The sequence below is a fragment of the Melozone crissalis genome, unplaced genomic scaffold (genome assembly GCF_028551555.1).
Source record: "Melozone crissalis strain CALT ecotype California unplaced genomic scaffold, PUWL_Pcris_2 ptg000008l_1, whole genome shotgun sequence".
Taxonomy (NCBI): Eukaryota; Metazoa; Chordata; class Aves; order Passeriformes; family Passerellidae; genus Melozone; species Melozone crissalis.
The window spans coordinates 11,134,740-11,205,295 of NW_026535786.1; the positions used below are offsets into that span (position 1 = coordinate 11,134,740).

The 70,556-nt window shown below is 45.6% G+C and overlaps 4 protein-coding genes across 4 annotated transcripts; 2 read left to right on the forward strand and 2 right to left on the reverse strand.

The window, feature by feature from the left end:
• Window positions 1-9,484: 9,484 nt before the first annotated feature.
• MFAP5 (microfibril associated protein 5) lies at window positions 9,485-19,761 on the forward strand. The gene is given in 10 exon segments (XM_054269973.1): window positions 9,485-9,534; window positions 9,536-9,696; window positions 10,089-10,151; window positions 12,827-12,874; window positions 14,039-14,062; window positions 16,293-16,328; window positions 17,107-17,142; window positions 17,909-17,996; window positions 18,869-18,942; window positions 19,529-19,761. Coding segments are annotated over 10 exon segments (699 nt in total). The 3' UTR covers window positions 19,648-19,761.
• Window positions 19,762-34,124: 14,363 nt separating this feature from the next.
• AICDA (activation induced cytidine deaminase) lies at window positions 34,125-36,342 on the forward strand. The gene is made up of 4 exons (XM_054270136.1): window positions 34,125-34,310; window positions 35,451-35,721; window positions 35,874-35,989; window positions 36,289-36,342. Exons 1-4 carry the CDS (start codon window positions 34,125-34,127, stop codon window positions 36,340-36,342), a joined length of 627 nt encoding a protein of 208 aa, XP_054126111.1.
• A 5,290-nt stretch (window positions 36,343-41,632) lies between these two features.
• On the reverse strand, window positions 41,633-46,132 carry LOC128933208 (C->U-editing enzyme APOBEC-1-like). Its single transcript, XM_054270138.1, has 3 exons — window positions 45,754-46,132; window positions 43,933-44,051; window positions 41,633-41,659 (listed from the first exon to the last, which is right to left on the reverse strand). Exons 1-3 carry the CDS (start codon window positions 46,130-46,132, stop codon window positions 41,633-41,635), a joined length of 525 nt encoding a protein of 174 aa, XP_054126113.1.
• Window positions 46,133-54,461: 8,329 nt separating this feature from the next.
• LOC128933096 (C->U-editing enzyme APOBEC-1-like) lies at window positions 54,462-63,524 on the reverse strand. Its single transcript, XM_054269974.1, has 4 exons — window positions 63,450-63,524; window positions 57,921-58,321; window positions 57,263-57,378; window positions 54,462-55,732 (listed from the first exon to the last, which is right to left on the reverse strand). Exons 1-4 carry the CDS (start codon window positions 63,470-63,472, stop codon window positions 55,718-55,720), a joined length of 555 nt encoding a protein of 184 aa, XP_054125949.1. The 5' UTR covers window positions 63,473-63,524; the 3' UTR covers window positions 54,462-55,717.
• Window positions 63,525-70,556: the final 7,032 nt, after the last annotated feature.

Here is a 70,556-nt window from a genome sequence, read left to right on the forward strand (position 1 = left end):
GGAAAGTCCAGCCTGCAAATGTTGCTAAGCCTAATTATTTATACTCATTTTCCCATGTGCTGTGTGCTCCCCTGCGTCTTCAGTAGCTACTCATTTGGTCAGCTGAGTCTCATAGCAATGTTTCTGCTTCCCGCTTGGATGACTGAATAGTAAAAAAAAAAAAAATTTAGAAGGCAAGGTATAGGCCTGTGTTCACACATGAATGCTTGGGCTCACATGTGAACACAGATGGTCCATTGAAGGGAAACAACTTCTGGCCTGTGTTTCAACAGGAAAATGGCCGTATCATTCTTGTTTCATACCATGTAAAATGAGGACTATGCCAAGTGGTGCAAATTCATCTTTAATTTCATACAACCCCAGCTTCTCATTGGTTCTGCTGTTACACTAATTCCTGTTCTGAATTAACTATGTAAGATAGAAATGGAGAAACTACTGCTAACACAAAGGACTCCCAGCAAAGGGGGTCTGCAGAAAGTTCCAGGTTTCACTGACTCAGTGCCACACCATGCCCTGCAGACCCCCCAGCTTGCAGGTGGGTCTGTCACCCGTGTGCCTGACTCCATGTGGTTCATCAAACCGAACCCACCCATGTCTCAGCACAAACACAGCCCATTGCCCTACACACACGGGCTTCCCACGCCAGAGGCGGCCCTGCTCCCCATGTACCGCTCCATGCCCTGCTGCCCGTGGCACCGAGTGCCGAGCTGCTCCTCTGCCCCCGCCTTGGGGTGGGGACCAGCCCAGTGGGCACTGCCCACCGCTGCTGCCGGCACGGACACACGGAGGGGCAGCAGAGGGGTCGGCGTGGGGAGGCTGCGGCTCCAGCGCGGGCGAGTCCGGCCCCAGGCTCGCCTCCGCTGCCCGCCGCACCCGAGCGCGCATCCGCATCCTCCTCGGCCGGGTGCGGGCGGGGCGCTGCGGGCAGCGGCGGCGGCGCTGGTGGCGGCGGTGCCGAGGAGCCCGGCCCTGCCCGTGGCAGCCGGCGGCGGCGGCGCGGTCTCTGCCGCCGGGCTGGCTGCCAGCGCCGCCGTGCCGCCAGCGGCAGCGCGGGCCGGCCTCGGAGCGCCCCGGGACGGCGGAGCGGCGTGGGGGCAGAGGGGCCGGGGCAGCGCGGGTGATGCTGCCCGGGTAGCGCCCTTCGGGGACCTCTGAACCCCTGCCGGGATGGACTGCGGCCGTGGGCTGGGGGGCCGGCCGGTGCCGAACGCACCGGCAAGGGGAGGGCGCGACTGCTCGTTTCCTATGCCAGGCAGTGGGAAGGGAGCCAGCAGGCTACTGCGGGGGGAAATAATTATTTTGCTGTAAATACTGGGATAAAATAACAGTGGTGTTTGCATGTGGTGGAATAGAAGGAATGGGAACCCCTTCTTCCCAGCATCTGAGACGAGTCTCAGGCTCAGGGTACAATCCTAACAGAAGAAAAGGGCTTGCAGGGGCATTGAAAGACCTTTTCTGACAGACAGCAACCGTTTGGGGACATAAGGGAGGAGTGCATGCATCTCATTGAATAGGTAACTTTGGAGAAGGTCAGAGGCTCCTGTTATCCTTATTCTGGGCACAGTTTGAGGACTGAGAGACACAAAGAAGCCCAGGCGGGCATAGTTGCACACAGAAACAAAGGGAAGGATGAATAGCAGCTGGTAAGCTTCAAAGACTGGTATATAACCAGCAGCTCCCAGTTCCACAAGACAGGAGCACATTTCTCCCAACTGATTTGCAGTTCTGCTTCAGGGAAACAGAACGGTACTGAGAAACTGGACAAAAGGGTGAATGCGCTTTCGATGGACACACTCATTTGAAAGGAAAACATTTTGTCTGTATCTCTCTTCTTCCAGTCCCTGTCGTCTGCCTGGCCCCTTCTCCAGCTGTTTTACCCAGTCTGCATTTTTCCTTTACCATCTTGAGAAAGTTCCTGCCTGCCTGCCTTTGTTTCCTGCTCCTTTACCTCTTTTTGACTCCTGTTTTGCCCTTTTCTGTCTCCTTCCCCATTGTCTTTTGATGAATGCTGTTGCAGTGATGACTTTGGATTTCGGTGCCTGTTGGGAAGGATCTGATGCAACCACAGGATGGCTATATCTCGCAGGCACTTTGCTGCATTAAGTCTGATAAATATCTGCCCTCCGAGCTAAAGAGCTTCAGGCAGCAGGTTAAATGTCCTCGAGTTTATCCCAGTCATGTTAGTGTTTTCCTCTTGTGTCCGGCAGTTCTGTCACCGGAGCTGACGAGAGCTGGCAATCTGAGGGTTGTCTTCTCTCATTCGTGGGGAGCAGTTTCTTCATTTTTCTTCACCTAGCTGATGCCCCTCTCGCCGCTAGCAAAGGTGCTTACACACCCCGCTCCGCTCGCCTGCCTGGAGCCGATGGAGCCGATTAGGGGGCGGGCGCCTGCATCTCCCGCTCTGGTCTCCCCTCGCAGGGTCCGGCGCCATGATGGGAGCAGTGCTCAGGAGGCTCCCTGCAGTGCCAGGGGACCCTTCCCCTACCCTTCTCCTGCGCCAGGTGCTGAGGGAGGAGGGGCACAGAGGTGCCTCGCAGGGAGGCCAAAACTAGGTCAGTGTAGCTAGAAACCGCAGCTGGTGCGCTGCGATGGGGGGCGGAGAGCCAGCTGTAGCCAGAGGGGGATGAGGGGATGGCGAGAGCAGCATGAGTGGATTGCGGGAGGGGGAAGGGTCTCTCCGCGAAGTTGTAGGGCGGGACAGCGTTCTCCGGGCTGCTCGCATGGCTGCCAGCACCCCCGCCCCGCTCCCCATCCCCGCCAGCCCCGCGGCCCCGGGTCCCGCCGAGCCCCTTCCCTTCCCAGCGCTGCGCCTGCGAGTGGGCAGGGGAGAGGGAGAGGAAGGGAGGCATGAAGGTAGTGCTGGAAACGGAGAGATGGAGGAAAAATCTGGGCAATGAATGAGGAACAGATGGAGAAATGTATAGTAAAAGAGAGAGAGAGAGAAGAGAAGCGTGAAAGGCAACAAACAATGACAACTCATGTTTCAGCAGCACTTGCAATTGGTTCAGTGGGGAGGAGGTCATCTGCATTCCTCGCAGTGCCCAGGCAAAAGGACGCATCCCCCTTGCCAGAATCCACAGGGCAATGAAGCCGCTGCAGCCACACGCTGCAAGCTCCATCACCAGTAGCTTCGGCCGCACAGATGTACCTCGCTACTGCCCAGAGGTCATCCAGTTACCACCCTTCGGAGTGCAATGAAAGCCCATTTCAGTACAGTTTGCAGCACGCTTTGTTTGACCTTTTGAGTGTTTCTACATCAACACTGCCTCCTCTGTTACAGCTCCAAAAAAATCCAGATTTCCAGAGTTGTGTCCTTTTGTCGTTGCTGTACAACCAAAGCCTTATTTTCTCTAGCTCCGACTTTCTCTCCTCCTCCCTTTCTCTATGTCGTTTCCATTTTCCCCGCCCGTCTCCCCTGCTGCCCAGTGCCAGCCTTGCCCCCACTGCCTGGTGCCTCCATCATTCCTGGGTTCACCAATCTCATCGCAGCCGTGCTGCCTGCAGAAACGCACGCTCTCCCAGCCATGCCCTCCCCATCCTCGTTTTCCAATCCCCCCTTCGTCTCTCCTCATCAGCCCCGTTACACCCTTCCTAGCCTGACGCTGGCAGCGAGTCTCCTCCCTTCTTCCCTCCCTCTCCCCTTCCTTCCTCATCCCTCCCCCTCCTCTCCCTGCAGTGTTTCCCAGCCCTCGCTGCAGTGCAATCCATCACTCCCAGCAAGGTCCTCACACCAGGGGAGGGGGAAGGCTGGCTCCCTGTGAGGCAAGGGTGGGTGGGCAGGGAGTGCAACTATCTCCTCCTTTGCTAGGAAGCGAGAAAAGCTCGCAGAATACAGACCCTCCTGGAATGGAGACCTCCCATCTGCTTCCAGCTATTTTATTTATTCCTTTACTTATTTAGTCTCTTTGTTTTCAAAGAAAAATATGTTTCTGCCAACATTCCAGTGAGGGCGACTGAAAGGAAACCAAGGAGACAGAGGGAACACCAGAGTCAGAAAAGCTTGTTCAGATAGAAAAACCAGGAGACAGTGCTTGTGGGGAGGGAAAAAGAAGAGAGAAAGAGAGAGAAAGAGGGAGAGAGAAAAGAAAAGAAAAGAAAAGAAAAGAAAAGAAAAGAAAAGAAAAGAAAAGAAAAGAAAAGAAAAGAAAAAAGAAAAGAGAAAAGAAAAGAAAAGAAAAGAAAAGAAAAAAGAAAAGAGAAAAGAAAAGAAAAGAAAGAAAGAAAGAAAGAAAGAAAGAAAGAAAGAAAGAAAGAAAGAAAGAAAGAAAGAAAGAAAGAAAGAAAGAAAGAAAGCAGGCATATACAGAATAAGAGGAATAAATGCAGAAATACGGGGGGGAAGATTAGATGCAGGAGAGAGAAAACATAGCAAAAAAAACCCCCAAGAATGAAATTGGAGAGAAACCTGAGATGGCAGACATGGCAAGAAAACTCAAGAGTAAATAGTTGAAGGTTTTCTCATAAGAAGATACATATCAGGGCAGCTGCATTGATGGACAGAGGCAAGAAATCATTAGAATAGTACCAAAGTAGATTTTTCAGCTACCAGTGTTGCCCTTTTACAGGCATGTTGTGAAGGTGCTGTTGATGTTGATATATAGAATAGTCTATATTTGTTGCTGTTTTCATCTCTTTAAAGCTGAGGTGAGCTAAAGCAGTGCAAGCCTTTTACATGTACACATTTCACATCAGGACAGATTTTCATTAACATTGTTTGCCTTGACATCAGTCTGCTATTGAATAGAATAGTCACTACTCCCAGGGAAGGTCACAGGAAAATTCAGGTGACCTGTTTGAAGTCAGCAGTACCTACAGGAAACACAGTGATTTATATCAATGTGGTTTCAGTAATTCCCGAAATCTTTGTTCAGATTCCTGTAATGTCAACTGTAGAATAAAGCACAAATGAATATTTAAGTCAGACTTTACAGTCCCTGTGAAGGTATAGGAAATGGAGGGATGTAAACCTGAAAGTGGTGCTTCCTAATTTCCCCACAATGTAAACCCTCGTCAATCTGTCTGCTAACATATAACATCATTTGCATTTCTTCGACTTAGTACAATTTGTTCTTCTTTCTTAAATCCTTTCAGAAGCAGGGTGAGTGCTGTCAATGCTGACGCAGAGAACTTCAACATATTCAGTTTGAATATTTTGGATGTGGCCAGTTTTAAAAAAGGCTTTGACAACAGATCTTTCATAAACATTACAGAATTTAAAGCAAATGGCTTTTAAAGTTCACAACTTTGCCCCCTTCACCAATGGTGTTTAAAAGCTTAGAGGGTATGCTATTTTGAAATATAATTAATATAGTTTTGCTGGCTTTGGACTGTTAGGGTAGACAAAACCACTAAAATCTCTTCCACCGTGCAGGACTACTAAACGACAATAAAATGGTACAAGACAGATGCTGTATTGTTTGGAAAGCTCAGCTGTGAGTTGATCTGTGCCAGAGCAGCTCTGTGAACCTGTCTGTGTCGGTGTAAGACACAGCTCTACTTCCCAGCAGTGACTTCTTCAGCCAGCTCGGGTTACTGCTCCAGGGCACGATTGCTGTGCTGCAACAGGAGGATTAATCCTGCTGGCTTTGCTCCAGGGTTTGTGATGTCCAGAAGAGATGGGAGAAGGGAAGGGAGAATCCATCATGTCCTTGCTGGTGTTCTGCTTGTGTCTGCAGCCTCATCTGTGTATAAAATCGCACCAGTTGAATTAAATATGGTGTTTCTGTGTGCTCCAGAGTCTGTATGGACACACATAACTGAGCCTGCAGGAGGGATTTATATGTTTTTTAAGCTTAAAATGTTATGCATCCCCTGAGAGAACAGTTTTGGAAAAAGTTCCCTGAGAAAAGCTGTATTTGAGCTCAGCTCCTTGGAGAAAGGAGAGGGTGGAGGAACAGGTGAAACAGCCAGGAAGAATCAACCCTGAGACAGTACAAAAGGATCAGAAAGGAAGGATGTTTGTGATAGTAAGAACTACAGAAAGAGCAGAGAAGGAAACCCCAAAGCACCACCAGTGAAGAAAGAAGGCCCTGACAACTCGCTATAAACACCTTGGCCATGAGAAGCCTGAAACACAGGGCCAAATCACCAACCAAAGAGCAAAGAGCTCACTGATTTCCTCTTCTTGTGCTCAGTTCTTCACAATGCCAAACAGATTTGGAGTAGCTGAGAAGTATTAATTAGAATTTCATGGACTACCTTAGTGTATTTTGTGACTGCAAGACTACCTGCCCTCTAAGCATGGCCTTGTTGATTTGGAAATAAAGGGGTGAAGAATTCCTTATTTTTCTAGATGGGAAAACATGACTATGAGTAAAATAGAGACAAATTGTGTGTCTAGGTTCCTGTACTTGGCAGTGTTCACTCTTCCACAATGTGATGAGGATGTGAAACTCGCAAAATTGAGGATAGATGGATCTGGCCTTTAACTCATGTCCCTTCCCACTGATGACCTCAGCAACACCAGTGGAACAACTGCAGGATGGTGTCAGACACCAGGTATTAAAGGAGCCCATCAGCAGTGAGGTCCCAAGAAAATTCCTTTCAGCCCCAATTCACATGACTACTGGAGCTGCATTATTGACATGATGCATTCACAGATCTCACAGCAGTTCATTAACTTCTTATCACTCAGATGTAACTTAATGCCCTGTTACCATGAGGATACAGGAAGGCCAGGGAAACCAAGAGGAGAGGTAAAAGTCTCCAAGACCTTTGCAAATAGCATGCCCCAGGATCACTTAAACTGTCTGTTCAGATGCAGTAGTCTACAGGGTGAAATGCACCAGGAGATTTTAATTTCCAGGAAGGCTGATTTTGTATCTCATCCAAAATATGCTACCATTACTACAGCATCCCAGATAAACATAATGGGATCAGTACCAACTGGAAAGAAAGATAAGTTTTTGCTGAATCACTGTTGCTGCATCTGATCTTGGGTAAACACCTGCAGGCACTGGGGTCAGCACTTGAGGGAATATATGTATGGAAGTGTTTCCTCTATGAATCACCCATGCCATTTACTGTGGCAAACAGTTCTTTTTTGAACAGTTCTCCCCACCATACTGCGGCACTGATACCTTTTAAACTTTTAGAAAAAAGAGTGTTTACCTTGACTCATCAGCTGTAGATGTCCCCCAAGATACCCTGTGATGGAGGACAGCAGCATGCAAAGCAGAGAACAAGCAACATTAGTGAGAAGGGAACATGTAGAAGTATGTGAAGTATTCGTCTCTCCCAGCCATGAAGGTCATCCAGCAATCTTTGTCAATGTCAAGGAATGGAGGGGAGGAAATCAAGATTATTTTCTATCACAAAAAACAAGTTGAACAGTTACTAATCCAGTAGGCTGAAAAAGAGGAGAGCTAAGAGGAGATGCTTCATGCTGGATGAAGGCCTGCAGATGCAGCGCCACATCTCTTGGAGAATGGGCTTGGACTGCAAGAGAAAAAGGGGTGTTCAAATGCCGGTGTGCTGCGGCTCCCTCCGGTGTCCACCGCGAGCAAGAGCAGCAGGACACCTCCAGCTATTTCTCTGCGGCTCGTCTGGAATGTAAAATACGGAACAGCTTCCAGCCAGCAATTCCAGCAGCAGCAGCAGCGTCGCCCCCATCCGCACCAAGCTCTCCAAATGGAGGGGTTCTGCCAGCACAAGGGATCTACCCCCACCAAGCAGCTGCGGGAAAATGTCTTCCACTCTCAGAGAAAAATTTAAAGCTCAAAAGCAATCAGCAGAAACCTGATCCAGTACTGGCCATGGATCCCGTGGTCTGTGGGAGATGGTGGCACATCAACATATTGGTAGATGAAAACATTTGGCATCAATGAAAATTTCCAAATAAATGTGCTGAAAACTCACCAGGCCTTCAGGATGTTTTAGTTAGCCTCTTAAGCAGTAACAGCTCAAATGACAACACAGAGGCACAGAGAAAAACAAAAGCCAAACCAAGGTGTATGGAAAATTGTCCAAACATACTGCTATGTGGACTTCCAGAACTGGTGTGTGGTTATAACTTCTGTCACATCCTTCTGTTTGTTTAACAACCTCTTGAGCATTTCCAATGGACTCAGTTTTAGTTGGTCCCTGAAAGTGGGAATGGTGGTGTCTTGCTCCAGTGAAAGAGAGGAATGGTGTTTGGGTTCAGAGGGCTGCACTGGTGAGCAGGGAAATGCTTAGCTTTCCCCAGCCCCTCTGCACCTCTTCTGGTATGGTCCACCATCCGTGCATCCTCCAGGAGTCTTGGGAGGACCACAAATAAGAAGGAACAGTCGTTTTCCTCTTGAGCAAAACAACAGTGTTCAGCCACCCTCAGATAAGAAGTGGTGGCTTCAGTTGTGTCAGGTGTGAGCAACATGGGTCTGGCATGGCACAGAGGACATAGTGAGCATTTCCTTAGTAACTGTGTATAAGGCATTGTAGGGTTTTATTTTCAGTTTGCAATTAGTTGCGAAAAATGGGGATACCAAGCTACCAGGATAAGCCTTAGGGGACACAGCTCTCCCTTAAAGGTTTCTGTCTTTCATTGCTGTATGAGGTAGGGAATTGGGGGTATTTCCTAGCCTTCTCCTTGACTCCAGGACTGAGATTGTGTCTTGAAGTTCACCCAGTGCCTCCTCAAACCCAGAAGAGTTGTTACAGAAACAGTAAAGGGAAAAGAAGGCAGTGAAAACAACAGAAGGAGGTCAGATCCAGGGGCTGTTGGAGGAAGGGTTAGGGGAGACTGGCTATTCCAGTGGGACTTGTACCTCTGTCCGTCATAAAATGCACCGTGCTTGGAGGCACAGCGGAGCCAGGAGGATGGCAGTGAAGCTCAGGTCTCATTCATCGTCTTCCTTCTCCGTTCGTGTCTTTTTTTTTTTTTTTTTTTTGCCTGCCCTTCTCGGGCCAGAACGGCAGCGGCGCTGCAGGACGGGCCCCGTGGCCGGTACCTGCTCTCGTTCCTTGTGCTCCCTGCCCGCCCCGAGCCTGGCGCAGTGGGAAGCCCAGTCCCTCCATCCCGCCGGGAAGCGCCAGCGAGGCAGCGGGGCGATGTCCCCGCCGTCGCTGCCCGCCGATGCCCCCTGCCAGCCCGCCTGCCGCCCCCACCGGCCCCGGCCCCGGCCCCGGCCCCGCCACCGGCCCCGCTCGGTGCCGCGGCGCGGGGAGGCGCGGGCAGCACCCGGGCGCGTCCTGCGGGAGAACGGGATGCGGGCTCCGCATGTCCCTGTGCCACAGGCAGCCAGGGAAACGGGGAAGGGGACCGGAGCGCTGGGGTGGGGACTGGCGGCAGCTGAGTCGGGAAACGTGGCTGGAGGTAGCGGCCCGAGAAGCCGGGCTGCGCAGAAGGGCAGGGCGAAACGGGACACCAGTGCGCAACGCAGACCCAGGAATCCATCCCTGGTGCTGGGCCATCCTGGGGGAATGGGAGGAGCCCCTTCCGAGGACAATAAACTCTGGAATGAGGGTGTGGGCTGCTGCTCCTCGCTCCCCCCCTCATTCCACATGCATGATGATACCCTATCCCTCCATCTCGCTGGCTTCTTGGGGTTTTTTTTTCTTTTTTTCTCTTTTCCCAGAAATTGTATTTTGAAGACAACCAAAAGGAGAACGTGTTCTGGGTGTGGCTGCATGTGATTTACCCAATAGCCAAAGTGGGGGGGCGCCGAAGGGGAAAAGCAGAGCGTCTGCTGCTGAAGGGAGTGGAAGCTGAGGGCTGCAGTAAGTGATGGGGACCCTGTCTTTTCTTTCAGTGCTCCTCGAAATAACTGAAGGGTAGAAGAGAATGGAGGGAGAGAACGTGGGGGAAACTTTCCGTTGCATGCTGAGGGTGTGTGCGGAGCACGGCTTAGCCATCCAAATGGGAAAAGAGATGGGGACTGGAAAAAGGAGGTGGAAAAGAGAAGCAAAGCAGGTGGTGTTATAAATTCAGTCCAGAATGTTTCAGAAATAACTGGGGTACTGGCCACATGAGGAGGGAGACGGGAGGGAGGCTGGGAAGACCAAATGGTCTTGAGAAGAAAATGGGTACAAGCAGCAAAGTTTCTGAGGTGTAGGGAAGAGTATACCAGTTCCTCTCTTAGCTTTGCTCTGTTCTCTCCTGCACTCCACAGGGATGAAGACCTCTGGAACCCGTATACTGTTTTGTGTCTTAACACTCTTCTTGTCCCCAGCTGGTGAGTCCTTATGCCCTGGGGAAAGATTTCTTCCCCATCTGGGCCCCGTTGAGTTTCCTACACAGAATAATGAGCAATGATCTAAGGACAAAGGCAAAGATATATAGAGGGGTAGAGAAGGGGGAAGGACTGAACAGGAAAGGCAAGGTGAATATGGGATTTTAAGGAGAAAAAATAGGAACTGGGAACAGTTTCCCATCTGTGACACTCTCCAGAAAGTACTGGGAGTCACAAGAGACAAAGGTCCACAGCTTCTACTCTAGGTATGTTACAGTAAGCAAAACATCCAGATCAAACTGAGAAAGAGAGTTAGGTGTGCTTTGTGCTTACTGCTTTACCACCTGTGTATGCCTGATCTGCAGGGCATTTCCCAGTGCTCCGCAAAATTTGTTCTGTCACAGTTGTGACATGTTTGCTGTCACTAGCAGTTCCTGCTGGAATGACCTCATTCCAAGCCACTCAGCTGCTGGGAGGTTTTGTAGTATTTGTACAGCTGTTTTGAGAAACCTCACCTCTGTAGTTCAGACCGTTTTCTGCTTTTGGTAGTGGTGGTGGTTGTTATTCTGTTTTGTGTCTCCATTACTTTGTTTGCTTGGAGATTCTTTGGCAAAAATTCAGATCAGTTTTTTTTTTTTTTTAAAAGCACAACAACAACAACAACAAAAAAGAATAAAACAAGAGGGTAGCATCAGACATTATAGTCAGAAGACTCACGACAGATAGTGAAAGATTAATTTCAGTGAATGGGCAAAGCCTTGTCCAGGAAGGACTGTATGTATCACTTTCAAAGTAGGTTATTCTAATACCCTCCTTGATCCTGATTCTGCTCCAAATAGCACTTTTTCCTTTAAAGGTGCTCCATAAACAATGTCATGTTTATGACTGTGAAGCAGGGAGGTGAGGCATCCAAGAGATGAGCTGATAGGTGGGCTACGATTTGAAACAGGAAAAAAAAGGCTGTGATTTTTATGGTACATGAAGGAAGCCTGAAAGGAACATTTCTTACTTTTGAGTATTTTGTTTTAGCACTTCTCTTTGAGTTTGTTTCTTTTAACTTGGAAAATAACAGGAATCACCAGCTGGTCTCTCATTGTTTCTTTTGATTTTGGGTAAGCTACAGATTAGGTGGGTTAAGGTTCTAGTTCTAGATCTCAAGGATGAATTTACTGCAGCTTGGATAAGAAAGTCCAGTTGTTTATAAGGCTTGTTTATTGGGTACCATAGTAATTATAAATTGAAGTGATTGAAGGTGGGATAAGAAAATCAACCTTTTTGTGTTCTTGCCTGGTATGCAGAGATTTCACTTCACTTATGTCCTTTTGTTTTAGAGTTGGATCGGTTTTCTATTCAAGCCCTAGGGGGAAACAAGATTTCTAATAGCTGACTTTTCAAAGTTAGGAAAAGGGGAAGAGCCACCCAGTCTTTTCTACACATTTCTTCAAATCCAGCACTGCTGGCTTCCGCAATGGTTTCAGGATTTTCATCCTTCCTTTTGCATCAGTAACAAATGAGAAGGTGCTCAACACCATTTTCTTTCCCACTTGTTACAATTGAGAGATTATCCAGAACAGGGGAATTTTTGGGCTGTATTAGATTGTGTTCTGAAGTTATTATGCATGTCTGGCCCTCCCTGGGTTAATCGCCAGCAGCTGGCAGCTGGGTGGGGAACAGAATATCAGGGTCCAGCAACTCCTGTAATGCTGTAGAGCAGGATTATGTAGGGGTCCCAAGAGACCCTCTGTGGCCTGCAAGTAACTGCCCTTGGAATGTGGAAGAACTATGACAAAAACTCCAGACCTGATAGTTTCACCCACACAGTGCTCCCTCCCATTAAGAGCAGAAAGCTGCAGGCTGAGGCTGCAGGACGTAGTGGGATGTACTGATTTTTGGGCTGGTCATGCACACATTCCTGCAGTACCCCAGATCACTGGCTTTTTCCTGCCAACTTCATCCCACCCCAGTTATGCAGACATTTCCCTCGTCTGTGGCTAGCAGGAAATATTTTCCTATTCCTGGCTGCTCTAAGGAAGCTGCTCTGTCACCCTTTATATTTAAACAAACAAACAGTCTAGCCCAGCTTCAGTTCCTTCCATGTAGTATGCACAGCCAAGCCTTCCTCATTCCTCTTCTCCGGTTCACCCAGAGGCTGAGAGGGGAAAGATTATCTGCTCTGTGCTCCATACCCAGGCTGGATGATTTGCCTAAGGAGCTACAAAACCTGCAGTCTGCTTTTTACTGTACCAATGACTCAACCCGTGCCCCCAAGTGAATAATTTCCATGACTCAGTTTCCTCTTTTATAAAATAGAGATAGGGATTTTGCTCAGCCTCCAGAGCAGGGAGGCCACATTGATTTTTTTTTTTTTTTTTCAAAATGCATCAAATGAGGTTTCAGAAGGGCAAAGTCTGGTAGCAGATCTGGAGGTATTTGCTAACTTGTCCCTGTGCCTAGCCGTTGTCCCTGGTGGAAGCAGCAGGGAGAGGATCAGGACCTGCTGTATCCACGAGCCTTTAAACAGCAACTACAGCTAGCAGTGGAGGCTGAGGCTGAGTAGAGAGCATTGCTCCCTTCAGCAGAGGGCAGTGGTGTCTCCTGGATAGATAAACATTAAAATTTCACAAAACCTGCAGACTATAAAAATCTGTCTTTTGTTACACCCCTCTCTTCTCTTGCAGACTGGTTTCCATGGATGGTCAATGGGCAAGAACCAGAAGCTGCTACTGGTAAGTATTACAGGCATGTTAATGTGCTGAAGATTGCTGATGTGACCCAGTTGTCCTGTGGAGTTACAGTCTGTTTACTAGAAAATACTGTTCTCTGTTTCTTTGCCTCTGACATTGCGAGCTTACCTTTCAGTGAAGATTAAACAAGTTCCCCAAGGCAACCTGCTAGGTGTTACATGCTCTATACAAATAATTCTTTAGTGCAGGGGTTCTGAACACTTAGCTGAAGGGTACAAAGTTATGTTCACAGTCAAGGATTGTAGGAGGTCCACAAAAGCTGGGACATCTTCAACCACAAGATGCTTGGGGAACTCTACTGCTGCTCAGAAAAATCCTAAGGAGAATGGTGCACAAATGGCATGGTGCTCTAGTAGTGAGGCCATTGGGAAAGGATATTGGCTGATCTTCTTACTGGCTGTGTTGTTGGGGGTGAATTGATTTATCCCTCTGGACCTTAATCCATTTTTGCCATATGGTAAGATAAGATGAATGTACATTTGCATCATGCTTCAGCACCCAAAAGGACCACAAGGACTTGCCTTTTCTTCAAACCTGAAGCCTCTGGCTAAGCCTGCAGCCATCTCCCAGCTATGATCCTATGATATGTAATATCTGCAGTTTCCCAGAAAACTATTCAGAACCCAGGTCAAAACATGTCCTCCAAGCATCCTTTCCTTCATGCCTTACCTCTGTACCACTACCTCAGCTTTGCCATCAATTGCTTTTCAAAGAAACTCATCCACTGATGAATTTCTGCAGTCAAGGCTAGGTTTTGGGGTTGCCTCCCTCCTTCTGTGCCATGGGTGCCCTCAGCTGTCTGTCCCTAGTGCTGCAAGACCCCTCAGCACCTTTATTTCAGAAGTCTTTCTTTCCCATCAAGTTGCCAACAGCAGCCATATCTGAGAAGTCAAGATATGCCTCCAAAATACACTGAGGGTTGATACAACATGTGCACTAAGAAATCCAGTCCCAGGTCAGCCACCAGAAAGGGAAGTAGATTCAGGCAGGTTGGGGGTACCGTGTTTGATTATGTGTTTGCTGGGTTGGATCCCACTGTCTCATGAGCCTGTGATGGCAGGAGAGGTAATTCAAGCTGGCTCTGGCTGGCTGTGTAAGGGACCATAAAGTAAAGAAAAGCTTTTTCAAGGACATTCTCTTTTCCAGGTGGAGTTCCCCCTGACAGCTCTGGTAAGCTCCAATCTCTTGGCATCTTCATGCTTCTTTTTTCCCTTTTCACCACTGCTGCCTGGGCAGCCACAGAAATTACCCGTTATGCCCAGAAACTCCTCATCCCACTTCTGAGTTGTGGCAGCATTCTTCCAGCACTTATGGCTGTCTGGGAGCCCTTTTTGTGCTCCACACAGGGAGATGAATTTAGGGTAACTTAATGGTCTGTTCTCCAAGGAAATGCCAATCTCACTTTATGTACCTGGGCTCCCTGAAGAGGTTTCCACTGCAGGAAGCCATGAAATTTAAAGCTCACACATCCTTGGCTTCCACAGAAGGTGGCAGGAACAAACAGACTAAATGATGAGGGTGAGAAATTGGACAGGTTCAAACTGGGACACAGGCTGTGTGTGTGTGTCTGCTGACTGGTAGCAGATGTGCTTCAGTTCTCAGGAGACAGAGGTGCCAAAAATCCCCTGAAAGTAGTAAAGCAAACCCTGAGCATTGTTGGAGTGGGGAAGTGGAAATTCTGTTCTTTCAGTACTGTCTGCCCCACCGTGCCTGCAGCTGTGTCACAGGGGGGCAGCAAAATGTCTGTGAAGGGAAGGGTAGATGGAGGACTTGGAAGATAAGCACTTAGAGCATGCAGAGCATGTCCTTAGAGAGTGGAGATGGCCCCGGGAGAAGGACACAGAGCTGATGGGAGTGTAGGCAATTCCAACAATGGGCAATGGAGGAAAAGAGAGGCTCAAGAAGGAGCCTCCCCACTTTTTCCAACCCCATTCTGAGTTCAAATCTGTCACCACTGGCCTTGGGGATGGTTTCTCTGTCTGCTGGAGCAGTTGCTCAAATAAATCCCTCTGAGTTGGTTGAAGATCAGGCGGGGCAGGGAGAGGGAGAACACATGAGGTCGATGCTATGGCTCAGAGAGAGGCAGCTATGCATGGCTGTTTCTGGGGACTGTGCTCTGAGTGTACGGGAACTCATCTGAGAGTGGTGTCTTGTTCTCTAGAGCATCAGCTCCACAGTTTGTCCTCTGCCCTGACTCTGCCCATCAGCTGGCTGCAGTATTTGTTGTGTGTCAGACTGCCATGAGACTGAGTCAAGAGGCCAGCTGGAAATGTAATTAGGATAATTGAAAACTGCAGATGAGTCAAGGGGCCGTTAGGAATATAATTAAGACAGTAAAAGACTGCATGTTTTGGTTAAGATCTTAAATAAGTTAAAGAGTTAAGTTAGAAATGTGGCTAGCAAGAATCATGTACCCTAGTTAAAGTGTGACAGAGATATCCAGAAGTAAAGCTAGGAGTGAGAGGGGATAGACAGAGTACTGTAGAAGAGCAGAAACCATAAAAATAACTGGCCTCTAAGAATAATCAAACAAGAGGGGCTTGGACCGTGACCAGCAGGTGAAAACGTCCTGCCAATGGGACATAGGTGAGGAGTTCACCATGAGGAAGGTGGCTTTCTTCCTCCTATACACCCACTCTCTTATTTCAAAATCCAACCAACCAAATTAAGAGGTTACAATTGCCCAGCCATGATAGATATTCAGCTAATTATAATATGAAATGGACAGGTAATGATTATGTATTAGGCATTCACAGAAACCATGTGAATATGTAAAACCTTTCTTAGATAAATAGAGAACAGGAGTCTGTGACTCCTCTTTGCACATGCCTTTAGAAATTATTCCACATGTAATAAATACCTCTCTTTTCAACTTTAATTATTTGAAGAATTATTTGTCCATGCTTCAAGACAACATTGAAGAGGGAAGTGGAAGCACAATTTTGTATCTACAAGATGTATGATCTTTGTGGTTGGGATGGGAGGTGAAGCAGCTGTGTTCAGCATATGAGGCCTGACAGTCTGTAGGAAGGTAGATAGGACTTAGTGTTCAGACCAAACTGGTGGTGACTGACCTACATCTAAAGGTTAAAAAAGTGAAGCCTTTACAACAAACTTGGGCTTCAAAATGCTTACCCAAAACTCTTCACAAAGCATGTGCCATTGGGACTCATCTTTGCTCTGCAGCATCCTATCAGCTCCAGCACACCTAGCATATTTGCAGGGAAAGCCTGCAGGTACTCTGACAAATCAGATAATAACAACACCACAGTCAGCATTGTCCATGAACCAGATGTGAGATGGCTGCTAGTCAGGACTGGTAAGACATCAGCAGAACACTGGCAGGAGGCAAGAGACTGTAAGCTCAAATTAAGATCTTCCACTACATCTCTTTTTCCAGGTGCAGCTGCCACACCACCTGTGCCTCTTCCTCCTGGTGAGTTTATTCTCAGTTTGCAGCCCCATGTTGTGGACCCTCCTCCCTCTCCTCACACAGTCCCTTACACACCTGGAATCCTGCCTTCTCTGACTGCCCCTAAGCCCCACACTGAAAAGATTCCTTCTCTTTAACACACATGTTTTGGCTATGCTTCTGGCTAACACTATGGCACCTGAGCAGAAGCAGAAGTCCTCTCTAATTGCTCATAAGAACTTGCCCCTGGCAGTCAGTTCTCTGAATTCCTTTCCAGTTTGTTACTGGGTAAATTATGAAATGTACTGGTTTGCTGTGGTACAGAGGGATTACTTTATCAGAGGGAGTAACAAACCTGCCTCTTTTTGACCCCTTGTCATGGACATTAAAGAGCCAGTGGTGTTGGGATGCTGTTTCTTAAAGGTGTGTGTCACTGTTCCTTATGAGGGGCAGTCACAAAGTCCTTCACCTCTTGACTCCATAAACGGTAATTACAGCAGCTAAAGAAATTTACCTGGCCTTTTAAGTCAGAATGTCCATACACTGTAATTTTCAACAGTAGTGGTAATGCTTTATGGGAAAGATTAAGCAAATTTTTAGCATTGTTGACTGCATAGCTGGCGCTAGACTCAGATTGGATTTGTACTTTATGGTTTCATGTTAGTAACAATGAAATCTCTTTCCACATTATAAGTTAAAATAGAAGGCTCTTAAAAGAGTTTTCCAGATATATGTTTTGATTAAACTGCTTCCTAGGAAGGAATCATGGTAATAACTAACTTTGCTACTCTCTGTCTTCCAGTTCAGTCTGACAGCGAAACAGCAACGGCTTCATCAGGTGTGTTTTAAGTTTTCTGCCTGCACTTCTCCCAGACCCACTTTCACCCACCCTGTTAGCTCTCCAGAGAGGTTCTGGCTGGGCACACAGCTCTGTCTCCTGGAAAATTGCTTTTAATTGTTCCTTGAGTTAGAGGTACTGGAGAATGATGGTAGTGGAAGCTGAAGCCTTCTCCTGGATTGTGTGCCTGGAAAGGGAGGAGCTGGGAGATCAGCAGACCAGATTAAATGGATCAATATTGTGTCAGTGCCAGTGGCCAAGACCTGGCATTTCAGAATAACGTGCAAGAAAATCCATTGTAGTGGATAGTAGTAGAAGAACAGTAGTAGAAAATCCATTGTTGTTAGTTACAGGGTTGATTGTCTGGAAAACTAGGAACTAGATTTATGTCCAGAAATGTGATAATTGCACGTCTTTTAGAAACCCATGTCTTAAATATGCAACTAAAATTTACATTTTGTTTATATGTGTCTGTCCCCTTTACAACATGTGCCTTCTGTATTCTGGGTGTCCAGTGGGCTTGGTTTGCATTTCACTCAACTTTCCCTTCCTTTTGTCTTGTGGAGCAAGGGGATCAGAAATGGCTGCACTATTTTCCTCTTCTTTAAACCAGCCCCATCTCTCACAGGAGAGTGACAATAGAGACTGGGGTCCTTCCCTACAAGCCTGGAGGACTGTACCTAGCGATGAGTTATATCTGTGCCTGAATGAGTGCACCTGGCCATGATGCTGGGTTGCAGCTCCGTGTTTGTTTGTGTGTTCTCAGACTGCCGTGAGGAAAAGTTCCCCTGCACGCGCCTGTACTCTGTTCACAAGCCAGTAAAGCAGTGTATCAGCTACCTCTGTGTCACAAGGTAAGAAACCAGCAGTCCCTAAGAAAAGCACTCAAAACTGCTCAGAAATGGTAGGTCTGGTTCAGCAACTGTTCCTTTTGAAGAGGTTTTCTCTGGGAACCTATTGGTGAGACAAAGCCTATCCCCAGAGCTTTCTTTTAGGGTAATTATTTAAAACAGCACAATGGCTACAGTCTGTGCAGCACTAAGGAGCTGTAATGTGCCCCATATTGTAATCCACATTTAAGGTGTTTGGTCATTTACAGGTCCATGAAAATGATCAGAGGTATGGAACACCTCTCCTACAGACAGGCTGAGAGACCTGGGATTATTCAGCTTGGAGAAGAGAAGGCTCCAGGGAGAACCCATTGCAGCCTGCAGTACCTAAAGGGAGCTTATTAAACAGAGGGAGAGCAACGTTTTACATGGGCAAATAGTGATAAGACAAGGGGGAATGCTTTTAAACTGAAAGAAGAGATATTTAGATTTGTTGTCAGGAAGAAATTCTTTACTAAGAGGATGGTGAGGCACCACTGGCACAGATTACCCAGGGAAGTTGTCAATGCCCCATCTTTGGGAGTGTTCAAGGCAGGGACTGATGTGGGGCCTTCAGCAACCTGATCCAGTGGGTGGCATTCCTGCCCAAGGAAGTGAGTTTGGAACTAGGTGATTTTCAACCTTCCCTTCCAACTCAAACCTTCCTATGATTCAAAGATTCATTAAGTCTTTACAAAGATTACTTTCCTATTGAGCAAACTTATTCTTGGCTAAGAAATAAAAAAAAATTTAGGATTTTCCTGCTCACTAGTGAATGTACATGTTTATTCCCTGTTCCCCTCTTTTGTTTCTTTATGTCCCTCTGCCTTCCTTTGCTGATCCCGGTGATGCCGCAGTGTGCGTCGCATGTACGTAATAAACAAGGAGGTGTGCACTCGCATTATCTGCAAGGAGAACGAGGTCATGCAAGGTGAGTGGGACCACAGGCTAGCTAGAAGGACACCTGCAGCCATCTGATAGAGTCTCCAAGCTAACTAGTTGGCTTAGACCCTGATCCACATGCAATATCTTCCCTAGACTTTGAAAGAGCTCTGATGCAATGCAGTCTTGGACAGAATACACATGCCATGATAAAAAAACTGGGAAGTAGATACTGTGGTACTAAAAAATATGATAGCTCTCTATTCCTCGATCTTGATCATGGTCTAGTAGTCCCAGACACACCCTTACTCAAAGTTGTACTCTTTTGAGGTTAAAGAATAAATCTCAGTATTTCTGTTCATGAATAGAAGCAGGATCCAGTCTAGATTTTTTTATGCAATCTTTGTTGCAGCAAAATACAAGTGGTTTTAACGTGTAATGTATATGCATAAAGCCAGAAGGAAATTCATAAAAGCCTAAGGACTTGCTTTGCTTGCCTCATGTATATGGGAATTGAGCAGTTTCAACAGCCTCTGTAGATGCAGTGAAGGATGTGCCTCTAACTATTCTGCTGGAGAAGAATTTGAAGGAAGCTTTGATTATCTGTCAACCTGTGTGTGTGTGCTTGCCTTCAGATGAGATCTGCCGCCAGCTGGCTGGCCTTCCTCCTCGACGCCTCCGCCGCTCCGGGCAGCCCCTGCCTCTCCCTTGCAGACAGCTCCTGGAGCAGCAGCACAGGCCTGATGCTCTGTGAGCACCAACTGTAGGAGAGGAGAAGGAAGAGAGAGAAGAGAAAGCATCATCCACTACCTACAGTTCAAGACAAGTGCTTCTTGTTTGTGATTCCCCCATTATTTCTTTGCTTCTGTGCCTTCTTCCACACCCTCTCCTTCAGGTGCTGCAGGGCACAGAGTACCCTCTCTGCCAATCTGTCATGGTAGCTGTTGTCATCTTTATAATCTATTACTAGGACAGGGGACTCTCCCCTCTTTTCTCTCACACTCTGCCTGGCAGGCTGTGAGCTGCTCATTTCCCAGAGGTCCTTATAAATGTGCTGCACCTTCTCTTGCTTTGCCCCTGGAGAGACCCAGAAATGGGGACAGGATGAAGTCCTCCCAATGGTACAGATGCCTTAAGCTACATCTCATCTCACCTTCATGCCCTAGGACTCCTACCCTAAATTTCTTGCCTGGCATCAGCAGGAGCTCAGATGTGGTTGGTCAGCCCGAGCCTCTCAGATTCTCCCAAGCCACTGAGTTTGTTGTGTGTTAGCACATTCTCCTCCTTGTGTCTGCTGGCCTCAGGGAAGTGACAGAACTGGGAGATGAGCTATGAGCTGTCCTGAACCCAAGGCACCCCTCACTGGGTGGCAACAGATCATTTATAACTACCTCTGGGAAGTTTTTGTCTCAAGCCCATTGCCTCCCTCACACACATCTCCTACCAAAAGGAAAAAATCTGGATTTAGTATGGCATTATGTTTTTCTCAGAAAGATTATGTTGGATCAGAGTGCTGCATCTCCTCTCCTCTCCTCTCCTCTCCTCTCCTCTCCTCTCCTCTCCTCTCCTCCCTTCCCACTGAAGCCATCTCTTGATGCCCATTCCAGGCAAGTTTCAGGGAGCAGTAATTACAGCTGCCTCCACTCCTAAGCCCAAGAAAGCCCATGAAGAACCTGTGTGACCTGACATTACTGAGACCTTGCAATGAATTTTCTTGTCTTGGTGTCTTGTCTTGGTCTGGCTACCTCCACACTCTCCAGTTGCTGTGCCTGCTTTCAATCTCCAGTTGAGTTCCTACCTCCTGACCTGGCAGCTCCTGCGCAAAGCAGGAAGGAGTTGCAAGTTGGAATTGGGTGTGGGAGCAGAATCATTATCTGGGATTGCTGTTTATCTGGCACTTGGGATTTTCCTGCCGAATCTCTGACTGTGCTGACCTGCACAGGGCCAGGTGCTGATGGGGAAGGTAAACACATCTGCAGGTGTAAGTGCTTTTACAGGCCAGCCTGGGCAGAAGAATTCACTGTGGCAGCACTGGATGTCTGGTCTGCTTGAGGACTTTGTTTTCTAGATATATGGAGAACATTTCCAGGTATATGGGCAGTTTTTGTGATGAGACCAGGTAGGGTAAGCGGGGAAGAGCAGTCTGAATTGTACTAATCACTCCATGTGACTCTTAGTGGCATGATTCTGTGGGACACCAGAGGATCAGCAAGACCCTGTCTCTAGGATCTCTGTGTTGTTTCCAAGTAGCTGAAAGCCAGCTTGCTAGATTTGGCATTCAGTCCCCTCACATCATCTGCTGAACCCTTCAGACCTGCAGGAGCACTGCCCTGTTGCACAGAGCCAGGGTCACACAGTACTGGGGACCGTTTGCTGCACAGAGGCAGATATCTGAGAAAAAGAGCCAAAACAATTAGTGTAGGACCATCTTGCCAGGACCTGCATTTCTGCTGTATGCAGCAAGAAGCTGGTCACATCCTCTTTATGGGGGAAGACACCCTGTGCAGACAGTTTCCATGTGAGGTCAAAATTAGCCTTACATGGGCTAAATCTCTCTATATTTATCCAGTGTACAGGAGAAAGAATTCCAAATCACACAGTGACTAGAATTTTATCCTACATATGGGAACACTGCACTGCTACTCAGAGGGTGATGCTCCTCTCGAGTACTCCAGGCTCATGAGACTAGGAATGAAGGAGGGATTTCTTTGTACTGAGAGGGTGCACATTTTTGTAGAGAGGAGGGTACTGAGAGCTTGATCTCAAAGACATTCAAGCCACTGGCAGCCACTGGCTTCCATGCCACAGGGATACCTGTGAAAATTGCCTGTGTGGAGGAAGGTAGGATGGAGATGGATCTTGGAAATTGGACTGGGTCAAGTCTGTTCTCTGTATTTAGAGGTGAATATTCATCACTATAGATACATAACTGGGTAACATAGCTACTGTACAGCATATAGAAATTTAACTTTCATACAGGTTGGGAAGTGGTTAGAAGCCTTTCTGTTGCTTGCTTTCAGCAGGGACAGGAAGAGGTGCTCCTGTCCAGGAGAACACTGTTTTAATGCTAGAGTCTATATAATCCATATTAAAAGAAAATTTATTTCTTGTTATTCTTGGCAAATCTCATGTGTTTGGGTTTATTTGTCTCTTGCTGTATTTCCTCCAGATTTGTGGGGAGACTTGAATCCATATAAAATCTATCATTTGGAATCTTTTACTCCCTACTAGCCTAGTCCTCTGCTGTCACCTTCCTCTCACTCATGAATCACAGCTCATGGGAGTTCCTGGGAATGCTTTTTTTTTCTAGAGAAATATAACATTTTCTCCAGCATTTTTTTTTTTACCATGGATAGCTGTGCTAGATTTTCCTGACAATTGTTAGCTGCTGAACAGGGATAACTCCTCCCAGCCTGTGAAATCTGTGCTGAGGACACATCTTTTTACTATGCACATGCCATGACTTTCTGGTGGAGAATTAACATCTCCAAATAAAATGGCCAGATGACTGAAATAAGAGAAAAACTGTAATAAATATCACATAAGCAGTGAAGAACTTGTTCACTACAACCATTTAACTCAACAATGGGAATAACTGAGAGACCACATTAAAAATTACACATCTAGGTCAAAAAGATTAGGAAATTTTCCTTTTCATTGATTTTCTGACTTTTTCATAGTTTCGTCAGGCATTGACTGTACATCATATTTTGGTGGAAAAGATGAAGCACTAAGATGTGGGGGACTCTGAGCAGTGCAAGTGCAAGCAGTCAAGTCTGCATTTAGATAGTATTTCTAGAACAAAAGTGGCTGTGGGCCAAATTGCCCATTAAGCTGCCTCTGAGAGTGCCCCATAGATCTTCAGGACTAAACCACACAACGCAGATTATTGCACAACACTCTGGTCCCCTTCCTGGCTGAAGCTGTGGTGTCCTGATCTCGGACTGCTGTAGTGGGTACAGCCCCAGCCCCCGTGGCTGGAGACACAGCTCCCTCCTACACAGGCCAGAGCCTGCTCTGTCTCATAAACTCAGCCTTTGCAGTGCTCCTGCATTGGCACTTTCCCCTGGCTGTGTGAGCCAAGCACAACATATGCCATCAACTGTTTGTAATTCAGCTTATTCTTCCTTTTCCCTTACACTAGAGTCGGCCCACACTTCACTGGCACTTGTCCCATACCCAGATTTATCACCCCTGCCACTCCAACCTGAATTGCCACAATATCTGGACACCTCTTTCTCTTGCAAGCTAGGGAAGTGGTTTTAAATACGCCTCCAGGTATGTGTGCTGCTCGTGCAGTTGGGCTAGCCACAAAGAAAGCTGACAGAGCCCTGTTTTTAGAAGCATGATTCTGCATTTGTGGCTGATTTTCACAACCTCTCCTGACCTGGAGCAGGATTTAGATGCCCTGTGGTCACTTCCCACACAATGGCTGTTCCTCCTGCTCTTGCTGTTGCAGCTCGCTGGTACCGATCTGTGTGACCAGTTTGAAGGCTGCTGCTTAAAGGCAGTGTTCCAGTGTCTGCTCCCCAGTTTGAGGCAGTGCCTCACTGCTGGGCATGGGAGGCTAACAAGCATGGGAGGGCTGTTGGGAGCAGCTGACATGTCACCGAGAGGCTCCTGGAACTTGTTGCCTCAATCCTGTCCTCAAGAGCCCACAGTGTGAACAAAGAGCGTTGACATCGGGCATCCCAGCTTGGAAGGATCCCGCAGGGATGTACTGCTGGCTGCCGTGTGGGCTTGTCCTTCACAGAGGGGTCTGGTCCTTGCCACCCACCCAAAAAGAGCTCCTCTGCTCAGCAAATGGCTGGGTTGAAACCAAAAGAGACTTTTTTTTTTAATTGTTTGGGTAATTTTTTTCTGGAGATATTAAAGTACACTGACCCCTGAGGCCATATGGTGACATTGTTTGACAGCGCACATTTGTCCAGTTGTGAGCAGCTGCTTGACTGAGGCACAGGAAATCTGAATTCCAGTTCTGAATCTCTCCACCCCCTGCTCTCTGGTCTTTAGCACATTGCATTTTGTCTCCGTTCCTGCCATCCTTAGAGCCTGTAATGTAGCAAGTTGGAATAAACTCCCACAAAATAGAGAGCTGGATTTTAGTCCATTAAAAAAGTTATTTAAAAATATGTGGGAAATACCAGAAAGGTATTTGATTGTCTACTTCTGTTATTAGTGTAAGTTATTTTCTCAAATAAAAACATATTCACTAATGTGAATTGTATCAGTTAAAATACAAACAACATGTGCTTGTTGCTAGTATGCTGAAGTATATTTAAAAAGTGAATTGTGAAAAACATTCCATTCATTCAATTAATAAATTATCTATCAGAATGCAGTTGGGGCATTTTGCTAAGGTTGCAATTTCCATACAAATACAGCTGGTCACAAATTAGCAAAAAGGTGTAATAGAGAAGCATATGTAATTCAATGTGTCTAACTAATAAGACATGTCAGATCTCACCTGCTTAAATATAAGAATAAATGCAGGTTAAGCTGTGCATTTTTTAAAATAAATGTGGATATTGAGATAGCATATGTTCCAGCTAAGATCACAGATAAACTTACATTGAGAGTAAACGTGCAGAACTAACTTCAAAGCTGCTCAGATTGCTCAGAGCCTTGTCCAAGTGAATTCTGAAAAATTCAGCAGGGGATGGAGAATCCACAACTTGTTCTAATATTGCACCACACTTAAGATGGAGAGTAGTTTCCTGGTGCCAGATCAGAAATTCCTTTATTGCATCTTTTATCTGCTGCCTCTCTTCTTTTAGCTGTGGATCTCTGAGCAAATTGCCTCCCCTACAATATTGCTGCAGTAAACAGAAGAAAATAACAAGAAGAAACTTTTAATTAATACAATGCACAAGTTTAATTGCAAAACAAGGCATTTTTTAAAACTGTTGAAATAAATTCTCTTCCTTTGGGGAAATTGTGCTAAAAAATGCAAAACATTACAAAAATCAGAGGTTCAATTAAAGGATTTGCAGTCTGTGTCCCTGCAGCAGGCCACTTTTTCTATGCTCACACAGCATCTACCTCTTGTGCACCACCTTCTCACCCTGAGGTCACTTTCAATTTCTCTGCCTTGGGTTTGTAGCCTTGGGTTTCACGGTTTTGCCCTTAGCTGGATCTCTGCCTCTTTTGGTCTGTCAGTTTTCATATCCTGTAGCTATTTCTTGGCCATCTTGACTTTCCTTGGGACTTTCTTCACAGCCAGAGCTAATCAGGGCTCCTTGGCAGTGCCAGTCCAGGGCCAGGTGGGTCTTGGCCTTTGCTGCCTTCTTGGCACCTTCAAAAGCCTTTCTTTTCTGCCTGGTGCAGTGGGTGTAGTTGCTCCTGAGACTCTCTGTGCTCTGGTGATTTTCTCATCAGCCCTGCTTGAGCCCAGCACTGCCACCACACACTGTCCCTTTTGGCTCCACTGTCCATCAGCTGCTCTCTTTGTAGTTGCTCGTTGGTTTAGCTTAGGAAAGATGTCTGAGCTCTTTGTAGTCTCTGCAAACCTCTTTGCCAATTCTGTTCCCTGAGAGTCCCCAGGGGCACTGCTTCATGGTAGATTTTTGCCTCTCCAATCCAAAATATTTGCTGGCCTTGCTCCCTGTTTTCCAAATTGCAACAGGACCAAGCTAGCCAGCCTTAAGTAAATCTGCCTGTGCCTTACCTGTACCTGCACAAAAGTGATAGAAGAGAGGAGTGGATCTGGTGTCCCCATGTTGAGCACAGACTGGGCAAAAGGAAACTACCTGGCTGTGTATGTGAGTGCAAGATCAAGAGATGCTCGTGAGGACTTCCAGCCAAGGAAACCTTGTACAACTGCAAGGTCCTCAGCACACAACTGACAGCCAAGGAACATCCAACACACAATTTCTTATTGAACTCTCAAGACTTCTGTCTCAGTCTCTCCAACAAAGTACTTCTCCAAAGACAACAGGGAAGTTAAAATCAGGATTTACCACCCAGGCCTCAGTGCAAGCTCTTTTTGCAGGGGGTAGCACGAGCTGCAGCGCTGCAAAAACATGAGCTAATCACAGGCAACACCGGTTTGCAAAACCATAACCACAGCTAGGAGGTGAGCCTCATTGTGAAAAACAGCAGTACAAAACCGAGTTTCTCCCTGTGGCTAGCAGATGACTGCAGAGATATGGAGCCAGTGACTTCCACTGCGGAGAAGAAAAATCTGATTTGAAACAGGGTGTGAGGTGCCCAGAGCAGGGACCTGAGCTGTAGGAGAGTGGAGTAACACTGGAACAGTGGCTGCAGCTCCCTGGGCATGCAGAGGATGTTCTCCAGGTCAGCACAGAGTCAGGAGCCACTTGAGATGGGCAGGGCGTGCTGGAGGCTGAAGCTGCAGGCACTGTAATGGCAAGCAGCAGGGTGCAGCAGCTCTGGTAGGTACTCTACCCCCCATCTCTCAGCATGGGGAGGGCAGTTCTGCTTTCATCAGAGAGTCTGTTTCTCTTAGCATAAATGAGGTAAGCACCCAGCCATGTCACTGCCTCAAGCCAGAGAACACACTAGAGGACATTTAGCATAAGGATGTGGATTTTGGTCACATTTTTTATCTGCAGTCATGATGGGGAAGCCATTCACTAGGTCTCAAACTCCCCAACACAATCTAGCCCCTTTCCTGCCTTCCTGCTGGTGATCCCAGCAGGTGTCTGTCTCTGGCTGGTAGCAAGGGCTGGAAGTGCTGTGGCCTAGAGACATGGTGGAGGGGACTAATAGAGGCAGGGAGACAAAATAATTGTGGGGTCACAGGGCCAGAATTAAGGATTATTGGTTCCTGTAAGAAGGCCTGGGCTGGGCTGGGCTGGCAGAGAGCTGCAGGGCAGGAATGAGAAGCGCTTGCAGGGCTGTGGTTAAAAAATGTACACTCAATTCTGTAGTTTCATCCTCATTTGCCTTGTCCCCCAGCACCAAAACAAGCTCAACACTGAAACAAAAATAAACTGCAGGTCAAGTCTCCAGGTAAAGATTTTGCAGTGCAAGCCTGGAAAGCTGAATTACTAGTAAAACACACAATAGCATACAACCTTAGTGCACACTCAGCAACCAGATGCCCTCAATTCTGCATCAGTGGCGGCACTGACAATCCTGCAGCATGCAGCAATGCAAGTTTTGTAAACTCACCCTCCCACACATCCTGAACTCCTGCCTTTTTTACTTCCCCCTTCCCTCTCATAACCTGGAATCCCTGCTCTTATCTAATTCAGATGCAGCCTCTGTGACACTCACCCCACAGTGCTTTGGCTTTGCATTTGCAAACCCCAGCACCACACCATCCCTCTGTGGTGAAGTCCACCCCAGGCAGACCATACACACATCCTCACAGCTTTTATAAATCTCTGTGGTGCTGCACATTCCGCAAAAATCACTGCTTTGTAAAGCAATGGCTGAAACCTCTCCCCAGGCATGGCATCCACTGCTGCATCACAGGAAGAGGTGGCAGCTCTAGGGACAAGGCTCTCTGCCCCATGTCCTAACAGCAAGCTGCTCTATATCTGGTGTGGAGGGGTCTTTGCCACCCAGGACTGGAAAAATGGGAGTAGTGTTCCCGGCACAGATGTCTGAGCACTACTTTTGTGATGGGTCTGTCATTCTAAGGAGGGTGAGGAATCTTTGTGGAGTGAACACAATGCAATGTGTGTGTAATAAATAAGTATTTTGATGTATAGTCTCAGGCTTAGTATATGCTCATATTGAGTGTGTTCCATGTGCTTATAATAAATAAGCATAGCAGCTTATTTGTCTGCCAGTGCCTAAGTGCAAGGAGCTCCACCATTCCCCTGCTCAGCATCTCTGAGCAAGTCACCATCTCTGTGGTGCATCAGCACTTGTGGAGCAGAGAAAGTTTTTCTGTTTGAGGTTTTCTCTTGAGGCCAGGGTGAGCAGGTGTCTGCGTTTCTTGTGTTCAGTGCAAAACCAACCAACTGGTGACAGAGGCGCTACTTTCAAAAGGCGATTTCTGAGCAAAGGGTGAATGGAAAAAATAAATATATATTTATAATGGCATGCACCAACACATGACTTCCTGTTGACTAAACAAGCAACCTCTCCTCTGATTTGGGGCTAGATAATTTAAATTATTCACTGTATTTTTGCTGTCTAATTTCTTGGTAATTTGCTTTCTGAATCTTTCGTAAAAGTAATGGTGGCATTCCTCTTCTCACCCCACCTTACACCTGACCACTGCTCTTCAGCCAGCACTTATTTCTCTGTTCTCACTCCAAGACAGACAATAAGAGTACAAGAAACCTGAAGGGATGCCAGAACATTCTTCCATGATCCCAAAAAGGTGGAGCAGTGCCTGTTGCTAGATAACACTGCAAACACAGCAGCACAGGGACCCTCTCCAGTCTTCCCCAGCAGCTTTAACTGACCCAGGCTTTGATCAGAAACCGTGATGGAGACATCTTCAGTATTTTCCTCTCCCATTTGCAAAGAGGTTTTCACAGAACAGAAAGGACAGAAAACTGAAGTGGTCAGCATATCCCCTTGGGTATGAGCTCCCAGCCTATGCTTGACACATGTAACAGATTTGGAAATTTACAACCAGGGAGAAAGCTGGACAAGTAAGGAGATCAGGGATCAGCAACCTGTCCACGGTTTTCTAAACTCTTCTTTTTTTGGGGGGGGGGTGACATCTGCTAATGAGCAAAATCTTGCTGTGGCAAGAGAGTGCAGCTCCTGTTTTAGGCAGAACTGCATAGGGACTGAAGGTCCCTCTTGAACTGTCCCCTAGACTTGCTTCAAGACCCTAAAGCACATCCACACCAGCAGGTTTCTGCTCTGTGGATTAGAGATAGAGAAAGAGAATCTCTGCCACTGACTTTGTGCACTTGGACCTCACATGTGAAGGAAGTTACCAGTCTAAATGAAGGGCATCAGAAAGCCTCCAGCAGTGCTTAGACTTGAGAGCCTTGCCATTAATTGTAGCTCATCTGTTTGTTCATCCATTCTTTCTTTTTTATCTCTGTGGAGAGCAAAGAAACTCTCAACATTTAGGGGAAAGAGCATGTTTTAAACATGGAAGGAGGAATTCCACTTACAGCCAGGACCAGAGAAAGGATCTAGTTATACATTTTATGAGGCTTAACATGTAAAACCTTTGAGAAAATAATTTTGCACCAATTAAATTTATGGAGTGAACCAGGCTGGCCATGGAGATATTTCTTGACTCCTTTCAAAGTAGAAAATTTATATAAAATTTTGTGCAATCTTTTGGCTATGAAAATTGAGAACTAGCACAAGAATAAAGGTGAATTTCCTTGATTTATTGAATGAAACACAAATGGTTATGATTTCTAAGAAGCAGATTTCCCAGAGTGTTTTGCTTTTTGTTTTTGCTTTTCTCTTTTTTTTTATGTCCTGTGTAACAAATGTGCCCTTTGAATTATTAAAAGAAAATCTAGTATTAAAGTGTGATTTTTGCTCTGACCTAGGAGCTTTGTCACAAGGTGCTACTAGAGCAAAGGCTGAAAGGGGACAGCTGTTTTATTAGCCAGAGTTTTCTCTTAGGCTCTGTTAAGTAGTACAGGGATTTTCAAGGATTTCAGTCTTTTCTAGCTTTGGTCAAGCATTAGGAGCCAGACCCTCAAGAAGGATAATTGCCACAGCTCTTGAGACCAATGCAGCTGCCAAAATGTGTTCATTGAATTTGTATCCTACCCAGGCATTTCCCTGAGGAGTAGGACAGCCCATGCCTGGGCTTTGCAGGAGTGCTTCTCCTTTTCCTGGGGTATGCCATGCTCTGTGCTCTCAAAAACGAGTCCTCCCCAAGCGCTGGGCTACAGAGTCTGCTCTGTTCTGGCAACTCATCTCTCCTTTGCCTGTTTTTGCATATACTGGTTTCAGAAAGCCTCAGCATTCTGAAAACCAGTAAAATTAATAAGGAAAGTAAATCAAGCAGAGAAAAAATGAAGAGCTACCCTAGCATGAGGTAAACAAAAGCCCTGCTGCTCAGCCGTGCCCGCTTGGGGCAGAAGCGGAGCAGAACGTGCCCTGGCTGGCTCCGGGTGCCCTGGCCAGCCCAAGGCACTGCCCCAGCCTCGCTGCCCTTCAGCCCTGCACAGGGGGTGCCTGCCAGGGCAGCAGAGCCTGGGCAGCCCAGAGCAGTGCTGGCAGAGCAAAGCGTGTGCGTCCTGAGTGCCAGCCCGGCTGTGACAGCGCAGACTCAGCCAGGGCGTCCTGACTGTCACCCTGCCAGAGCTCAGTGCTGGAGCCAGCAGCACCTGGAACAGCAGGATCAGGCCCAGAGTCACTCCCCACTGGTGCCTTGGGTGCAGCTTTGCAGTGCAGGTCTGCCACCACCCCTGGCATGCTGACAGGGCTCAGACACCCGTGACAATGTTCAGGTGCCAAGTTGAGGCCAGCCTCTCCCCACTGAGCCCTGGGAGCTGAGTCCCTCTCACTCTCATCTTCAGTTCACTGCTGCTCCATGCAGCTGCCAGGCCTTCAGGGGGCCACAGAGGAGCAGGGAAAGTCTGCCCACAAGCTGCTGTTCCTGAGCTCCTTCCAGCAGGGTGGCTCCAGGCTGCTGCACAGAGCTGCAGGCTCTGTGCTGGAGCAGGGCAGGGTCACCACCATCCCTGCACAGCTGCGTGATGCGAAGCCCAGAGGGATGATGTGGTTTTGCCCACATTCACACTAGTGGTACACAAGCTCTCAGGCCCCCCTCTAACCACTAGACAATGTTTCCTGCCTTGTTATGCTATTGATATTTTTGCAGAATAATTTTGCAGGTGGGGTGGGCTGGTAGGCAGTGCAAGGGTTGGTGGTGACCAATGGGTGCTGAGCATCTTTCAGAACTGATGCCCCTTTGCATCTCAACATCTTTTCCTTCAGCTCCTGCAGCTCCAGAGACCCTTCTAACTCCTCCCTCAGCCACACCCCGATGAAAGCCAGCAGGGAGTAGATAGGGGTGAATGGGGAGGGGACACACAGGCCAGTCCACATTTCTGTACATCAGGTCAGAGGGCTGCACAGAGTCTGCGAGATACCCTCCCTGTGATCCCATCACCTGAGAGAGACCCTGGGAGTCATGGACAGGTAAAATGAGTGTCTCTAGTTTCTTGCTCCTGTGAGAGATGAGTGTCTTTCTGTCAGAATTTACTTGCTTTCCCTCTGGTGTTGACCATCCCTTTCCCTTTCCCTTTCCCCTGATCTCACTGATCTAACTCCCTGCCTGTCCTGCTCCTGCAACTTGCATCTCTGTGTCTCTGTTGTTCTTTCTCTTTGACTGTCTGCCACCTGTGCTCTTTTCCCTTTCTGTCATTTCTTTCTTGTGGCTATTCTCTGTTCCTTTCATTGTTTTTGTTTTCTAGAAACAAAGGATGATAACAGAAGGATGAACAGTCAGATGCTATCAGCTGCTTAAGCCCCTCAATCCAATTGCACTTGCACTGCAATTAGTCTGTGAGCTTACTATGGCCAATCACTCTCCACAATGGCATCCTATGCACACACTCAGGGGGCTTCACTCTGATTTCATGAATTTTTATTTGAGGAGAAGATCTCTGTTCAGGCTGCTTCTTCAGTGCCCAGGTGTAATCACAGCTCCTGTGTCCTTGCTGCTTTCCCTTGAGCTATGCTATAGCCATAGGATTGCTTGTGTATCCAGCAGTTTGCACCTAGCCAGACATCTGCTCAGTTGCTCCACACAACATCTGTTCATTCATTCTTCTGTTTGCACCTGCCATATTCTGAAATCCTCCCTGGGGAAAAAAAGAAAAAGAAAAAAAAAAAAAACCACCAAAAAAACCCAAAAACCCTGGGATGGTGAACTCCAGAGGAAAGGGAGAAAAAGAGCTGATGTTAATGAACATTTCTAGTTGAACAAGTGTCCTCCACGATTCAAATTGTCTTCGATTTGTTCTGAAACTGAAAAATAATCTAAGTGATAGTAATTTTATTTTTCTGTGGTTTGGGGTCATTTCTTGTTCTTCTCCCTTATTTGCATCCACATGCGACTCTGCACGGTCAAAAACATTGAATAGAGAAAAATTGAATGAGATGAGAAAAGGGACAATTATAAGAAGAATCAGAAACTTTTTGAAAGCAAATGGTTTTGCCCAAAACTTTAAAAAAAATATAAAAGAGAAAGTCTGTTTTCCCTTATGTTTTTGATGTGATAAAAAGCATTTTTCCATATGGATTTTAATGAAACATCAACATAATTGTAATTGTTTTTCACCTGGCTTATGTGTTTCTTCAGCAAGCAGTTGCCTTGTGCACAAGGCTCTGCTCTGTTTTCTGCAGTTGTGGCACAGCCCAGGTAAGTGCTTTGCAAACCTCTGGCCCACACACCTGTGCAATTTTCTGGGTTATCCTTTCTGGACAACCTGAGGATCTGTCACCATAGAACAGATCCCCACTCCAGCATCTCTGTTACAGGGCACAGTCTTTTCCATATCCCTGCAATAACACATCTAAGGCTTAGAAACCTGTGGTGAACGACTGGTTGATAATTTTGGGGAGAAAAAAAAATTGGGGAGACCAATATGTGTGTGTTAGGAATATACACAGGTGTTCATTTGTAAGTGTTTGCACAAAGGCAGGGAAACAGGGTGAATCCAAGGTGGTAGAGTCAGCTCCAAGAGTGAGAAGGGTGATGAAAAACATACAGCGGGTATGGGAAACAGGCACACACCATGAACAGCAGAGAAAGGGGTGATGGAATGCAGTGGGATCAGCTCGTGCTCTGCTCCTGACACAACCTGCAACACACCAGAGCAGGATTGCAACAGTTCTGATGGGACAGACCTCCAGGAACAGCCTCAGACTGTTGTTGGGCTTAATGAGATACTTAATGGGGACGCTTTACCCTCCTGAGTGTGTGCAGTCTTCTCTGTGGACATTCTTCTAACAGAAGACTGGAATCCGATGTGCTGCTTCTGCAGGAGCCTGCCAGCACAAAGCATGGCATAGCAGAGTGTGTGTGTGCTTCCTCTTTCTGTGTGACAGGACAGGCATTTGTGCACTGCAGGCTGAGGGAGACAGGGCAGGAAAGAGTCGTGTGCCTGTCTGTGGGACAATCAGGGCAGCAAGGCCCTGAGGCACAATGTCTGTGATGCAGGTGAGGAGCAGTAGGGAGTGACACACAGCCTCAAAGCACATCACTAGGCGGCATGAGGATGTGCATGACTCTGTGAATGAGTACCTGTGATGCAGTGGCCATGTGGCAGGCTGCACAAGGGGCAGAAGCTCCTGGAGGGGCAGAGAGGATGCCTGTCAGCTGGTCATTAAGTGCTCTGCAGTGCCCAAGCTTTATGGTCACACTAGCAAACAGATGAAGGGTGCATACAAGTGCCTAGACTCTCAGATTTAAATTCCCAACAAACCCAAATTCCCCTTTTCTACACTTCACTGGAGATCCTTGGGAAAACCCAGCTCAGTATCTCTTAGACTTACCCCAGCTTAAACTGAACATCAGCCTAACAGTGGGAAAAGATGACAAAGGACGTGATTATTTTTAACCTATTCACTTCTGTTTTGCGTTGCTGCGGGGGAGGTGAGTATCTCACCTCAATGAACCCAGCTGCCTGTGTCCCTCCACTTGGCAGGGAGGCTGCCAGAAATGCTTCATGACTGCCTCACCCCCTCCCTGTGCCCCTGCTGCCTCTCCCCAGCATGGTCCCTGGGCACAGGAGCAGGCCCTTGCCAGTCTTGATGCTGTGGAAATGGTACTGGTGTCTGGGGAGGTGTCAGCATGGCTACCATTTATATATTCCATCAGCTACAGGATGACATCTTTCCCTGGCCCTGCACACTTTCAACTCTGCTCTTCTTTTAGGCCCTACTTGGAAGGCATTCAGTCCAGTCTTCTCTGGAGAGATTCTAGTTTGGTCCATCCCTTCCCCAGTGGACTTTCTGGGTTTCACATAGCAAAAATAACAACTCTTGATGGCTGAACTCCACACCCTCTCATCTTCACAGGTCTTCTCAAATGCCTTCATCCTCCTCCCTCACTGGTGTCCATGTTCTGGATATTTTCAGATATTTTCACACTCTGCCCAGCCATAGTTGCTGTTTGACTAATCACTATTAATTCACACACCATTTCCACTCACAAGGTCACCTGCTTCATCCCCAGAGTCACGTCTGCACCTTTTCCCTAGAACATTTCATGCAAATTACCGACACTCTTCTCGTACAGAGAGGCTTGGATGTGAAGAGGATATTTTTGGTGCTGAGCCCTCAACAGAGACAGGGTAAACAACTGGCTGCATGAGTAAATGTAAATTCTCTCTTGTCTTCTCCTGCAGCATCCTCATGCAAAGGAGGCTCTTCCTCTACAACTTCAGGAACCTGCGCAAGGCCAAGGGCCGGCGTGAGACCTACCTGTGCTATGTGGTGAAGCGCCGGGACAGCGCCACCTCCTGCTCCCTGGATTTTGGATACCTGCGCAACCAGGTGGGGGAGGGAACACCTTGCCAGCCCGTTCTGGAGCCCGCAGCTCCAGCTTGCCTGGGACAGCAGGGAGCAGAGGGCTGTGACAGGAGCACAGGCACACCTGGGGTTGTGCAGGTACAGGCACACCTGGGCACTGTGCAGGTACAGACACACCTGGGGTTGTGCAGGTACAGGCACACCTGGGGTTGTGCAGGTACAGGCACACCTGGGGCTGTGCAGATACAGACACACCTGGGGTTGTGCAGGTACAGGCACACCTGGGCACTGTGCAGGTACAGACACACATGGGGTTGTGCAGGTACAGGCACACCTGGGACTGTGCAGGTACAGGCACACCTGGGCACTGTGCAGGTACAGACACACCTGGGGTTGTGCAGGTACAGACACACCTGGGGCTGTGCAGGTACAGGCACACCTGGGACTGTGCTGGTACAGACACACCTGGGCACTGTGCAGGTACAGACACACCTGGGCACTCTGCAGATACAGACACACCTGGGACTGTGCTGGTACAGGCACACCTGGGCACTGTGCAGGTACAGGCACGGCTGGGGCTGTGCAAGTACAGGCACACCTGGGGCTGTGCTGGTACAGACACACCCGGGGCTGTGCAGGTACAGGCACACCTGGGTGCTATGCAAGTACAGGCACACCTGGGGCTGTGCAGGTACAGGCACACCTGGGCGCTGTGCAGGTACAGGCACACCTGGGGCTGTGCAGGTACAGGCACACCTGGGCACTGTACAGGTACAGACACACCTGGGCGCTGTGCAGGTACAGGCACACCTGGGGCTGTGCTGGTTCACACCGTTTGAGGGATGCAGCCTCGGGGTAAAGCTGTTCTTTGTGCTACCCCCGAGTGTGGTATCAGCGAGACACCCACACTCCCTGCTGCTTTTCCAGTCTCCCTACCCTCCTGCTTATCTCCCGCCCACCCCGTTCCCACATCCCTCCTCACCAGTGCCCACCAGCCCTGCTCTAGCCCTTAAGTGCTGCCGTGCCTTGTCCCCGTGTGTGCCGACGCAAGAGAATTCCCGCACCTTGCTTCCCCTCCCTCACGCCCCACCCAGGCCAGCCTCCCTCCCTGTCCCTGTCACACCCCGCTGACTCCTGGCCCCTGTCGCTCCCGGTTTCCCGAAGATGGGCTGCCACGTGGAGGTGCTTTTCCTGCGCTACATCGCAGCCTGGGACCTGGACCCGGGGCGCTGCTACCGCATCACCTGGTTCACCTCCTGGAGCCCCTGCTACGACTGCGCCCAGCACATCGCCAGCTTCCTGCGCTCCTACCCCAACCTGAGCCTCCGCATCTTCATGGCCCGCCTCTACTTCTGCGAGGAGCGCAAGGCAGAGCCCGAGGGGCTGCGGCGCCTGCACAAGGCGGGGGCACAGATCGCCATCATGACCTTCAAAGGTGAGTTGTGCAGGCAGGAAAGAGATGATGGAGGGCCAAGGGGTGCTGGGGAGAAGGGCAAGGGCAAGGAGCCAGGGAAGATGATGCAGAGTGTGATGATTTAGTGATCAGTGTCCTGTCGAGCACCTGTAACTCCCCCGTGTCTTGCACAGATTACTTCTACTGCTGGAACACATTTGTGGAGAACAGGGAACAGGCATTCAAAGGCTGGGAAGGGCTGCATGAAAACTCTGTCCATCTTGCCAGGAAACTTCGACGAATCCTCCTGGTAAGGGACAATTCTTCTTCTTCTTCTTTTTCCAATGCATCTTCCCCCACCTTATTCCTCTCTTCCTCACTATAATTCCTCTCTGCACTTGCTGCTCATCCCTGCCATCTGCCATTTCATTCACTCATGTGTCTTCGTCTTCCACATCCCTTATGCCTCTTCCTCCAACTTTCTTCATCTCTCCTCTTGTTCACTTCCCCTTCTTCTCCCTCTCATCCCATCTCCTGCCATTCCTTCCTCATATTCATGGGTTCCTGCTCACTTGACAACTGACCTACCATTTCTATTTTGTCCTGCAGCCGCTGTACGAAGTAGATGATTTACGAGATGCTTTTAAAATTCTGGGACTTTGAAGTGAAAGTCATCAGCAATCAGAAGACTTCACAAACACTTGCTCTTTGATTTCCAACTCTCTCCCTTACAACAGATCTTTCTCCTCTTCCCTCCTTACGTCTCTCTTCCTTCCAGCCCTGTGTCTAGAGATAAGACTATCCTTACTTTCATTTCCAAGGAGAATTAGGCTGATCTTGTGAAGACACCTTCCCCAGGCTCACACCTTATCCTTTGCTGACTGGGAACAGCCAGGATTGCAGTGACATTGCCAGAGAGTGATTTGCCTCCCCTCAGTCCCTGCAGAGCTAATCCAGGTGATCCACTGAATGGAGCTCTGGGTTCAGCCTTGCCCAGGTGGGAGCAGACAGCCTGCAAAGCTGTTTGTGTGGCTGTGCTCTCACTGGCACTGCACTGACCTGCACACTTCATGAAGGCTTTAGGGAGCACATTTCTTGGCTCTTAGAGCTGCACTACACTCAGCTGCTCCGTGTCCTCCCCTGTGAAATGGTTTAGTTGTCCTCCTGGATGTTGGTAGGAAAACCATCCCAACTGAGATGGTGCAGCCTATGTATTAACAGCAAAGTTGGCCAGCTACTGGAGAGCTCAGCAGAGAGTGTTGAAGCGAGTCCTTGACAGCCCAAGTAGCTCAGCTTGAAAACCTCACATGAAGCCAGCAGGTCTCTCTAAGAGGATTGTGTGCAGAGCACCGCAGCTCTCACTGTGTGGAGTGCTCTTCATCCTCTGAGCGTTTCCCCGTAGACCAGACATGCAGTGTGCTCCCTCCCCAGCCAGCTGCCTCTGCTGGAGGCACCTTTACAGTCCCACAGTCTTCTGTTTTTCCAAGTTTTTTATTGCCCATAATATGGCCAGCAATGTGACTCTACTGAGAGCTGGCCAGAGAAAATCCTGGCATACGCAAAGCTCTTTAACCTGTAAATAGATATCTTCTGTAGGGGCCAAAACCAAACCATCCTCCTGCCTGGCAATCACTCTGTTTCCACTAGGGGACCCCATTAGCTCCTGATCTGGTGGACACAGTCTTTACAAGCTGAAGATGCAGGTTCACAGCACATGCCCGCTCATCGCCACCTTCCTACCCCCTGAATTACAGCTGGATCGCCCTCTCCAGTCCAACCTCTTGGGGTTTGCACAAGGCTAAGTGTGTCCCACACTCTGGTGTGCTCTGTCACTTCCTTCATGGTGGCTGCAAGTTCTGTGCTCCATCCTGTTCCTCTTTCTGGGTAGGGCTGGAGGCTCCTCAGAACACCTCCCCTGGTGCTAGGACAGCAGGGCTCTGTCCCTACAGGGCCTGCTCCTGCTGGCAGAGGTCACAACCAGCGGCCTCACAAGCTTCCCACAACTTCCCAAGGCACTCTCAGCTTGGGAAATTTTGACCAGGAATAGCAATGACAGTCCTTTGCAAAGCATTAATTTGCAAGCATGGTGTTGTATATTTGTTTCATATGGTGCATATTATTTATATAAATAAAGGTCTTACAAACAAGCATCTGGCTTTGTCTTTTTTTTTGGTATCATGTGGGTGAAGGAAGTATATTGGACACCGAGGATTGACATGTCACCTTTTCTTTCTGATTTCTGGAGGTACGACCTAGAAATATTAAACTGTCTTCATGCTTTTACTTGTAGCTTTGAAGTTATTGACAATGTCACCCAGCAGATCAAGGAAGATAAGTTGTTAGGATACTTTAGAAATGCTACCAAAAGCCTCTGAAGTTATCTGAGATGCTTCTTTCATTGATGGCCAGCCTATTGTGCCCATTCATGACTCATAATCGACCACACTGGACACAAAAGGGCTGACAATATGCTTCACAAAACAAGAAGAGAAGCAAAGATGTATAAAGAATCTTCATCTTTGAACTTTTAACATTGTACCTGTACAACATCATTGTACTTCTCAGTGGAATTGTTAGAAAAAATTACCATTTTCTTAGAAAGGGGTTGAGATACAAGCTTTTGATTAAATTTTGACTAACACTGAGTTGAAAATACTTGTTGAAACATTACAACAGCTGACATTGTACAGGAGGAGAAAAAAATGTAATGAGTAAATGCAAAGAATCATGAGCTATATTAGGAATACATCCTATATTTAGATTCTTTTGAACATAAATCTGATTAAATTCAGAGTGGACTCTAGAGTTAATCCATGTGGTTCAGCTATAGGAATTTAGCTCTTTTGCACACAAGATTGTTTTAACTGCATTTTTTCTGTTCACAAATACCAATTCATATTGTTTGTTACAAGCTATTCTTTAATTTGGCGTTCTAAATTAATTCAGCCTCAAATGCTTTAGGTGTCTCTGCCAAGAATAACTCCCTGGAGGGTGACTGTTATGCAGCAACATTACTTTATTAACCCAAGATATTTTTCTTGCTTTGGACACTGTTTATATAGTGAACATTTCACTACTGATTATATATTTTTGAGAACCACTTACCTTTACAGTCTTATGGAGACTGTGCTATTCTAGGTGTCTCTGTCCTTTATATGCACCTGGGCAGAAGCTAAGCTCTCAAGGGGACTGTGGCAAATATACCTGCAGTCCCAGCTGCCTGAGCTGTGGGAGATGGGTGCTTGTGATTTCTGGGAGAGCATTTCCTCCCCAAACTGTGGGGAACAGCCAGACCAGGGGTCTTGGTGCTGGCTGAAAACCCCAGTCTCAGTGATCAACACTGCATGGTTTGCAGCAATGAACTCTGAACACAAGCACGTCCAGGTAGCTGTGGAGTCCTTGATAAGAGAGGAAACAGGAAAATGGGATGGCAGCTGGTATGGACAGCTGGGCATGGCTGCCATCTCCTGGTGCTCGGGGTGTCTGCCACCCTGCTGAGGGTGTTGCCTTGAAGGGATGCTGATCCATGCTGCAAACAGCTCCCAAAGCCTGTCTCTGAACAGCCCCAGAACATGTCCACAGAAGAGCAGGACACTGACATCATTCCCCCAGCTGCACACAGCATTCCTCCAGGTCAGTACACGGTGTCCTTGGACTTTGCAGTAATGAGAAACAGATTACCATTGAACAATGCAAAGGCACACTCCAGACCCTTGCAAACACAAGCATGGCTTCTCCCTCCTTTTCTCCTCCTCTGCTGCATGCTCGTACTTGGAAATCAGGATAGAAAGGGGTTTCAGGGTCATGGAATCTCCCTTGCTACTTGTCCCTTCAGGGGGTTTTCAGTCTACATGTATTTGTGTCCAGCATTGTCTTTGAGGTCGTTTTTCTACTCTCCCTGGTGCTGACCCTTTAGCATTCCTAGCAGCAGAAATGTCATTATTTCTTCACATATGTATTACATATTCACAGTGATGGAAGTCAGATTCGGTTCTCAGAGGAAAGATGAAGGGATTTGGCAGAGAAGAGACCCTGGTTCAGACAACATTAGCAATAAGGAGCAGAGCCCCTGCTGGGCAAGGAGAAAGTGGGTTGCTGCAAGGGCAGAGGTCATAGCAGATGGGGAGGCACCAAAAGGTGGCAAGGATTCTGGAGGCTGCCTTTGGCTTTTGAACCTCCCATACACTTTGTCTTAGGCAGGTTTCCCCTCAGGCTTCCAAACCCACATCAGATATGGCTAAAACTCCATTTCTGTTGCTGCTGTTGCACCCAAGTTCCAGCACAGGGAGGGTGCTGATGTCTCCCCACTATAATCCTGTCATTAATTCACACTTAAGAACTATCCCACTCTACAAGGTGGCACAATGTTTTTACCAGTCCAGAGGGCCAGGAGAAGATGAGAGCAGACCAGCTGCCTTCTGTGGTTACACTTAAAGGAGACCAGTGTGGTAGACCCGCCTCTAGGCTTCACATGCCAGTAGGGGCACAGCAGAGATACAGCAGATTGCAAATTCACTCTGGCAGATAAAACCAGTGTGAAAAACTTCGCTGGGCTGACTTGGAAGTGGCAAGCTTCCAAACAGACCAGAGGAAGTTTGTCGTCCTGCCTTCAGTGGAAAAGGCTGAGCCCTGGGCATGAATGGTTATGGGCCCTGCTGTACTAAGCTGCATGTTGATCAAGTGATTTGATTGCTCCCTAAGTAAACAAGGAGAAAACACAATAATGTCCAGAAAGAGAGCATGTGACATCCAATATGAGGCCCTGGACAGGGGGAAGAAAAGTTTAGCTGTGCTATACATTGTTTGGAGTTGTCTTATTTGTCTAACGTAGGAGACGCTCCCCAGCCAGCTGTGCTCAGCCTTAGATACACTCCCACACTGTGGGGACTGGAGCTGCTTCCTCAGCCTGCAGCTTTTCTGGCTGTCTCAATATCTGCTAAACATCTGGAGATTTTTGCACGGACAGAGGACGCTACAAGCATAAATAAACTGGAAGAGATGGGCACAGTTCCCATCAGCCCCTGCCTTGTTCTTCAAGTTATCATTTGTGCATGTTGTAGATCCCAGCATCAGCACATTCCCCAGTGGAATCACACAGTAGGCCTCCTGCTTGAAGAGGCTGGAATCATGACACATGGAGCTCCCCACATGATTCGTTCAGATGATCTACATTTTTTGCTGTTCAAATTCAAAACTGCTGCAAGACCCAACACACCTGTAGCTTCTTTTTGCTTTCTTCCAGTAGAGAGAGCTCAGAGGTTTCAAAATCTCCTATTTCACCATTCCACTCTGTGTTTCCAGCTGGAAAAGCAGAGACTTTTTACTTTGTTTCCCCAGTTTGCAATGAACACCTATGTCTCCAGAGTGTGGAATTACAAGGGAAGGATGTCTACCAAGGAGCGGAACAAGAAAAGCAAAGTTTCCACAATGTTGGCATCTTCCCTTTTATTACACTGGTTTTACAGTCATAAATAAAGTTTACACTCATAAATAAAACCTTAAAATGAAGCATTACTACAGTATTGCATAAACACTCTAATAGTATGAAATATATTCTGAAGCATACACACATAGCCATAAAAGAGATCTTTATAAGAAATTCTGAAAGCAAGAACGCACGGCTGATTACTTTTTTGGAACAGATCAGAGCATGAAATATATTACATGCTGGCCTCTCAAGGGGACCCTTGCAGAATCTGATTGCAGAATCTGCAGATTTGGAAGGCCTGATTGTGGGGCATGGTCTCCATCCCCACTTCCTGATGGCTTCTCATGTGCTCCTTCTGTTCTGTTCAATGCTTATCAATGCCCAGACAGTGATAAGAGTCTTCTCTGGGGGCAGCAAGAAAGTTAGCAAGGCTGCAGAAGGAAAGACTGCCAGCTACTGGCTTTTCTGCTCTTGTATTGATGCACAAACTGAGCTTGAAAGCATGGTGGTGAGGCTTGTTAGCATTCAGTTTGCCAGAAATGGAGGAAGCTCCTAGGGAGGAAGAAAAAAAAACCATTAAAATTTTGATACCAAAAGCCTAAGCTGTCTCTTCAGAATGACAGAGAATTTGAAAATAAAGCATCTGCTCCAGGATATCACTCTGATCCTCCTTCAATGTGTTAAATAATCTCCCTCAAGATACATTTTTCCAGACAACAGGGCAGCACCTCATAATTTACTGTGCCATGTACGCCACTCCTAGAAATACAGACCATTTACAAACAGAAACATTTAAAAGGTAGCAACTTGCATAACTGAATGCAGGGGAAGTGGAGTTGGATCCTGCGGAAAGGCAAACTTTTTGGGGTGTTAGAAAGGCCCCCCCAGAGGTTTCTAGTTGCACACCATGTTTACAGCATGGCTAACTCCAAGGCTGGACCAGGCAGCTAGAGGGAAGTTCTCAGTGTCTCCAGGGATGGAGGTGACAGCCTCACCATGTTCCAGCACAGCACCATTGTCAGGAGAGACGTTTTCCCTCCATCCTGCTGGAATTTCCCTCACTGCAGCTTGTGTGTGTCACCCTGTTTTCTCTCTGTGCATCACTGAGGAGAGCTTGGCTATGTCTTTACTGCCTTTATGTAGTGGAAAACTGCAGGTTTGCACTAAGCTCCCACTTAGCCACCTTCTCTATAGGTCAAGGAAAGCCTGTTCACTCAGCCTCTCCTCATAGGGCAAGTGCCCCCATCCCCTGCCCTTTGCAGTGGGACTCCACCACATCCCCTCTGGTTCCTCAGTGTTTTTCTTCTGCCAGCGAGGCCAGGGCTTGATGCAACCATGTGTGTTTCTCTGGAGCACATGCCTGGAACTCACTCATCTCATTACACCTCTGCATAATTAGTAAAACGGGGCAGGATATTCAAAGGGGCTGAGCACACAGACATTCCCATTCCTTCTGTGGAGGGTTGGGGGTTAGAACTACTGGTGATGGGCCCTGTGCACATTCATTTGAGGGGCGGCTTGTGTTTAGCTGAGACAGCAGGGCAGTTCAGCAAGTGCCTGACTTCCAGCAGGCTTCCCAGCCGGCAGGACTCTGCAGAAATCACCAAGGCTGCCTTGCTGGGACAGGCAATTTGTTAGCTGGCTCTTTAAACCAAGGCCTGAAGGGCAGATTGCCCTTGTACCGCTGTAGGGGCCCGTGCTGAGTCAGCAGCAGTTTGTCAGCACTGAGGAGCACTGAGCAGCCAGCTCTGCTCAGCTCCCGGCAGGCATCGCACCGTGCCCGGATCGTGCGTAAGCTGCTAAATTATTTAATCATCTCAGGCATTAGGAGACTCAGAAAGGCTGAAAGCCAAGGGGAAAACGTCTCCTAAACCATTACATTGCATAAAGCACTTTGTTAGATCAGCTGATTGACTGGACACTGCTACTGACTGTGTATCCTGTCACCTGAACGTCTTACCCAGGCAAGAAATGGAAAGGTCAGGCCTTGAAGTACTGAAAGCCCTGTGTCATGTTTGGGGTGCACCTTTTCCTCAGCCAGAAATAAAACAAGGCAATCCTACAAACGGGTTAGGTTTGTGTCTGTGACTCCAAGTCCCTGCCAGCACTTTTGTGCATCCCTTCCTCTGCCTCCTGCCATCCATTCTGCACAGAGGGACCAGTTCAAGCAAGAACTTGCTTGCCCCACAAAGGGTGGCTGAGCCCCACAGTTTACTCCAGTCCTGGTCTGCTCTCCTGTTCAGTAGACCACTTCCTCTTTCTGAGTAGGATATCAGGCTGTACAAATAACTTCTGCAATTGTATGGATTGCAAGAAAAATGGAAAGCAGATCTTGGTCCTATTGTACTCTAATATGTAAACTCTTATCCTGAAGGTAAATCCACCCATCTGGGCTTTTGAACTTGATCAGAACTTAACTGAAATCCATGGTCCTGTCCTGAGGCAAAAAGAGAATACTTGAATAATGATTACAGAGCTGAAGGAGCTTCTGGGGTCAAATAGCTCAGGTAAGCTGCAAGCTAATGAACTGGTAGCTGATTCATGCAAAGGGTTGAAATAATATACCCTTTTCTTAGTTAAAATCTGAGAGTAGTGCTAAATCTCTTCTCTTCTCTGCTCCTGGACAAAAAGGCACAATGTGGCAGCATAGTCCTCTGGCAATCTCTTGCCTGCTCGGCTCTCTGTTTATGAAGCTTCAAGCCTATGCTTATTTTTCCTGCTATCATTTCTGCTAACACCATTGCTGGGATCATCCAAATCTCCTTTTCCTTGGATTTTTTTGCATTTATTTTTGCTCCTGGTGTTTTTTTCAGGTGTCTACTTACCAAAAAGATATGTAAGAGTTCTATGCTATTCAAAATGAAGTATAAAGTGACATTCTGGGGCCAATAATCATCTTCTCCAGGTTGGTGTGCAACAAAATTTCTCCAGCAGTACCTGTAATCTAAGAAGAGAGATACCCAGTCACTCCTGATGAAAGGATGCCCAGTTCTTTCTTCATTAACATGTCAGTGAGTCATTTGTTTCTCAGTAAGAACACAGTAAAGGACAAAGATATTCATACAAGGTGTGCACAAATAACTACACAAATAAGTTAGTGGAAAGGGGAACCAAAACTCTACAGAGTAGCAATATGTCTAAAAATGAATTGCCAGAGAGAGAAATTGATCATTGTGGTGGCTTGGGTAACCCTTATCACAAATAGCATGCTCTGGCATAAAGCCAAGAGAGAAGGAATCAGCAAGTGGCAGGAGAGAAAAGGGAAGTGGGACAGGCATGGTCAGGCTCTCCTTTTGGCAGCCTTGTGCTTGAGAACACATCTTTGGTAAGACAAGTTGCTTCAATCATGAATCTGTCTGACTTATCCAAATGATAAGGGAAAAGCTGGAGTGAACACACTAACATTTAGCAGTTTCATATTGATCTTAGTGTTGATAGGATGGCCAGAGCTTCTGACAATGCTCTGGTGCTATAATCCCAGGGACAGCGCCCCCAATATTAAGTAAATGTCCTTTATGATTACATTTGATCCAGTGGGTTTCATAGCTCCACACTCCAGTGGTAAATATCCACACAGGTGTGAGGTTCATGCCTTCAAATATACATTCCTTTTTGTGAGCTGCTTGTCTGGACTGTTTTTACAGACAAACATTACCAGGCAAGCAAGATACACTCAACAAAAAGGCAAGACACATCTTCTGTGGCGCATCATCTGAAAGTGTCCCTTAGACAAGTTTCCTACTCTTCTCTCGCTACCAATGGAAATCAATTACTTGATGCAGCTGGCAAGCTGATCTGCATGTGTATTCTAGGAGTGACAGGGTTTTACACTGCCTATAAAGGAGGTGTGCATAGCTAGAGAAACCTCCAGCCCTTCATCTTGGATTTGGCAAGAGGAAATGACCATGCTGGTCCTGCTGCTGTGCAGGGGAAGACTGGGGAAGAAATAAGGCAGAAGAGAGTGACATTTTTGCACTCACTAATCCTCCCTGTAATATGTAAGGTAAAATAACTCATGCTTAGGGGGAAAATGTATAAAAACCAAAATTGTAAAATAAATTAATCATCCAACAAGCCTCTGACCACAGACAGCCCAGAGACAGATTACCACACGGAAGTTGCGACACTCCTGGTGGCAGCAGGAAAGAATGCCTCGTTAACAAGTAAAAAGACCTGGCTAGTGCGGAGATGGGATGCCTCTGGAACCACAGGGAACACCCAAGGATGATCAGTACTTGATAAGTGTCATCAATCAAGATAATCTAAATCGTCAAAAACATACATCTGAATACCCAACTTCTCCTGATGTGATCAGCACCTGACACCATCCAAGAAACAGCGATTGTCCAATCCTGCAGTGAAAGAAACTTCATACACATGCGAGGTGACAAAAGGGGCACCTCTGCCTAAGGCATTAAAAACTGTATAAAACAGCCTTGCTGGGAACTGCATTCGTGAACAGAGGGAGGTCTGATGCTATAGAGGTCGGATCTTGGTTCACCCAGCGCCGATCCCGGGCCCGATGCTGGCTTTCTCCTTGATCATTTATAGCACTCCCCAAAGCCAGCCATCACCTCTGTTACAAACCAAGAGTGCACATAATCCCAGAACTTTCAATCCACAGTTAGACAGAGTATCTGGGTTACCTTCAAGGTTCATGATATGTATAGCCACTCCATTCATCATCAGGCTGCGGAGACCTCGTCGGTTCCGGATATCGAAGTGCCTGAACAGCTTGGCTGCATATATATCCAAGGTCACGTTAGGGTGTGACCTCAGGAACTCCAGAATCCTTCTGCAGCAGTTTCCACAGGGACTAGATGAAATGAACCAGGTGATGGAGCAAGGAGTTTGTGGACTGTTATTGAAACGATTTTCCAGGAAGTTGATTTCAGCATGCTGTCCAGGATTGTTTGAGCACCAGTTCCTCTGGATAGCGCGTCTTCTCCGCCTGATTTCATACAGCAGGTACACCCTTCCATTTTGTCTAGGTGAAAAATTTCTTTGGAAGTCTTCTGGCTGCATCTTCCACCTGAAGAAGAGTACCAGCAGTACTGTGATCCCAGCACTTCAATGATGTTTGGTCCCATTGTGCATTGCCTACTCTCAATGTCAGCCAGGACTCCCACTCCCAGCTTTTCCCATCAGAAATGAGCAGCTTGAGGAATGTTGCGATTCAGCGATCTAGAGCTGGAATTTGATGAAAGCTTGAGAACACCCCCAGCACCTCCTCAAGAACTGTTGGGTGGGTAAGCAAACTCATCGCCCCTCAGAGATCAGCACCAGTCAAAGCAGTAAGGCAACTGGAAAAGTAAGATTGAGGAAAGGGATAGTAAGAATAAAACAAGGCAAAAGGGTGTCTCTGGAAATTGCCAAGTGGCTCAGGCAGCAGTGAGTGGCAGAGCTACATCTCTTACCCTTGGTTTTTCTCTCTGGATGAGGGACCTGTGTAGAGAAGATTTGTGAATCACTGAGGAGAGCAGGTCAGAAAACAAAATTGCCTCTGCCCTTTCTGTCCAGACACCTTTCAGTTCTATACACACCCTCTCAAATCTCTTTTCTCTAAAAGGGGTCAATAAGTAATCGCAGCACAGCAGGATAGGCACTCTGCGATGCAGGAGGTGTGGACTCCTACCTGGAAGTTGAACTTGATGGTTGTTTAAACCATTTTGTACACAAATCCTTGTTCAGTTTAGCACATTATGGTTGATTGTGTAAATACTCAAGTTTAAATTCCCTGATTTCAGCTGTACTGAATCTGTTTTCCCTGACTAATCAAACAGCAGAATCAAATGTCTTATCCCTTTAAATTTTCCAAACCACTTCTGTGAGAACAGGCAAAGCTTGAGCCATTTTCTCATTGGTACTCATAATCTTGGCAATCCAGGCAAAAACATTTCCACAACCAACTTCCCATCTTTACTTAATCTGTAAGTTTCTAAAAAGCTAAAAAAAAAAAAATCAGTGCCAAGGAAAAAAATATCTGTACAGAAAAGAGGGTAACAAATACGTACAGGGTGGCAACACAGCCCTGCCTGATTATACACATTTTATCTTCCATAGTGGCAAGCAACTTTGGCCCCCATGACTTATTTATCCCTTCCCAGTTGAGGGTCTAGAGGAAAACAGTTGCAGGTGATCAAGGCAACTTATTTATTTTGTAAAAATCCACCAACAGGAAACTTAAGGATTTAGGAACCATAATTTTATTTGATAAAATAATTTTTTTAAATAAAAATAATTAATTTTATTTTTCATTTTTGTTTTTATGAATTACACATAATATAATAGATTTCTTTTAGTATATACTTAGAATTAAGATACTAAAGGCATTTTTCTGCAGCTTAGCTTGTGAAGATGAGAAATTCTGAATTATACAGAGTAAAATTATGTTTTAACATGAAGAAAACAGTTTTCCACATCAACAGAGACATGATCAACTACTCGCACAGCCTTATTGCCCTGATTCTTTAAGAAGAATATTCTAGTTATTTATCACAATGAAAATAAAATAGATTAATACATTAGCTAACTAAATTGCTCCATTCTTAAATGCCTTTGAGATCTCTTTTCACAGTAAAAGTTCTTTTGGATTTTGAATTCTTCTTGCCATACCAAAGTTAAAAAGTTATGTTCATAGTTTGAAGCTGGACCCAAGACTCAAGATACAGTAATGTATTCAAAGATATAAAACACAAATCCACATCTGTCTCCTATGTATCCTCGTGCCAACAATACACATTTGTCTCTACACTCCAGTTCTTTAGATACAACTACAGTGAATATCATGATTATTGAGAAATAGGCCTGCCTTTCACATAAATGTACTTACCTCTGGCACTGACAGCAGCCCTGGGTATTTCTGGATTTGTGCATTGCTTCCTGGAAGACTGGTGTGCCTTTATAAATCTTACATTAGTTTCAGTTTCTATTCCTGAATCATAACACTGATCTTTGGGCCCTATTAATGCTGCTGATTAGCTGAGCATTTCCTAATGGTGACTTTCTTCACATTTGTACTATCCAGCTGGCTGAAGCTGAAAGCAAGCCTCTGGCAGCAAAGAACTGCAAATGGGGGTGATCCCACTCAGAAACTGATCTGGCCTTGAGTACAAGATTTCCTTCCAGGTACCTAACAGGTGAGCCACTTTTTGAAGTGCAGACAGAAATTACATTTCTTTTTAAACTATGGCTCCAGAACAGAAGAGCAAATCTTCTCTAGTCACCCCAATGTGATGAGAGAGAAAAGCTTCTACACAAATGGCATCAAGCCACACAGCTGTGGCATGGCACGTCACTTTTCTGACACCCAGATGCCACGAGGAAGTTGAGCAGAGGCCAGTGGAAAGAGTAAACAGAAGATATCGTGTGCAGAACCCTCGAGCCCGTGGAACTGCAGCGGGTGATGGTGGTCACTGCCATTTCCCTTGGTGGGACTTCTCCCGTGGAGTTCCAAGCACTGCTCACACCCCCTTGAGCCTGAGTCCTCACAGAATCAAGCAGACACTCCACGTGTGTGACCTCTGAGCTGTGGTCACTGACTGGGCAGCCACTCTCAGGCTGACTCTAAGCAAGCTTCCCACCAGCCAGGAGAGTTTGGAAGTGGACACTGTGTTGTGAGGGAACATCCAGATATTTTTGAAATATCCCGAAAAGATCTCTGCACTCATGCGGACAATGAGAGCAAGACCTGAGCCACCTGCGGAGTATCTGCAGAAGCTATTGGTCATGATATCAGTTCACTGATGCAAATAGAGCAGGCCCCGAGAAATCTGCTCAGCATTATGCACTGGGCATCACCTCACTGTGATCACCTTACTGTGATCAGTTCTGTAACTCTCACAAGATGCAGCAAAAGAATATTTCCCATTTAACCTGAAACATTACTGAAACCATGCTGGTTTCTAGTGAGAAGCTTTCCTCTGACACACCCAAAACTGGCTTGCAGAGGAAAGGGATTACAAAAGAATGCCTTAGTTAGTGTCAGAGTCTCTGTCACTCACATTTTTTTCTGGTTTTGTGACAAAATTATTTTTGGCCTGATGCACAATGTAGAGATTGCCTTCCTTGGTGCCAAGCCGGGTGTGGGATTTTAAAGCTAAGGGAGTGATTTATTTGTATTCTCTGCAGCAAGCTCTCAGTATTCTGTTGTTAAAAAGTGTTCGGTTTTCCACCAGGGCAGAGAACAAGCTGGAAGCGTGCACGAATGTGAAGTTCAGAGGGGGTGGGGATTCAGGCACTGGCAGGACTCTCTGCCAAGGAGAAGAGTGGTTGTGGCAGGCATCAGGCAGTGCCAACACTGAGTCTGCCCTCAGGGCCTCTTCTGCTGCGAGGTCACTCCTCACTTGTCAGCACAGAACCATTCCCTGGTGGTTGCGCTATTTCCTACCAGAGAAGAGTGAAGGGGAGCAAGTCAAACACTCAAGAGATTGTTGAAACAAAACCATGATTGGCTAATATGGTTTTGAGTTCATGGGTGTGATCTTCGTTGAGAGAGGAAAGCTTGGTGCTGCAAAACTCCCTTCACTGCCCCGTCCTTACTGTACATATTTACAAATAAGCAGGGGTGAATTAGGCTTAGAGATGATTAGTCTGATTAGTCTGCAAAGACTGTCTTGATTAGCAGCAGTAGTTCCTGACAGAAAACCAGCAATGTGCCACAGAAAGTGGAGAAGGAAAATGTCCAAGCAAGGAATCAGCAACGCAACACTTTCAGGTGTTTCCAGGAAGCTGAATGTGCTGTATGAGATGGTGGAAAGCCAAAATGAAAAAAATATTGGAAATATTGCTCTGTTAGCCAAATGTGAGAAGACTAATCCCTTCCCAATTTAGTAGTTGCTGTAGCCCAGATAAAATCAGGAAGATGAGGCTGCCACATGAGTGAATTTTCATACTTCTAGAAGAACTTGCACATTCTGTTTGTGGGGACTAGGCTTCAGTGAGTCAAGAGGAGAATGAAGACCTTCATAAGGATCATACAACTAGGTGGGACGCCTGTTCTTTGATTTTTATGAGCAACCAGCAGAAATCCAGTATCCGTTTAAATTGCTACATGCCTGTAGCAAGGCTTATCTATATAGGTGGAGTCTTGTGTTACTCAAACAACTGAGGTAAAAATTTTTATTCTACTTCTCATGCAGTCAATTATGTCCTCTTACAGAAACTGCTTAAGGTAATGTAAGAGATGAATGCAGAGGTGGTTTGTGATGCTGAGCTATTGGTAACATCTGAATATATCACAACCACTCCAGGAAAAGGATTTTTTTTTTTTAATAACCACCACTCTCATTTGTATGCCCTGTGAACCTGAATGCATTTTGGAGGAACACACACAGCAAAAGGTACATAGAATGGTGGACAGACACTTACTCATGCCTCCTTTAAACACCAGGTTCCTTAGACCTTCATGAGAATATTCCCTTTGGTGGTAGTAGAGACATGCTGTATATTTATGATGAGATTCAGCAGGGAAAATAATCTAAAAGCATCACAGTTTGTTCAGAACATTTTACAAAGGGTCTCCAGGATGCACACTGGGTGACAGAGAGGAGGACAGAGCATCAGGGAGCTAGGTCCCTTCAGATGTCTCCCAGGAAAGAGATTGCAGCAGAAAAAGTCTACAGCATGACTATTACACTCCCTTTTCTCGAGCATCTTTTAGCTAATCTGACACTCAAAACCCAAGATGCGCATCTGATAACAAATTTGGGCTGAGACAGTCTCCTAGAAATGGAAACATATGGAAGAAATTTAGGAAGATGGACAGGTTAGAGGAGAAAGAGGAGCACAGAAGGAAAGTTAAATCAGACATCAAAGAAGACAAAAAGGGACAAGGCTTGAGTCAGCTAAAATCCTAATTTGCAAATCTCTGAGGATTTTACAGGTGCCTATTCTCTACCTGGATGATGTATTGGAAAGAGGTGAGAATCACCAAGTGGAAGTCTGGAAGCAAAGAGAAAGGTTAAATTTAAATGTGACAAAATCCTGGGGCTTATGCCACAGAGGCTTAGGTCTCAGCCTCCACTAACAGGCTGCCTCCTGGACTTAATTTGAAATGGCAAATCCTGTGTTTGTTCAAGTGTTCTGCTGCTGACACATTTGACAGTAAAAGGAAAATCCACTGTGTGTTTACTTGGATTTAATGGAGTTTTCTCAGTAGGTATCTTTATTTTTTTTATGGAAAGAAAAACCACACAGAGCCTTTTGAGATTTATTCTGTGACCTCCACATTTAAAGAAGGCTAAAATGTGTTTATGTATGAACCTATAAGCTCACACTCATGAAGATGCTTACAGATATTTACAGATATGTGTATGCACAATAATGCAATAATGCATATAAAAACAAGCTTGTAGATACACAAATCCACCTCCTTGGCAGCACATTACTTTGCAACTCTGATAAGCACACCCACCCATGACTCTTTTATCTCTCCGAGTACCTTTGCTTTCATTTCTTCTGCAGCCTGCACAGAGTCACCACACTTTGCTGAGACTCTTGCTCAAGCCTCCATGTGCGGAAACCAAAACATTAGAGATTAAGATAACTGGTGGCACCCTGCCACTGCTGGGTGAGCTTTGTGAGGCTGACTCTGATCAGTGAGGTGGCATGGCAGCCAGCCACAAGGATGCGCAGGCAGAGCTCTGATGCAGGCAAAGTGAAAAATAATTGGCTGGTGGGAAGGGCTTATCTGCATGCTTACTTGGGTAACAAAACATCCTGATATCCTTGTAATGGAATTCTTTCACAGCTGGTGAGGTTGTAGAAATTTCCCAGCTCATTACAGATACTTCATGAGGAGTCAGTGTGAAAAGAAAAAGCTGCAAGTAAACTTATCTTGCTTTACTTATCTATTTTGGAAAGCTTTTCTACTCTAAGCAGTCCTTCTACAGTCTTCTCACACTACTTTGTGTCACAGCAGTTCTATATATTTATCTTTATTTTGCTTCCTTTCTGTGTCTTTGTTTCAAGGCACACACTCTGTCAAAGCACGAAGCAGAACAAGTACCCCAGACCCTGTGGGGATTAGTGCCCATGCCCTGCTTGAGAGCCTGAGTCAGTCACCACACAACCACCAGAGTTTTAAATATGAGGGGGGATCACATAACCAGGTGGACTTCATTTGAGAGAAAGCAATGATTTTCTATGGGTTGTACCAAGGAGAGTGTTCAGAGCAGCTCTAGGAACTTGCAGCTCTGAGATTTTCTTTTCCAAATACTCAGGGATAGCTCAATGACAACAATATATGGTTAAACTCTCTCCAAAATTCACCTGGAAAGTGTAGCTGTCACTGGAGGCAAAACCTCCATCAAAAGCAGAAAATATCTACCAGGACCAGGCATTGCAACCATTGGGCACAATCAAGGATGGAGTTAATTTTCTTCATTCCGGACCATATCAGTTCCTGGGCAGTGTGTCAGTGGAAGCCGCAAGTGAGGGCAGTCAAGATAACCATAATAATAGTTTTGTTCTTTTTTTATTGTGAAAACAACTTGGGGTTCTTTGCTCGTGACCTTGGAATGTCACAAGCTTGCTTTGAACAAAAGCTGGTTGTGATGTGAACGGGCTGAGCCAACAGGACAGTGTAAACAAGGACTAAGGAAAATGAGCCTTGGCACAGACAGGGCATCAACAACCACCCCCAAATCTGCTGGGAAGATTACACTCTGATACCCTTTGTTTGGCAGCCTGTGCCAGCAGATTGGAGACTGAAAGGGAAACACTTGGTGCACTTTATACATTTTGTTCAGCAGTTTCACATCATCTGTGTTTCTCTTTCCCAGCCCCCCATAGCAACTTGTGTGATCAGTTTTCCCTGCCTCTTTAAAAACATCTTAAAAGCACAAGGAGTTTCCAGTGGATGTATCTAGTGGCCCAGTTCCAGGTTGGACTTGCAAATAAAAATAATTACTTACTTCTTTCAGCTATCTGAGTGGAGATGCTGAAATGCCATGACCATGGGTGCTGTAATTATCATTCCACAGTCACACCTCTTGGTGGATGGGGGATTTGCTTCTGTTGAACAGAGCACCTGTGGATTTTTGAAGCTGCATTTTAAAATCAAGTGCTGCTCTTGGTTACATGTCAGAGCTCCCACTGAAACAGTGGGAAATCCTCTAGGTTAGCAGAGTTTATCAAATGCAGACATGTTTCAGTGATTAATGATGAGACATTATTACAGCAAGAACTGACACTGTGATTAGTTGATCAGTTTAAAACAGTTACAAGTGCTTATTTACATGGCTAACTATAAGATTTTGGAATGTTCTGCCCCAGTAAACTGTGGATGCTGATGGCAGGACAGGGTGAAACTAGGTCCATATACGGACACTGAAGGTGAGATGCAGGGTTCCCAAATGCAGTCACTGTGGGTATTGAGGTAGTGGGACAGATAATGACAAACCACAGCTGGTGGCCAGGATTGCCTGCTCTCTGTGAAAAACAGTCCCTCTGCCAAGCTAGATACAGTGTCTGCACTGTGCTTTCTGCCCCAGTGAGGCATTTTCTGTGGTTTTAAGTTCACTTCTGTTCCTCTTGAATCATGAGGTAGGAAACAAGGCTATCTGAGAGGACAGCAGGTCTCCAGAGACACTCCTTTTGGCATCCTGCCCATCTCTTGCCAGATAATGGGCCCTGGGACCCCAACACAGAAGACTGCAGCTGAGAGGATGATAACTCAGAGACAACTTTGAACTGGTTCAAGAGTGGCTGCCCCAGATGGATGAGCACAAATCTATGGGGCCTGAATCCATATGGGATTCATCCCAAGGCACTGAATGAGCTGACCAATATCATTACAGGACCTTGCATTGTTTTTCAATAGCCTTGGGAGTCGGGAAAGGTTCCAGGCCAAGTGGAAGATGACAGTGCTGTTCCAATGTTTCAAGAATGGTAAGAAGGAAGACCCTGGTGATTACATCCTGTCAGTCTCACTTCAGTGCCTGGTAAAGTTATGGAGAAGGTTATTCTGAAAGACAATTACAGGTCCTGAGGGGGATGTCTGGACCACCTCCTCTGAGGCAGCCAACATTTGGAATAGCCTTGGGCTAAATTAAGGCAAAACAACACCAAGCCATCAATTAGAAAGTTTTATTTATAGGCTGCAGCAATTAAAACTGTATGATAGGTTTAACAGTCTGTAGCAGCAACAATTCAAACCTTTCTGAACAGCCTGCAGATTTAACCTTTCTGAACAACATGTGGCAACAGCCATCTCTGGGCAGCCTGTGGCAGCAGTGACTTGAACTTTTAAACAGAGGGAGAAAGGAAGAAGGAAAGATAGAAAAAATAGAAGTAGTGAAAAACAGACCTGCCCTTGTCCAGATTCTAAATACAGAAAAGTGAATACATGTTTCACCAAAAAAATGATATCATATTGATAATAGCACTTTGTTAGTGAGGCTCAAGGATCCTGGTTCAGGCCTCAGCACCTTACCTCCAGGGTAAAATGTCCAGCACACAGCGAGATAAGTCCAGAGGGCTCTGGGTGAGCAGCTGGCTGATGGCTCAAAAAATTACAGCCAAAGGGTTTACATCAGGCTGGTGACCTGCCACCACTGGGGCTCCCTGGGGCTCATTTTTACAGCCAGTGATCTTCAACGGTCTTATAAATCATCTGAATGGAGGAATCAAATGTAGGAACCAAAATTCAGTAATCTTGCTGATGATACTAAACTAGGAGGATCTGTGGATTCCCTTGAGGGTAAAGAGGCCCTGCAGAGAGATCTGGATAGTGAAGAGCTGAGCAGTCACCAATTGTATGAAATATTACAAGAGCAAGTGCTGCATTCTCCACTTGGGACCAGGTAATCCTGAAATTTATGTAATCCTGAGACCACGGATCAGTGATAGGACTGGTGTAAATGGAATGAAGCTGCATTAGTGGATGTTCAGCCTGGATATTAGGAAAAGATTCTTCACTGATATCAGAAACGAGGCCCACTCGTCTTAAATTTTTAAGAGTTTTAGTAAATGATAAGAGGGGATAATCACAAAGCAAAACTTACAGCGCACGCAGCCAGGCCACAGCCAGGCACACCCACCTCTTCTGTCTGCAGACTTCTATACTGTTACAGTGGTGTTACCCCCTCAGAAGATTTTGCAGATTTATTTTGGGCTGGATGACTTCAATCTTGCTTCAGATTTTTGTAGTGTTTGCACAATTCAATAGTTGCAGTCTAGGGTGCTCTTCTGATGCCATCTTAAGCTTGGAACTCTTCCTTTATGGTCTTCTGCTTTTCACTTATGCTATCTTAGATATACATTTTGCAATAATAATCATATCTTAAAAGACACCTTTTGCAAGCCCACTTCCATCTTTTAAAAGCCTTTTACGTTAAAAGCCTTATTTCTCCTTTTACGTTCCCACAAGCACTTACAAATTTTACCACACTTAAAAGCAATTTGAGACTTACACTAATTATCTTAAAACAATTACAATTTTATAATTAAACTAAACAAATTATAGTGAAAACCAACTGCTACATAAATGTTTATAACATGGATGAAGATTTTAGTCACGTTGTTTAGTTTTAGGTAGTCATGGGAGGAGAAGGACTTGATGATCTTTTGGCTCCCTTTCAACTTGAGATATTCTGTGATTCTTTGATTCTACAAATGAAGATTCTGAAATAGAAATAGAAGTATGACATTTATGTCCTCCAATTGCACTTTGAACCTGCTGTGATTTGAAATGGACATGGCAGAAGCAGGCTATTAGTTGTAATAGCCCAAAGTGTTACTTTTCCACATATGCCATATAAAATGGATTTCCCAAACAAACAATGACTCACATAGCCACAGATTTCTTTCACTCTCAATCACTAAAAATAGCATTTGTCAGAAAATTCTAATGCATTGAAATCAAAATGCTGAAGCGCTTATATTAGTTTTGCTAGATTTTTTTAAAAATACAGTCCTTCGCAGCCAAGGACGTGGACCTGTTCATCCAAGCAAAGTGTCTTGTCTCCAGGGCCACAAACCTGCAGCACTCTTGTTGAACACACCTTTCTCTCTCCTGCCCTTCAGGAGGCCAGCCACAAAACACAAGCAAAGGCTGAATTTTCCCAGGGTGCAGGCGTTGTATTTTGAACGGCTTTTCTCACCTCACAGAGACTGTACCCTTCCAACCAATCACAGAAGTTACTGAATGGCATCTGGCAGGGACTTTAGTGAAGTATGCAGGGGCCCCGTAACTGGGGGGAGTCAGACCACTGCAGACATTGAGAGAAAGGGGCTGAGTGGCACCATTTGGCAAACTGAAACCCATGCCCAGATCCAGGTTAAAAAGGAATCTGGTGGAGGGTTTCCAAGGTGAGACTGGAACTGGAGGTAAAAATCAAGGAATTTCCCACCCTGGAACCCAAAGGAGAAAAACTGCATAGCTTTTCCTTCATAATATTGTTGCCTTTTCCAACCTAAAAATGAAATCTGAGATAATTTTAGTATAGGAGGTAAGATAAAAAAGTGGATTTTTATTTGGAGGCCTCCAGGGGCAGTTATGGACAATGTCCACAAAAACCCTGCCACACAGGGTGAATATAGTTTTGACTGGTTTTAGGAAATCAGCATAATTGATAAAAAGCCCCAGTTAGGAGGACAAGTGGTAATGCACCTCTGCCCCGGGTCAAGCTCCTTCTCTGGAGCCCTCCCTTGGTACTAGCTGTATTTGTTTATGAAAATGTGTCTCAAAGACTTTGTTCTCAACCTTGGATCCCAGGAAGAACCAAGATAGGATACAGGCCTTGTACCCCTGGGTCTTGGAGCTCTGGAATTTGTTTTGTCTCCCTGCCCAGGGAAAGGGCACAGAAAGTACTGAGAAAACTAGCTAGAATACAATAATAGGCCACAGAGCTCCAAGTCTATGTGCGAAGAATACAGAGAACATATAAAAGAAAAAAAGGCAAAACCCAAGATGGCATCAATATGATGGAAAAATATCCATAGTGCTTCTCTCCCAGTGGGACAAGATAGTTCCCATGATTTTAGTACATTCCTTTTCCCAAAAGCCAAAAGCCTCAAGAGTCTAGCTGAACTCTTTACAGTCCAACTAGAGCTACATGTGAACAAGGGCTTCCTTCCTGCTCTTTACAGCTCAGTTGCCCCAGAGTGCAGATCATTTCATGTGATCCCCTCTGTCTCTCAGAGTGTACTGACCTGAAGGATGTCTTCGAGCTTTCCACGATTCCTCTGTATCTCTGATTGAAACCTCTTGGGCGAGAAATCACAGTGGACACCTCGCTGTATGAAGGTCTCCCGACAGTAATCATAGTCTGGAGAAATAGAAGCAAGATAATTAACCTGAGTTTATTCAGATATCAGAGAAGTTCAGGAAGCAAGACTTCTTAAGCACTTCCTTGTGTCCATATCACAGAGACAGCTTGGCCATGGATAGGTCAGCTCATGGATGCTGTCCACTCCATATTTGGAACCAATATCATTCACTCTGGGCATTTTTTTCCCTCCCTTAACTGCAAAGGAGCTCTTCAGCCAGCCTTGTCCCAGCAACTGCATTTAGGACAAGGGAGAAGGACCATATCCCCCATTCCCTCAGGAGTGACATAAGGATGGTATCTCCAAACAAAAGAGAATTTTCATAGATATCTGGTTGCTAAGGGTCCTGCCCCTCTTCTCCTGCACTACTTAAACCCCTTTTTTGGGATGTGACTCTCATTCATTGCATGGTGATGGTTGTGCCCCCAAAGAAGCTGAGTACACGCGGGGCACCATAGAAGCAAGCCCATACCCAATTCACCCATGCACAAAGTTCACCAGCTCACCCCTCCCCAGTCCCACAAAGCATGGGAAACCTTGCCTTCGGCTTCCATGGCTTTAATGGTCACTTTCTCCAAGCGGTTAAGTTCCCTGAGGGCCTCGCAGTTTCTTGGATAGTTTACATAGTACAGCCGTGCCACGTGTATGTCGATGTTCACATTGGTCTGATCCTCCAGGAAATCCCGAATTACATCACAGCACTCCCAGCAGGGGCTATAGGACAGGTACCAGGTCATGTCACAGATATTGTAGTATCTTGGCTCAAAGATTTCCTCCAGGAAGTACTGTTCTGCATGGCAATTGTTGTAATCGTCATTTCTGACCCAGTGCTGCCAAGATCTGATGCCCCCACGCCACTCCAGCTCGCACAGTAGGTATGTCTCCTTTGGATACTCCCGGGGATCAAAGTGTTTTCTTAATGCTCTCTTAGAGATATACATGCTGAAACAGAAGAGAAAATTCCAGGAATCACTGGTTACAGCTTTGTTTTCAGTAGTACTCCATTAAAAAGGGGGAGGGTGGAGGAAATCAGAGGAGAACTGAGAAGGGCAAAGCACAAGAAGCAAGGAAAACGGAGAGGCAAGAACCAGGCAGGGTAAAGGAACTAAAGGAACCAAACCTCGAACTGTTAATCCTCCCCTCCTCCACAGCTGCATGCAGAACTTTCACTGCCTTCCCCCTCCGGATGCCTGTCCTCTTCCCTATCAGTGGGAGTGTTTCTAAAAGCTCTCTATATTTTTTTTGTCAGACATTTTTACAAGGCTCCTATGTAGCTCTTTTCAATGTAGGGAGCTGTTGTGAATTTCGTAAAAACTAATACAAAAAAAAAATAATAAATGCACTATGAAGCTGAATATTTTTCCTTACTGGATTCTCTTGCTGTTTGTACTTTCATAAGGATTAGCACAGTCAGCACCGTCCTGCTTGAGAGAAGAGGAAATAAGTACTTTATGCAAAAAGATGCAACTCCCAGGATGGATATTTTCTGAGTTCAGAAAGGACTTCTAAATACTGCTAGTTAAGGACCTATGCAAAAACTGCCAGTAGTCTTCAATATACCTTTTATGCATAGTAATTATCCATAATGCATAAACTATGAAGCCTCCAGAGGCACTATGTAGCCTTTGTACAATTGCCTAATATAGACATTTATGAGAATGCACCTCAGATATATGTTTTTCCACACTAGAATAATTCAGAGTAAATACAGTAGACAACTGATCAGATTCCAAAGAGAGAAGCAACAAGCCTGTAAATTGATTTATAGATTAGTACTCATTAGTAACAAAAACCCACAAACAAACCAAAACCCAAACCAAACCAACAAACACAAAGCACAACAAAAAAAGTTGCAAAACTCCCCAGTCTGAGCCACGGACAAATGAAATCTTGCAGAAAAAGTAACTGTCACATATTCTCTATCTGCAGGACTTATCACCTATGCAAAAAAGTATCTCATTTATCTGAGTCTGTCAGAAGCCTTTGTCTCCTTACCCCGTCTCCTTCCTCATCCCAGCCTCCTGCACACTAAAATACATACGCACACAAACCAGTTTATAAACCACGGGGTGTGTCTCTCTCGATCTTCTCCGCGTAAACTCCATTTATTTCAACCAAAGAAACCACACATGCAGATTTATTTATCAGACTTTCTATTGAATTTATGTAAATGTTAATGCAAATGTAAATGTAAAAGTAAATGTAAATGTAACTAAATGTTTAATTGTGGTACAGGAGTAGCTATTTTATTATACCTAATTCCTTTAGTAGCTTGTTGAAAAAAAACACTAAGAGGGACAAACTGAAGCACAGACTCAATTTTTATGCTTTTTCGTTTAAGGTGTTTAAAGAGATGCCTTTTTTCTATTTATATTATGTTATTTGGAAGTTAACGTCTTTTAGCTTAAATTTCTGTAAAACTCAATTTTTAGGGAACATATACATAATATAATTATATCATATGTTCACAATAAATATATAAAATATGTGACCGGTTGAAATTCACCAAAGAAAATTCATTAAACTCCCAATATTCAAGCCAAGTTCAGTTAATCTAATTTTTACAGAAGATAACTTTAAGGTTTTGGAAAGCAATGTCACAACAGATTATAGAGATTTAATTAATTCAAAGGTACCTGTAGATGTTCCCATTGATTATAACACACAAGTTAAAACTTCCAAGTCTTACTTAAATAGGTTTTAAGCACCCTCCTGCCTGTGTTTTGACCATAAAACACTGCACACTCTGAACAAGCTATTGCAACGGGTGTCCTGTGTTCAGGGACATAGAGCTATTTCTTTAGAACAATCTTGAAATACACTAATCTTCAAGATACAGACACCTTAGGGATGTGTTGAGCCGAGTGAAATTTATGGTGTAATCGGCTTAGTAAAATATGACCAAAAGTCTGCATTCTTATTAATATTTGCTACAGCTATTACTTGCTATTTTTAAATAGTAGATTAATGAAAATTTAAACAACACTACCAGAAGGACAAATGAGAAATTTTAAAACTGTGATAAAGCACTCACACACTACAGAATATATACAGAAAGGCAGCATTCATTTTTCTCCCCAAGTCAGATAAGAGAATACTTACATTGTGAGTTTACAGATACACTGCCCCAATTCATGCAATCACCTCGACTCTTTTTTAAAGTGCCTGTAGTTGTCACCAAGTGTTCAGCATTGTCATGCATGGTACACGCATACACATAGAGTCTAACTCAAAAAAAATCAGTCACATAACAGCTATTGATACAAATATGAGATAAAATTAATAGTTAGCAAATAATTAAAGCTATAAAGAAGAAAACATTATAATTTTTCTTTCTAAATCACGTCCATCAATCTCATAGAGGTGAACTTGTAATCCTTTCAGAATTTGAGAGCTGCAGAGAAATGCACTGTAAAGTATGACTAATAATATGAAAAATGGACTGTACCCCAAAATGTTTAGAGGAATTAGGGCAGAAAATGACAGAGGGATGACAGCAACATAACTATCTCCTAGGCTTTATTTTCTTTTTCACTAATATGCAGCTGCTATGTAAACATACATTAAACCTTGAAGATTTATTGACTGATTACAAAATACATTTTAAAATGTGGTAATTCTATATTTCCTATTGTATGGTCCTACCATCCATAACTTGAACAGGAATGCGATGAGGTTATTTTAAAATTCACAAAACAGCTCCTAATACGAATGTCTTACAAAAACTGTGTGATAAGCCACATCATCATAGACATTTAATAATTTTCCTTCCTTCCTCTAACACTTTCTATTAGAAATGATTTAAAACTCTGCTCATTGCACGATAATAACAGTAATAATGACAATGTCTAAAATACATGAGCATAAATTTGTCAAAACTTCTCCAATCCACGTTTTTTTGTCCCTTGCTAATGCTTTGCACAACCGAGGCACTTCTTTACCAAGTGCATTCTGTGAAATACACAGCTGTGTTTCGTGTCAGGTACCTACAGGCAATGTGTGTATTTCTGATTGTAATATGTGTGGAAACCGACCATGGGACAGTTAAAAAGACGAATTGTAATAATAACTGAGGAAAGTAAAGCATGGAAGAAGGCCTTTGAACCTATCCTTTGTTCTCAATTAACCTTAGTTGATTTAGGAGCATTTGAATTAAAGCATTAAGGATGTTGCTCTTTGCTTGTAGCTAAGCCTTAAAGAGTTTTCCGATAATAACCTTTTGAAGAATAATTTTAGAATATTGCTTGTAGTAAGGATCTTTGAAACTATAGCTTTAGAATATATTAAAAGGAAACATGCTTATCTCACACCTTAACAAAACAGTGAGAAGCAGCTTGAGAAAGGAAGATGAACATCAACTCAAGGATTAATAGTTTCGACCAAGGGAAGCTGGACATCACTGTTATGGGATTTATAGTCTGTAAGAAAGTCTGTAAGACAGCCTGTGGGAGAGTCTGTAGGAGCAACGGGGGTCACGCACGGTAGGGACGGACGGAGACGAGATCTCTTTGAAGCCAAGTGGTATAACTTGTAGTTTATTGCAAAGGGCGTGGGTGAAGGGCCCGCTGGGAGCTGCCAGCCGCAGCTCGGAGCAGGCCTGAGAGAAGAGAGGCTTAAAGTGTAAAAGAGTAAACGGCAAAGGTTTAAGAGTGGAGAGCATGTAGAAAGGAGGGGGTGAAGAAGTGCAGAGGTGAGCGCAAAAAGAGAAGAGGAAGAGAGGAGGAAGAGAGCGAGGAAAGAGAGGAAGAAGAAGAGAGGAAGAAAAAGAAGTGCAGAAGAGAGCGAAGTTCCCGTTACAATACAATAAATCATCTTTAGTGTTGAATATTCAGATTCTTATCAACCAATCTACTACAGCATGCATATCCTATAACATTTCCATACAACCGATAAGAATCACTACATTACCATACTGTGTTACATTTTAAACCCTAAATCTTACTCTTTGGGCCCTATCTGCCAAGCTGCAGAGTCTGCTCTGACCCTTGGACCTGCCTGCTTGCAGAGGACATTGTTTCATCAAGAGGGGATTACCTTCGGCTGGCCACACTATTGTTTTCCAGTTGTTCAATAACTAAGGGATCTCAAAACTTGCTTTCATTTCAATCTCACTTATAGTTTCTATATTCTCAAAATCTTTTGCCAGGCAATCATATTTATAAGGCTTTCCTGTTCCAGCCTCCCCAACAACAGTCCTTGCAATTAAAAGGTGGACCCACATCTGGGGAGCTGGACTTCACCAGATGGGATTTGTCTTTCTTCTTTCGGAAATTGGACCCCCACCATCTGGGGATACTCCTTTCTGGGATACATCCTGAGAAAAACGAAATCACAATAGTGTATAGAACTGTGATGTGAAAATACGGAATAGAAACTGCTGAGAAAGGTTATGAGTACCCCTATAAATACCTGTAAGCCTCAACTATCGATGTGCAGTTGGAGGGAAAACTTCTCCGGCTGTACCCAGCACTGTATTGCTCATACTTTACCATATTAATTAATAAATTGATTGCTGCTTGAATATCGGCCTAGTCACGCTTCTCATTTATAACAATTCTTTACACTTCTTTTCTTACTTGCATTAAAACTTCCCCCTCCCTGGAACAGAAAATGGTCTGAGACACTTCCAGCCCCTCTGGCAGCCCGGCGTCGGGGCCAGCCAGTTCCCGCCCAGCCCTGCCCCAACACCCCAACACTTCCCGGGGCTTTCCGCAGTGCCCGCTGCTCCTCACTGCTTTATGGCTCCCGGGACAGCTTCCAAGCCACCGGGAGCTTCCCCAGCAGGCTGGGAGCCCAGTGCAGCCCCTGGTGCACCGCAGTGACACAGGGGACCAAGGTCCCGCTCAGGGACCAGCGCTGCCCTCGCCCTTTCCCAGCGCCCCCAGCACGGCCCGACCCCGAGCCCGCCGGGACACAAAGCCCTCGTTCCCTCCCTCCCTCCCTTCCCCTCCCGGGGCTGCACGGCCAGGGACGCCCTCGGGTCGCAGCAGCAGCAACAACACAGAGCTGAAGCAGGACTGCTTTCTTTCTTTCTTTTTTTTTTTTTTTTTTTTGTTTTAATTTCTTTTACCCTCTCATCCTTCTGGGGTACATGGCTTCTCCTTCGCGGCGGGCTCTGGCGGCGCTGTCCTCCCTGCTGTCCCTGCCCCAGCACAAGGCACACCCCGGCTCTGCTGGCACACGTGAGGGGGGAAAACGAGACCGGAGAACTTTGCCGGACCTCAGCTGGTGCCTGGGAATGACGTACCCAAACACGCCTGCCCCCAGCAGGGCTCCCGCCTCCTTTCCTCCCGCCTCGGCTGGGCTGTGGGGGCCTGAGGAGCTTCCAGTTACAAAATGTAATAATTCAACCATCTCTTTGAAGCCTGATTCTGAGTTTCAAATGCATGATAATGATTCCCTGGCAGGAAAACGTGATTTATTCTCCTGTGTAGGACACTCCTTGCAGGGTCGCAGCTGTTCTGTGTGGCGCACAGACCTTCCCTGAAACGCCTGTAGCTCAGCTCAGTGGAAAGCACGGTGCTCCTGCCTTGTGTGCTGCCAGATCTTGCTGCCACAACTTTGTGCTCACCAATACCACTCATGAGACACTTCGCTCACAAAGTGTCAGCAAAGCTTCGTCACCCTCCCTACCAAACCAACAGGGTTTTGAACAATGCTGCCTGAACACTGCGTGCCCAGCATCTGAAGGGGTCTTAGACTTACTTGTTGTCTACACTGCTATTTCTATTAATATTTTATTAAAACAGCTGTTGGTTAACTCATGTCTTGTCAGACTTTGCTTACTGATAAGAGAAATAGCGGATTCTTTACAAAGCTGTGAGTCTGCTGGTAGATAAAACTAGCACTGGGAGATAAAAGAAACAATGGGAAAGATTCCACTGATTGATGAATGGGAAAATGTATTTGCTTTTACAAATAAACTTTAGGTTGGCTGATAAATAAAATTAGACATTGAAACATGAAAGAAACAATGGGGAAGGAAAACCCCTAAATTCCATATCAATTAAAATTTAAAAGGGAGTGTGATATATATGTTATGGAATAATCCGTGCCTGTGTAAAATATACATGAACTAAGTTGTGCTTGTACGAAAAATTCTTAAAGATTTAAAACGACGAGGGGAAGGGAATTTCTTCACAAATTGTGAAATCACAGATGTAGGGAAGAGGAAAAAACCTAATTAGCAAATGCAAAGACCTGGCTTCGTGAAGATGGGCCCTTTCCCGGGACAGTCCAGAGATACCCAAGCGATGAATACTCGATAAGTATCTATGATCAGGATAGTCAGATTCATCAAGGTTGTGCATCCCAATGCCAGGTTCCCCTAACTCGAAAATCAACATTCATCGCTTCCCAGAAATGGTTTAGCCCAGCCCAGCACAGAGAAAAGGAAACAACATGAATATGTGAAGCAGGAGAAGAATGGGAGAAACTCTGCCCCAGGCGGAAAAAACCGTATAAAAGCAGCCCGGCAGAGACTGCACTGGTGAACAGAGGGGATCCGAAGCAGTAGAGGTCGGATCTGTGTTCACCCAGCGCCGATCCCGGGCTCGACGCTGCCCCTTTGATTTGGGCTATCGGAGACTGAATCTCGGTCGCGAAATAAAAACCTTTTTATTGATTATTGATTTGGCTTTATCATTTATTAGTTATAACAGGAGGGTTATACATTAGAGAGAAATCTTCAGTACCTCAGACAATGGGGAAAGAGAGAAGGGAAATGTGCCCAGGAAATTAGGATAAAAAGGGAAGCTATGTCCTCCAGAAATTTAAGAGACCCCAGAGAAAGGCCCCATGGCCTCTCCCTCTATTCAAATAAAGCAAAAGGACTCCTCTGTCTCATTTTTGGACATAAACCTCTGATGCTTGTGGATTAATTTTCCTAACACTGAGAACCAGTATGTACCCTGCACTCTCTTGCACATAAGTGATCGTGGCCAGGCCACTAAGATGCACACATCTTGGAATTGGACTTAGATTTGATCCTTGTGGGCCCCCTCCAATATCCAGAGTATTCTATGATACTGATGAGTATATGGATAAGAGTGCAAAGGGGCAAAATCCATTTATTTTGAGATTTGTAAAAAAACCCCCTCCCACTGCCTTTCTTTATGGTCTTTTTGAATGTTGTTATAGGAATTTTCTGTGGAAATATTTAGGAAAGATCGTAGCTCCCAAGTCCCACACAGGGACTTGGTGGTTAGGTGCTGTTCACCTAACCACTATGCTGGAGGAGCACAGTGCAGCTCAGCAACAGTGCCAGCCCCCTTGCAAAAACACTTCCAAGGCAAACCTCGCAATCCTAGGAAGACACCAAGGAGTGGCTGCAGTTCCCAGCCACTCAGCAGTGTTCTGCTCGTGGATTAACTGCACTGTGGGTGCAGGGAGCTCAGCTGGCTCCGTGCTGAGCCTGGCTGGGCACAGCGCTGCCTGATCAGGTCTGGAAACATTACAAATACTTTCATGGGACACCAAGCCTAATCCAAGAAGGACTAGATAAGCCTGGAGAGTGCTGCAGAGGCTCTGCAGGTATGTTCCCCAGATAAGGAGCCCAGGGGAGCAGGTGGCAGCAGGACCCATGGAGGAGGCAGCTCTGTGCCAGGGCGAGCGATGGCGCACTCTGCGTGCCACCAGCACTCCAGGACAGCAGGCCACCTCAGACTCAGCACTGCCGGGATGCACAGAGCCAGCCCTCACTACAACAGCTACAGAGCCATTTGTCCCTCCAGGAACTGGTCTTGGGGCTTTTTCCCATTACCTGGGATATCCCAAAAAGGCACGAGTTGACAGTATGAGGATTACAGCTTCCATTTCTCTTTTTATGGAATACCTGAAGAAAATTGCTGAGCCCTGTCTCTTCTGAGGGACAAGGAGCTCCAGTGATTACAGGACTGATGCTGAAGCTGCTGCCAGATGTTGACATCAGCCTGTCTGACTCTCTTGGATTGGGTGCTGGCTGCCTCAGCAGGCGCCTGTCTCCGGTTGGGAAGGACAAAGGGAGCACTGTGGGCTGTTGGCTAAGCAGTGTATGCCACCCTAACCCAATGGGAAACCTCGTGTGGCCTGGAAGAGGAAGTAAAGACATGCACAGTAAAGCCAGTGTCTTCATTTTGACATGTCTGTTTGTAAATGCATTGTAAGTATCTGTGGCGACCTTCTGAAAGCTGGAAAGGATCACAAATACCCCCAGATAAGGTCTGCTAGGAATGCACTTCTATCATAACAAGCAGAACACAAATGGAAGTTCATGGTGGAAATTAATGAATTTCAAGGTTGTGATAAACTCACCTAACTTGGAATGAAAAACTCACATAAGTAAGGAATGGACTTCTTTGCAGCTTGCAGATCGAGGTGTCTCACACATTTAAGAGAAGGTGGTGACACTCAGCCTGAAAGGGCTCAGCAGAGATTTGATGGGAAATCTTCCTGCAGGCTAATGTGCAAAATGAGTTTGTTTACACGACCCATTCCAGTGACTCTGCTCTGACAGCAATAGACATGAAGTTCATGACACGGGATGAAGTCAAGACATGGAATAAGCACTTTCCTGAACTGCAAAATCTCTGTTGCCTACAATGTGCCTGTCAACAGCTTTCTCCAAAGATCTGCACAGTGTTTGAGGGGCTGACACTAAGCCATGCCTGTATCTCTCCTCCAGAGGCATTTCCCATTCATCACCTCTAGCTCCACAAACCATATGGCTGTTATCTGTGACCCCTGCAAGTTCTTAGTGGACAGACACACATTCACATTGTTATGAATATTTTGATCAAATAATCAATTAAGTAATATTAAAGGGTTAGCTATGATTATAATTAGAAAATTGCCAAGTGTAAAGTATAGAAATATCACTAGTCTGTGTTTGGAATGTGTAACCTATCAAACCTCACCAAGAAGTTACTGGACCCTTATCACATGTTTCAGTCAAGAAGATATGGAGACCATCATGCTCACCAGTTATGCTCCCTGTTGGGGAATGAAAAAGTTAATTTTAATCATATAGGAGCAACTTATTTGGTATTAATTATGTGTAGAGAAAAACTTAGTTTGAAACCTGTAAGCATTGTGGGTGCAATAGGGAGGAAAGAAAACAGTCTTTTCTTTTACAAACATTACTATTTAAGTTAGGAAAACAGTGGGAGACACACCATTGTGTATGTGCCTGAATCAACAATGCCCTTACTGGAAAGAGATTTATTGGGAAAACTGGGTGCTTAAATAACTTTCCATGGTGAAGAAATATAAATTAAAATACCAGAATCAAAAGCTGTTGAGACAAAGATTTTTATGTTACAGGAATAAAAAAAGAGCTGAAAGAAATCCCAGAGGAGGCAGAGAATTAACCCCACTGGTATAGACGACTGAGATGCCTGGATGATCAAAAGTGGCCAAACCAGCAAGGATTACTTTCAAACCTGAAGTCAAACTGGTAAAGCAAAAATTATATCCTCTTAAGTGGGAGGCAAGTAAAAAGTTGGAGAAGCTTGTTGAAAAATTTTTAGAATATGGGTTATTGAAAGAGTGTGAATTAGAATATAACATAGTGATATTACCAGTTATAGATTAGTGCAAGGTTTAAGGGCCATTAATAATAAGCCCCTGATATTTATCTAGCAGTAGCTGGTCCGTACACACTCTTGACAACACTGACAAGGGGAATATAAATGGTTTATGATGCTTGATCTTAAGGAGGCTTTTTCTGCAATATCTCCTGGCACAGATAGAAATTGTTTGCTTTTGAGTGGGGGAGTCCAAACACGAGGTGGAAGGTGCAGCTGACGTGGATTGTGCTCACAATAAAAAAAAAAAAACAAAAAAAGAAAAAAGAAATTGGAAAGCTGCAAAAAGAAAATCTGGGCAGAACTTTACTACAATGCGTGGATGATATTTTACCAGCAATCAAGACTTTTACAAGCAATCAATGCCTCGGTCCTGCTGTAAGTCTATTAAATTTCTTGGGACTATTTGGATAGAGTGTGTCAAAGAAAATGGCACAAATACACAAAGAAGCAATAATTTTGAGATCTTGCAAGAAAAAAAAGCTTGGAAAGCAGCTGAAAAGAAGCCACTTGCCAGACTCCAGAGCCAAGGAATACAAACTTTCTTAGGTACAGTCAGATGCTGTCAGTTATGGATAGCCAGTTATGAGGTACTGACAAAACCCTTGCATGGTTCTCCAGCAAAAATACTTGTCATAAACTCCTTGAGTCAGGGGGGTCTTTGAAGCCCTAAAGGAACCTTAATGCCAACCCCTGCATTGGGACTCTCACACGTAAACCAGACCATTTGAGTTATTTGTGCAGGAAAGGATGCACCTGGCACTAGGGGTACTGGGGCAGCCTTTGGGTCATGAAAGTATCCTGTCCAAACAACTGGACAATGAAAGTAAAGGTGGATACCTGAGAGAGGTGGTAGCTGCAGAGAGGCACAAAAGCTGCCTTGTACCCCACATGGGCACAGCTGGTTTGGAGCAGAAAGGAGGACGTTGGATATTGTCAGCAGGATGCTGCAACACCAGGCTGCTCTACTGGAGCAGGACAATGTTGAGATTAAGGTAACCACTGCTTCAAACCCAGCCATGTTTCTTCAGGCTTCAGAAGAAGCCCAGAGACCTTTTCTCATGACTGCCTCGTGAAAGGAATGAGAGGGAGGTGTTTTTACAAACAAACTGTGTGCCTGCTTGTAGATAAAGCCAGATACTGATAGGTGAAAGAAGCAAAGGGAGAAACCATAAATTCCAGAGGAATTCCACTAATTGACACAGACTGCTGCTCACTCAAGGTCGCACTAAATTCCTGGACTGAGAAAAAAAGAACAGAGATACAAAGAAGGGAGGGAGGGGTGCACAATAGAAGGGGGTCTGTATTAGGCAATTCGGGAAATCTGCACCTCTGAAATACCTCAGCCAAAGCAGAAAGAAAGAGGGAAATGAGTCTGGGAAATCAGGATAAAAATGAGGCTGCACCCTCTAGCAATTTGAGAGACCCCATGGGAAATGTTCCCTGGTCTCTATCATTATTTGAATAAAGTTACAGGACTCCTCTGTCTCCTTTTTGGACATAAACCTCTGGCATCTTGAATTAATTTTCCCAACACTGGTAACCATTGAACGAGTGTGTTTTGGCAGACCTGATCTCAAGAGCGATCCCATCCCAGACCCAGAACTGGACCTGCACTCCAGCAGGAGCAGCATGGTACAAAACAGAAAACAGGCAGCTGGTTATGCAGTAGGAACCTTGACTCAGGTAATAGAAGGCCAGGATTTACCTTTTAACACAGCAGCACAAAAAGCAGAATTAGTGACCTTACACTGAGTGCTAGAAATCACTGAAGGTAAAAGGATAAACATATGGACTGATTTAAAATATGGGTTTGGAATAATACACCATGAAACCACATGGGAAAAAAGGGAACTGTTACCAGCATAGGGGGCCCCTAGCAAATACAAAGAAGAAATTTGTTAACTACTACAGAGTGTGCAAAAGCTGAAAGAAGTGCCGATGATGCCTTTGTAAAGCTCTTCAGTGTTGAGACTCCCCATTTAATACAGGGAATCAATTCGCCAACAAAACAGCTAAAGGAGTTGCTGAAAAATATATCCTTGCACTAATACCTAGCAAAAAGTTGGGTGTCTGGGAACAAAAACCAAGTTATAGCAATCAGGACAGCCAATTAGCCCTATCTTAAGAAGCTACAGAAAATACCAGCAAGTGACTGGTAAAGTTGTGGGGGCAGGTAATTAATGTATTAGATAGCTAAGATAACAGAACTAAAACATCAGGAAACATATTAGGAAAGAGAGAATATGGAAATTACTTTATAAAGGAATATAGGAAGCACAAAGATGACAGAAATTATTAGATCAGTTGTTGAAAAAGATGTGATTTGTTTCATAAAATAATCCTGAGGAAGGAGAAAGGCCACATCCAAGGCCACTAAAACACAGAAATTTGCATGCAGAGTATTGGCAAATTCATTTTGCAGAATTGCCCAGGCAAAATGGGGACTGGTATATTTTGGTATTGGAACTTTTTTGGGATGGCCCAAAACTTTCCCATGTCGCACTAACAAGACAAGACAAGTCTCAAAGATTTTGCTGAAATTAATATTTAATAGCACTGAAACGAACTCTCTAAAGTTTTAAAAAATACATCACTATCAACAGATCAGTAGG

Bases quoted from the DNA above. Each gene is read 5' to 3' on its own strand.
- AICDA (XM_054270136.1), top strand. From the start codon at position 34,125: ATGAGTAAATGTAAATTCTCTCTTGTCTTCTCCTGCAGCATCCTCATG. The intron at 34,311-35,450 runs GTGGGGGAGGGA...GGTTTCCCGAAG, and splicing joins TTGGATACCTGCGCAACCAG to ATGGGCTGCCACGTGGAGGT. The intron at 35,990-36,288 runs GTAAGGGACAAT...TTTGTCCTGCAG, and splicing joins AACTTCGACGAATCCTCCTG to CCGCTGTACGAAGTAGATGA.
- LOC128933208 (XM_054270138.1), bottom strand. From the start codon at position 46,132: ATGCAGCCAGAAGACTTCCAAAGAAATTTTTCACCTAGACAAAATGGA. The intron at 44,052-45,753 runs GTAACCCAGATA...CTCTCTTCTTAG, and splicing joins ACATATCATGAACCTTGAAG to ATTACAGGTACTGCTGGAGA. The intron at 41,660-43,932 runs GTAAGTAGACAC...CTTCCTCCCTAG, and splicing joins AACTCTTACATATCTTTTTG to GAGCTTCCTCCATTTCTGGC.
- LOC128933096 (XM_054269974.1), bottom strand. From the start codon at position 63,472: ATGTACCCCAGAAGGATGAGAGG. The intron at 58,322-63,449 runs GTAAAAGAAATT...CTTCTGTTTCAG, and splicing joins TACCCCAGAAGGATGAGAGG to CATGTATATCTCTAAGAGAG. The intron at 57,379-57,920 runs GCAAGGTTTCCC...CTATTTCTCCAG, and splicing joins TAAAGCCATGGAAGCCGAAG to ACTATGATTACTGTCGGGAG.